At 37.2% G+C, this 72,089-nt stretch overlaps 1 protein-coding gene across 1 annotated transcript; it reads right to left on the bottom strand.

The window, feature by feature from the left end:
• Positions 1-31,301: 31,301 nt before the first annotated feature.
• On the bottom strand, positions 31,302-68,300 carry LOC131077549 (uncharacterized). The gene is made up of 4 exons (XM_058015065.2): positions 66,469-68,300; positions 63,609-63,869; positions 63,414-63,505; positions 31,302-32,952 (listed from the first exon to the last, which is right to left on the bottom strand). The coding sequence occupies exons 1-4, from the start codon at positions 67,504-67,506 to the stop codon at positions 31,860-31,862; spliced, it is 2,484 nt and encodes an 827-aa protein (XP_057871048.2). The 5' UTR covers positions 67,507-68,300; the 3' UTR covers positions 31,302-31,859.
• Positions 68,301-72,089: the final 3,789 nt, after the last annotated feature.

Here is a 72,089-nt window from a genome sequence, read left to right as displayed (position 1 = left end):
TGGCCTTCCATCAATGTATACAGCCACTCGTTTACTTTGATCATTATCTTTTTGTTGTATATAATTGGTTGACTGTGCATACCTACACGTACTTTTTTTATATCGAACAATCTGCATCCAATCATTATAATTGTAACAAGGTCCAACAAACTCCATCAATTCAGCAACTTTGTTGTAAGAGACCTTTATGTTGTCCATGGAAAATAGGCCCAAACCATGTAACGACGAAGGTGCTATGCGATATATCCTCTCATTAACACAAAAATCAGTGTTTATTGGAGGAAATTCCTTGGGTACACATTGTTTCAGTAGATGTTTGTACCTCAAGGGCACCTCAATGTCGCCTTTGGTCTCATCATCATAAGAACATGACCCCCCTTGAGCAAGAAAAAATTTCATGTGTTTATTGAATTTTCTTCTAATCTTTTGACCTCTAGTTGATCTCCCTATTTGAGATATACTATATGTCTCACTTTCCTCTTCTATTCCTGCATTTCCCTCACTCGAGGAAGACACATCTGACAAATACCTATTTGGTGATACCTGTGCACCATCAAATGAGAGAGTTAGTTGGTAATGAGAGAGATATTTTGCAAATGAGGGTAATATTGATGAAGAAGTCAGCCATAAAGTTGATGTTGAGATTAAAATTTGAGTAAGTCCAACTGAGGCCTCAAATGTTGATAACTGTATTAGATTTGCTCCTAATGTTGAGGTTTGAAAAACTGAGGAAGCTTGTTTTTCTTGTAATTTTTTAAAAATATATTATTTCTATAAGGTGTATTGACTTATACCTGTCGATCCATGAGACTGTGCAGGATCCTCGTCAAAGGGGTTCAGGTTCCTGCACCAACAATTGAGCATCATAAGCATTACATTTGTAATTTGATAAACAATAAATATTGCAGTATCATAAGCATCATAAGCATCACATATGTATCATCATATATGTAATTGAGCATCATAAGAATCACATATGTATCATCATAAACATGTAATCCATCACATACGTATCATAAATCACCATCCATCACATAGCTAATAAGTAGTCCACATTCCATAAATAAACACAAAGTTCAAAAAATGTCACATGTATCATCATAAGCATGTAATCCATCACATATGTATTTTAAATCACCATCTATCACATAGCTAGAGGTGCATCATGAACTAATTAAGTAATGGCATTAGAATTCAAAAAATATGAATTATTTATGTAACCATATAAGTCAAATCAATTTCTATCAAGATATCAATATTAAATAGATAATATAATAATCGCATCTCATACATTTCATTCATATCATTGATCTTCTTCTTCATCCAACTCATCATCATCATCATCATCATCATCATCATCATCATCATCATCATCATCATCATCATCATCATCATCATCGTCGTCGTCGTCGTCGTCGTCATTGTCGTCGTCGTCGTCGTCGTCGTGTTCGTCATCGTATCGTCATCACCATCACCATCACCATCATCATCATCAGCAACATCATCATCAACATCAGCTTCTTCTTCATGTACATTTCCGTCAGGAACATCATCAACTAATTGTCGATCGTGATCATCATCTATATCATCTTCTACTTCTTCGGTATCTTCTTCTTCCATCACATTATACATTATCGGCCTTCCTCTTGGATCATGTCTAACAACAAATGACCAACCCGGTTTATGTGGAACCTCCGAGTAAAATACCTGCTCACATTGACTTGGAAGAACATAGGGCTCATCCCCAACTCATTCAAATGACCTTGTATTAACCATTGTAAATCCATTATCATGTTCGATAACAATTCTATCAGAATCATTTTTATTCAGTCGTAGCCTATACCATTTGACGACGAACAAAACTAATTTGAAGGAATTAAAGTCACACTCAAGTATATCATCCAAAATTCCATAGTATCGATTTTGAGATTCTTGAGGATGTATGTCGTTTCTAGATGAAATATTGGTCACCTCAAAGACTGTAGTTATCCCAGAATCACAAGTTTTCTTCGTGTCATCCAACTATTTGATGTGAAATTTATGACCATTGCAGCACATAGCCTTGTGGTGTTTGACCTGCAATATGTCTAACATATTAAAATTATTGCATCATGAGTTGATAAACGTATGGGTGATTAATAAAATTATACGTACCTGTTGATCTCTTAACCATATGCTAAATCAATTTCCCTTTGTGTAACATTGGAATCTCCATTACGATGAGCTTCTTTAACCAATGAAGTGACACCATCCCATGTTAATGTGCGACCAGAATGTTGACATCGTTCAATCCACACTGTCATCCAATCAAGATTGTTTGCAATATACAAATGTAGCGCATCCCACTTCTGACCAAGTGTACAAATAATTAATAGACCACTTACAACTGATTTATTTAGAAGATGAAGAATTAATTTACTACAATAACATCTTATAATTATCTCTCACTTTCTTCAATCTACCTTTCCCCATCAAGTGCTCCCCTTTGAATTTATTAATGGGGTTGGGATCCCAAATGCAATCTACGTGGATTTTTGATGCAAACTTAGGAAGATATTCAGTAATGTACACCATAGTTTGGTATACCATATATCCCTCCACCATAGAACCCTCAAGATGTGCTCTTTGTCAAACCAAAGCCTTCAAAAATTTCAAGTGCCTCTCAACCATCCACATTGACCTAGTGTGTATAGGTCCACACAATTCGATCTCCTCAACTTGGTGTATGAGGTAGTGTTCTTGTGCATTGAAAAAAGTTGAAGGTAGACACTTTTGCATTTCACACATTAGATGAGGGATTTTTCTCTTCCAATATTTTATATCTTCCTTGTGGATTTCTTTAGATGACAACCACCTAAAAGAGATTGAAGATGCAAAAATATATAAACGAGACTTTACAAAATAATATACAATATATTGCATAACAAGTAAAACAAATGGCAAATATAATATCTATACAACAAATTGAACAAACATCACTAGTTACCTCATGTATTTTCCAAGATCATATATGACTTGCTTGATATTATTGTCAAAGTGGTCTGGGAGAGATAGAGGTAGAACATACTGCAACAATTATAAAATGATCTTTTCATTTTTTTCTAACATAATACAATGAAAAGTACATGCACAGTATACAAATATATAGTAAATACACAAGAACGTGAATTACCTTAATGAAGGTATGTCAATCATGCGTTTTCATCCCTGGCCAAAATTCACTCTTCTTTGATATGAGATTGTTCATGTTCGCAACAAATCCTGTGGGAAATTGAATTTTTCGTATGACTTCTTTTATAGAATTGCTTTGTTGCTTCGTTAATAACCAAGGAAGGGCACTTATATTAATCTAATCTCCATTGCTATTTGATTGAATGAAATTTTTCATTGCATGATTGGATTTCACAATGTCACTACAAATTTGACAATTTTTTCTTTGTCACACCTTCCATCCAATATTTTCGATAATGTCTCTGCTATATTCTTTCCAATATGCATTGTATCAAACAAATGCACAATTTGTAGCTGCTCGTAGTAAGGCAACCTACTGAATTGTCTGGGATAACTTTTTAGTCCCTTTGGAAGGTGGCCATCCATGCCTTGACGACCTTCAGTATCATCAATTACATCATCAGTAAACAAAACACGATAGAAAAATTCAAATTCCAGACATAAACCATTAGATGGAATGACATTACCTTGACGATTAGTTCTATTATATTCCAACTTCCATAAGTGAGGAGTCATTCTTCATGGCTTTGATGTAGTCTCTTCTTTCCCATTGAAAAGATGTTTTTCAGTATTCCGGTACTTATGATTTTTGTGAAGGAAGTGCCTATACTCATCAAACACCTGCTTTCCTAAACTTTTTGAATGAAGGGATTTCATCTTTGGACCACAAAATGGACATGCAAATTTTCCCTTTGTTTGAAGACCTACAAGATAATGTATAATTCTATTAAATCTGTTAATTTTTATAATTATAATTATCATGTGCAACTTGAACACTATAACGTACCACAAAAATGTGTTAGCCCTGGGGCATCATGTATTGTCCATACAAGCATTGCATGGAATTGAAAGTGTCTTTGTCCTATTGGTCTAGAGATGTCATACATGGTCACACCATTCCATAACTCCAGCAACTCGTCGATAAGAGGCTCAATATATACATTCATATCTTTAACTTGGTACTTGCCTAGTGGAATGAACAAAAACATTACATAATTATTATGACCATTTTACTGCAATATTTATAATTAAATGTAGATGACTATTAAATGATAAAATACCTGGAACAATCATTGCCAACATTATGTGCTCCCTCTTTATTGACACCCATGGAGGAATATTATTGTTGATAAAAAAAATAGGCCACACCGAATAAACAAATCTCAACTCTCCAAATGGATTGACACCGTCCGCTGCCAATGAAAGCCTGAGATTGCGAGGTTCTTCTTTAAAGTGTGGCCACTTTTCCTCTATGTCCATAAATGTTGAACCATCCACAGGCATTCAAATAATGTCATCTCGACTTCTATTGCGTGCATGATAATCCATAAATTGTGCCAAGCTAGTGCACCTGAATAATCATTGCATACATGGAATAATGGGAATATAACGAAGAACCTTGCGAGGTACCTTTTTTGTTATTTGATCTGTTTGATATCTACTGATATGACATTTAGGGCATTCTGTTCCAAATTCATGTTGTTTATGATATATAATATGATCATTGGGACAAGCATCTATTGTTTGATACTCCATTCCAATATCTTTCATAATGGCAAATAATTCTCGGTATGAGTGAGGTAAAATATTTGATGGTGGTAAGAAAAACTCACCTATCAATCTACAACAAAAAAAGAAGTTTGAGGTGTTAATATAAAGAATATTAATGGTACATGATTCACCATTTATTAACTGTAATGACATGTATGACACACCTTAGCATACGTGAGATTGTTATGTTGGATAAACCATTCATAACCTTCAAGTTCAACAACAACAATACAACAGAGAGAAGAGTTGTTTGGGAGCCTTTGTAAAGGAGCTCATATGCCTTCTCAAGAAGAGGTAAATCATGAACATCAAGGTCATCCCGATCATCATGATCAACTGTGCCAGTACTAAATGTGTCATGGATCAATGTATTTGTACCATCATCTTCAATTGTGTTTTCTGGTGCATGATCGTCATCTTCCATGGGATCATTATCTTCAGCTTCGATATTCACACCTCCATGTTCCTCCACTTCGAAAACCATATTCTTCGGGTTGTGTTGGTCCATATCATGTGCCCTGGGGTTCTCGACCTATATAAAAATGATCAACATAAATAAACCATGATCATGATCTCATTATCAAGTGATTTCTTATGTATATAAATTGTTAAAAGGATATAATGAACAACTTACCAGTGGATGATAATCATGTCCCCCTTCAATGTGACCATGCTGCCTACAATATTTATTAGTTGTTTTGATTAGAAGTCTTCTAGTCTTTAAGCCCTTACAAATTTTGCAGGGACAATAACATTTCCCATCACCTTTTCTTTTCAAGTTAGACCATAATCTAGCAATTTTCTCCTTATTTTGTTCTTCGCTGATATTATTTGACATGGTCTTTCTTCACAGGCAAAAAAATCAGGCTATGGAAACTTCAATGCAAAAGCTTCACAAAAATTGCAAAGAATTCACATATTCTAAATCATGATTTGATGATGTGAACAACTCATATGCAACTATATGGCATGCAAAGCATTTATTTTAACATACACTTATTCATCCACATTGCAGGGATAACAATACAAGGCTCATGTATTGGTCTAAGAGGATGTCATGGTCTCACAAAGTAACCAAGAACCATATGAAATAATGGTCTTGAATCCACACACAACTAGGGAGGATCCATATGATTATGTATGACTTCCCCCTTGTTTGTTTAATGGGATTAGCCTCCAAGACATAGCCGTCAATAATCACTAAGAATGTACAAGTGGATCGTAGCTACCCATACAACAAACACTTACCCCTATCCTCAAATTTTATACACACTCATCCAAGGTTATCTACGTCGATCTTGGTGAGGAATCACATCACAACAAAGAAGGCAACATTTAAAAATAGCAAGAGTTTCACTAAACTACCAAAGATCATAAATATTGAAAGAAAGAAAAAATAGTACCAATAATAAGTCAAATAAATGTGTTCAATTCCAATAGCAAATCAAACATAGCCACAATAACTACACAATAGAGAAAACTCACAATAGTGATTAAACTAATTCAAACAAGATAAAATAAAATTGTTGGCCCATGCAACAAAGATGAGAGATCATCAATAATTGAAGGAAACTTCACAATCCTTAAAAGTGCACATTACATAACTATACGACTAGAAATTGTGGCTAAATAGAGTGAAGATTCATCATGACTCCAATAATAGTCCCTCATGTGTGCATTTGTGGCATGAACACAAAAACTCCCACATGGTATGGCCATGTACCTAATGGAGAAGACATGCCTAGGCTACATGCCCAAAAAACATGACTATAATAATAGTCCCTCATGCATGCATTTGTGGCCTGCACACTACAAATCCTAACATATCATGGCAATACACCTTATAGAGAAGACACACCTAGGGCCACATTGCACATAGCAATGTGCCCCACAAAGAAGACATGCATAGGGTGCATGCCACATAGCAATGTGTCTTATGGAAAAATGTGCATGCATGTCACACACCAAAGCTATATGTATACATCATGAGGCACATTCATATGTTATCAAACACAACCTGTTGTATCTAACATGAGTTCCTCTCTACATGTGTGTAAATCTTCCAACACTAATTGCCACTAAGAAGGAATAATATAAAATGCATCTTCAAATATTTGTGTGTGTGTGTGGAATTGTGTCTTTGAACCTAAATCACTACCATCAACAACATGTAACCATCACCTACACTATATCAAAACATAAGTATGGTGTGACATCATATCTATTTGCATAATGTCAAAACACATGCAAACATGAAAATCATCATAGCATGACAAAAATCAATCTCCACATGTTGGAACAAAGATATAAATAAGATAAAAGGGTAAGAGGAAACCCATACCAAGAACCACATACCAACTATTGACAATGCCATCAAGATAAATGTAGGATAGGATACCACTATGAGCCATCCAATGGTCCATTCTATGAGGAGAACTAAGGGATACTATCCTTGAAAGGTGTGGTCAATAGAGATAATCTCTACTAATGCCACAATATGTCACCATAGCTTCTTGAGTTTTCCATTCTTCTACTTAACACCACATTTATTGAGTTCCTCAGCAACAAGGTTGGTTCTCAATAGGATGCACAAACATGTAAACACACAAGCATGGTTTTATCATACTTGTACAACAATACAAATTCATTTTTCTAGTTAATTACTTAGTGTAAAAATAACTCCATTACATAACATAGGGCAATAATCACCATAAGTTTTCAAATAAACTACCCAAACATCAATTGGAGTTACCCTTTCTAAGGTACAAACATAATTTATGTATAACTTCAAAATTAAAATAATCACAATACATCAAAATAATTTCAATAGTACATGGAAATAAACAACATGGTCCATAATTAAACCCATAAATTACCCTAATTGGATATGCTAATAAAATGGTGTCTCAAATAATAGAGATTATGTTGGACCTATAATAGAGATCTGGACTTTGTTTCATCATACACAAGCATGGTTTCATCATACTTGTATCCAAATACACCATCCATAGATAGGTACTCAGTACCACAATCTCATGGGTACCCTTTTAGCTGAATTTACCCTATATTTAGGTGAATCTACCCTTGTATCATTCCTTGATCTAGTATGTCATTCCACTAATCAATAATTTTTCCATATTCTTGGGAGAATACAATATCCCTTAGGTGAATATGCCATATCCTTAAATGAATCCTCCTTATCATCATCCTAAGTCCTCTTTTTGTTAAGTCTTATCCCTTCATCTTTAGGAAAATCCACCTATCCTTATGTGAATCTACTTTCTCTTAGGTGAATCTATTTCACATAAATCATTTATCTTATCCATCTTTCTTACGCAAATGATGAATTTTTCCTATCCTTAGATGACTACACTCCCATTTAGGTGAATCTATCTAGTTTTAGTCTCCTTCCATTAATTTGTCCAAATTTGTATCCTCTAGTTTACATGAATCTACTTGTTCTTAGGAAAATCAGCGCTATCATTCAAAGGTAAATTCACCTTGTCATCATCCTTAATCATCTACCTTTCAAGTGTATAGTCCATCCATCCTTGGGAGAATCTAACATATTATTGAGTTCAAATCCTCATGTGTTTATCTCAATGATGGCTCCAAGTGCATCTACTTATTGCTTGATCTTCATGGTGATGGGATTCACTTTCATGAATATGATGGGGTGTTCAGCAGAACAACATGTGGTGGGGGACGACAGAGGATGGGATCCTACCTCAGATTTCAAAGGATGGGCTTCCCGCAAGATCTTCCATGTTGGAGATAATCTCTGTAATATTGCCCTTCCCTTGTTATAAATTTGTTCAGAAATTTTAGTAAGCCCTTTGATTAGGGTTTATAGGTTATATATGTATGGATGCTATTGGTTCTTTCATATCTATTTAAATCCCATTTGTAGATATTAGATTGGATCTTTCACCATGCCCTACGCCATGGTGAGTGCCTACTTTTAGATCTTGTCAATCTCTTTTGAGTAGCTCTTTTAATCGACTTATGGCAGTCAAAATTGGGTTTGTGGAGAACTTAAAGAATAGATCTTTCTTCTAATGAAAATTTAAGGTTAGATAAAGTTTGGCCTTTGTGCCCAGAAAAATGATGGCAAACAACTACATTTTGACATTTGACAGGGTTTGTTTATGCTTCCTCTCAACAAAGCGTATTGGAGCTGAAGAGTAGAGAAGAGTTTGAGAATTGTGATGTGAGCAATCCAATCAAGCTATATGATGGAGGGCTTGATGCAGTCCCACTCATTGAAATGGGTGACAAATATTTTACCAGTGGAAATGCAGAAGACTATCAACGTGGAATGAAAGTGCACATTAATGTTTTATCTGATGGACTCGACAATGGCCAATCTAACAATTTCGATGTAGTTTCAAATGGGCTTGACAATGTGGCCAAAGATTTGGGTTTAGATTTATTATCAGATGGAATGGAGCATTATATTGCTGCTTCTGTTAGTGATGATTCGATGGAGGAGGGAGCAATAAAGGAGGTAATTGCTGAAGGGCCCACATCATCACGAAGGCAATTATCTGATTGCCCTCCATCAATTCTCATAAACCTCACACTCTCCATTTGTGGCACTGTTATCACCATGCTTATCTACACCATGCTTTAGCTTATCAACTCTTTGTTTGATTAAGAACATATATATCTGATTGCCCTCCATCAATTCTCATAAACCTCACACTCTCCATTTGTGGCACTGTTATCACCATGCTTATCTACACCATGCTTTAGCTTATCAACTCTTTGTTTGATTAAGAACATATATATATATATATATATATATATATATATATATATATATATATATATATATCTTGTACAATGTTTGCCAGCATCCTCCCTACGTGTGCCAAAATAGGAGCTTTGGAACAAGGTATGGACATCCATCAAAGCATAATCGAAGGTGTTTTTTTGTTAGAAATTAGTTGCAAATGCTCCAATAACAAAAATCGCAAAATGGGGTAGCATACACACGGCATGTGAACTGTATGACGGAATAGCTCAAAGAGATGTCATTTCATGGAATTTTAAGATTGCAGGATATGCACAAAATGGATTAATTCAAAAAAAAAAACAGTTGCCCTTGATTGCGAAAATAAATTAGTTGCCCTTCATTGAAAAACAAAGAGTTCCTTTGATTGCAAAAAAAACCTTACCTTGCTTGTGCAGAGATCGCTCCGACGGGGGGGGCAGGGAGGCAAGACGATCGCCGCTTGCTTTGGCCGATTTGCTTTCAAAATGAAAATGCATTGTGTTTTTTTTTTAAAATAAAATGCCCGAGGTCATCGGAATTCCAACGAACACAGGCATTTTAAAAAAAAAAAATCAAATTTTCACACAATGCTCCTTGTCCGTCGGAAACCTCCGTCGGAATTTGACCCCAAATGTATTAGTGCTCCCATCAACAACAATCAAAATGAGCAAATCAAGTGGAGAAGGGAGCCTCTACTTATGCTTAATCCATGAGATGAGAAAGTAAAAAGAAAGTTAATCTTATGTATTTCATTCTATGATCTATTTCATGTCTTTATCCTTTTCTTCCATCTTCATTGGTCTTATATTTTGTCACACTCTATAGGACCCACATCCCTAATTTCTAACATTTTTTGTGAGAAAATTTGTGTTTTAAGTAGTTTTAGGATGATTTGATGCAATAGACAAGTCCTTCAACACATCTAAGTACTCTCATAAAACATCTAGGGTCTAGGGCTTCAATCGACACATCTGTTTTTGCTAACAACATTTACATTTCTCTATTTTCAATGCTTATTATTGATTTGGTGCAACATATGTTTTAACAAGCAATGCGATTGATTAATACTGTGACACATTTGATTTGCGGTTTTTTCACTAATTACTAGGTTGCATGCAGGTTTGGATTTCTATTTTCTAACAGTGATTGACCCCTTATAGTGAATTTTTGGCTTTTGGTTGCTTCTATGTTTTACATTTAGGGTTTTTGTGTTGCAAGTTTTGTGATGCCTTTAATAGTTATTTTAACACATCTAATTATCTTAATGTCACATATGATAAGTTTAGAATGTCGCACTCCACATATTAATCACCATATCTAACCTTCAAAATGGTGTAGTTGACATATAATGAGTTTTTATCTATTTTGACACATTTGTTGAATACTTTATTGCTTTTGAAGATCAACATAATAGTAACACATTTGATTTCATTTGAAATTCATATATCGTTCTACTAATTCAAATCTATTGGGAGAAGACGTTGAACTTGAAACTATTAATGGATTTACTACAGGGATTATGTGTCTTTGTTTTCTAGATTAGTCTACACTTTGATTTATCAAGGAAAGAACCTTATTTGTCATGTCTTGTGCACACGTGCATTTATTGTCATCTGAAAAACATTGTGTACATATGCTCTCCTCTTGCATGTTCATGCAAACTTAGGTGCATAAAAATTACTAACACTTTTATTTTTATTTTTAATAGAGAGGCTTGGTTTGGGCTTTCATTACCCATTGTTGTGACTTCAAGCACATTTTATGGTGGCTATACAAAGTGGGGAGAAAAAAGTTGTACCCCAATCTAGTCATTTCATGTTTGGCACATCTTTGGGACTCCTATTTATTTAGGACACAAGGTGAAGAGACCTTCATTTACACTTAAGTCTCATGCTTGTAGAGAGGTTGTTGTTCACATAGTATCCCCTACTATGAACCTTGTATTTGAAATCGTTAAGACCTTTGACTGTTTCTATAGTGTGGTGCAAGGTACAATATCATGCCTCAAGTTACTTAACATTTATCATCTTGAGTAAGGTAGAAATTGTTGGTCTAAAAGATTCTTGAACCTCCAAAGTAAGAGGAAAGGTGAGTCCTTGTGCTACTAGACCTCTACCCACTAGCTCTTGAGTGTGGAGCATGCATGCACTGTTAGACAGTTCAAATAACTAAAAGACAACTAAGAAGGCCAACAACCTAGAGCGCACTACTCATCACAAAAGGAGTCTCATTGACTACATAGAAAGCCAAACTACAATCCAGAGAAATGAATGAACTGCAAAGATAGAATCTCCTATGCCCGAATACAGTTCCGGTTAAGCTCAATACCAAAGGACAAAATCCTCTTACATAAACCCAACTCGATCACCAATGATCAACCAAATCCTCTGCCTGAATGAATATAACATTATTTTCTCATTACATATCCATATCCCTTTCCTATAATCATGATGATCTACAATGAGATCTTACATCATATATATATACAAACCCTTGACCATAACCAATCAGGTCGGCCACCAGACAATAAACCAATTACATAATTACAAAACATGTCGGTCTTAGGCCAAACAAATAATATCCAACCCATAAGACATCCCAGAAACACATCAAGAGGTCCAACCCAAACGTTACATTAAGTCGGTCCATAACCTAGATACACCGGGACCCAATATAGGTCCATACACTCCAAAGCAATAATCCCAATCCACCAAGTCTCGAACATGAGCACCATCAACATCCTGAAACTCCACCACCAGAAGCCACACCAACACCACTTATGCATATCATCAAAGATCTTCAATAAAGCTCTATTGGTGAAACCCTCGTCGATACCACAAACCAAGCTTTCTATCAAATAGGATAGCATCCGATCACCAAATCCAAAACCAACTGACTGGACATGAACATGAGTAGCATGAATAAGCCAATTCCATAATCCAAACATACCGGAGCATATCGGATCAAATCCAACCTGAAACCAAACAACCTACCAGGACCAGAAGGGTGCCGGTAAAGCATCCAAAACAACTAGTGTTGACATCAATGACAAAACATCAATGCAACACATAATCAATTCCTCCAAATGGCCAACATGCACAATTCTATATATTTGAGCTTGGGCCTACACTATCAAAAACACACATGCTTGAATGATTAGGTTGTGATTGTATTAAGCATGTCATTCTTGTGAAATAACAGGGAAACCATTCAACCTTTTTACCTTTAAAATATCAATTAACCATTATGTCTTCATTGATTGATGAATCTCTTCTTTCCATAAAATAATCAAAATAATCAACCAAAACAAAAAAATTCAAAATTTTTCCAAATCACCACAAGTGCTAAGGCCTGTAAAGCATTTAATCCCATACAAAGCTTAAAAATATAGGATTTTGATCAAAAAATTGCACTTGAGTTTTCCTATGTTGCATCCAATATATTAAGCCACACACTTGAATTATCTTGTGGTGTATTTATTCATCAAATGTCACATTAAACCAATCTACACAAACTGACTCAATTGAAGATTCATGTGACACATTTGAATTATCATTCAAAAAAACTATGAGATCCAAATACCCAAAACCAGACTTACAAAATAGAGACTGAAACCTAAGACAAATGTGATCATACCAACTTAGAATCCACCTTGAATATCACTTTACCATTACATTCATTAAAATTAGCAATCTATTTTAGATCAAGCATCCATTGAACATCAAAACCAACAAATTAGTCCAAATTAGTCCAAATTTGCTCATTGATTATCTCGATCTTACAAATACCATATCTTTAATTTGGCATTTAACTTGAATTTTTTCCTTCTTCAAGTCAATGGTCAAGCTATCCTGTCAATGCAATAGCTTAGTTTAAGAGTTTGGCTACTTTTTGAATTAATACTATGACAACCAACCCAAACACTAACATTATGACCCACAATTATATACCTGTAAATTACCTCATACTTATGTCCCAAAACCAAAACCTTACACCCCTACTACGGCACTGAAATACACTCCCCATAGATAACACTTACAACACAAACCCAACCAATACTTTCCAAAACAACAATCCACAAAAGAAAATCTTACCAAATCAACAATTCACCTACCAAAGTATCAACTCATTTGCACATCAACAAAACCAAGGACTCAATAAATATCAAGCATACACACCACCTTAAAATCAAACATCCCAACCCATGTCATATCAAAAAAATTACTCACAATTAAAAACTTCCACCGTTAAACCAACAACACACTTATCAATGCACAAGCCCACTTTTAGATCCATCACACAAAACCTACATACCACGTACTCATAACATTAATTTCCAACCACCATCTACATATAGGGGAAGAGCACCAATAGATAACATAGTTCCAATAACTGTCACCTTATTATCATGTTGACCCCCTAATAGCCGTCATAGTGAAAACACCATTAATAAATTTGTTTTGTACCAATAGCCGATCATTTTTTTGTAATTTTTTGTTCATAATTGGCCCATTTGTGCACCACTATTGGAACATTTGTGTGCCACTATTGGGACATCTGTCAACAAGTACTAGCGATTTGAGTTGACGGTTACTGGAACATCTTTAGTTAGGTATCAGGCGACACTTTGAAATGTGTATTTTTTGACTTTTGTGCGCATAACCGATTCCACAATGTGCATTGTTACTACCCAAAAGCCAAATAAATAGCTATAATCAGTTAAGTCGAATACGAAGACAACTAAAAAAAAAATTAAAATCCGATGTACCGTTTAGGTTTTGTGGGTGTGCGAAGTTAGCTATGACGGATACCGGTGCTCTTCCCCTATCTTAGTTCAACAACAATGACACCTTCAACAACAAATAAAAAATATGAAGTTAGGAGGTACCGAGAAAACATACACATTGGAGGATATTTGTCCTTGTATGTTTGATAGAACTATGACTATGCCACTCTTTCCTCCTAATTTCAAAATGTCAAAATTTGACAAATATAAAGGAAATGGTCATCCAAGAGAACACATAAGAGAATTTCACATAGCTTTCTTAAAGATGGCTCATAACAACACATATCTCATGTGCCTCTTTTTACGTAGTCCAGATGGACAAGCCATTGAGTGGTTATCTCACTTCCCATGTGGCATTATAATGTTTTACGAGCTAGCTAGGAATTTTATTGCACACTTCTCCTATAACATAGAACACAAAAAATAAATGATTGATCTTTGCAATACCAAGCAAAAGAATGATGAATCATTCATCTCCTTTCAAATATGGAGAAATGTAGCTAGCAAATGCTTGTATCATGTGCTCGAGAAACCACTTGTGTAGATCTTCACACAAAATCTTAACCAATAAATGATGTTCCACCTACAAATTCAATGCTCAAAGACATTTGATGAGGTTACTGAAAAGGGTGTTTCCATCAAAAAAACCTTATAGCTAAAGGAATCATCAAAATTTTCAAAGAGAATATAATTCCAATACACATAATGTTAAAACGAGATGTACAAACGAATTCACAATGGGGCCCTTCAAGGACTAATACAAATATAAGACACACATACACACCCTTAGGGGAACCTGTTGCATTAGGTTTACAAAAATTGGTGCATCACGTGTTATCACTCTTATGAAAACTAGACGGTATGAATCACAAGTCAAGCCTACATGATGGATGGACATCAATTTATGTGAATACCATAGAGTGAAAGGACATAAGATCATTAGTTGTTTTAGAATGAAGAACCTTATTTAGGATCTTATAGACCAAGTGAACCCAACAATTGAAAATCTGTTAGGAACATCTAATAAGGACTATGTAATCTTTAAGGATCCCTTATGTAATCATGAAAATGAAAATTCCTCCAGTTAAGGAAACAATTCTAGTAACAATGGCAATTATACAAACATGCCTTACGAATACACAATTAACTAAATCCATCACGTTGATAACCATGTGTCAGCCATTACCATCAAGAACAAAAATCCAAAACGTGCAGTGGTTACTCATAGATCCAAAGTGACTCTTCAAGGAGTCACTTAAAAATCCCAAATTTCTAATCAATATAATCTCTTGGACCATTTGTGAAGCCCACCAATACAAATATCTATCATTGAGCTTTTACAAATATCACCCACACATAAGGTGGTCTTAGCTAAGCACTTCAAAACTTATTTGTACCTACATAAATAAACACTGACTAATTTTAGTCTACGGTTGACATCTCGCATCTACTCATCATATCACATTCACTAAAAATGATATCTCATCACATAACCCATATCATAATGATCATCTTCACTTGGAAGTATTCATGTACAAACACAAAATTATAAGAGTCTTGATAGGCGGAGGAGTAGGATTAAACATTTATACCTTAAACCTTAAAACTCATCAAAAAATTGGTGTACTTTGAGGGAGTAATTGATACTACAAAGATAATTTTCATAGAGGCATATGATAATGCAAAATGCCCTTCCAAAGGTGTGATAACACTTATAATTCGGGTTGGACATGCAGTAAAGGATATAATGTTTTATATCTTAGACCTTGATCTTTCATACAACCTTCTCCTCTACAACCCATTGGTACATGTCATCAAGTCATTCCATCCACATATCGCTAATACCTTAAGTTTCCCCACAATGGAACTGAAATTACCATATAAAGTGATCTCAATCCCTTTCAATACTATGATAATTTGAAAGGAACTCCTCAATACCAAGTTCCAATTAGTGGTGAAGCCCCATCATCATCATTTTCTTACATTGATCCAAGTTCATAATCTAAATCATCCATCCTATCCACCTTTGTCCCTAAGATCAAGGTCCAAGTCCATGACAAAAGGTGTAGTGAGTATAATATTAGAGAATCCTTTTGCATTAGTAAATAAAATCGTCACCTTTCAGTCCTATGGGAAACCACATCTGATACAACATGATCCAAAGGTTGTTACATAATGTAAACCCACTACCTTCACAAACTGGGGTGACCTACACAAGGAAAGTATAGAAGAAGATCTATCCCAATGGCTTTACAAAGACGAGGAAGCCAAAACATTGTCAAGCTAACCATTGATAAATATGATAAAGGCTTTTATATAATGGAGCAAAAGGGATATGAAGCTCACATTGGCCTTAGACTTCAGAAATAAGGTATCAAAAAACCTATTCAACCTACTAGTAATCCTAAGTATAAAGGAATTTGGTGTGGATCATTAAAACATACATCTTCTAGTACTAAATTAATCCTTGGTGAGGAATTTAATACTTCTTTTATAGTTGACACAACTAAAGAAGGTCCTTGTGAAGACTCCTATGCACACATTGATATATTTGTGTAAGGAAGTTAAGTAGCGGAACAACTTCCTACACTAACCTTGAGAGGAGGGTAATGCAAAAACTTTTATAGATCATTACAATAGTTATTGAAACTTAACAAAAATAGACACAATAGCATTCATACCACAACATAGTGATTTACGTGGGGAGAACCCTTTCGGAAGAAAAACCCCACACTCCAAAAGCCGCCCAATATATTATTCAGCAATCAACAACAAATTATAATATACTTGCAGAGAAAGCTCTTCACAGGAGTACCACTAATCAGAGATTCAAAGGTAACTCAATAGCCATAAGACTCTTACACATAACCTCTATCTCGCACACCCCATATATAAGAGATACAATACAAAAACCGTCAAACGATATTATAAAACCATGGGCTAAAACCACCCAATAAAGTTGAGCTGACCTTATCTCCTATCTAGATGCCCTATGACATGTCAAAACACACATCAACACATGTCCCTTCCTTTTGTAGCTCATTTATGTGTCCAAAGTATTTTATATTTCCTATTTCAGGATTACAAACTTCTAGAGGCCATAACTTGATAACCATGTGTCCTATTGATGAACCGTTTGAAGAGCCAAAAAGCTTGCAAAGTGCTCTATCACATTGTAAATGCTACGTCATTTACACCCACTTTTCGGGGCATTTTGGAGGGTCTAAGGTCCTCAAAATTAAATTTAAACCTTTCATTACATCCCTCCAAAATGAAAACTTTAATATCTTCAAAACTAGTTGTGATCTTGCAACATAACTTTACCGGAATGCTTATCTAGCCAACTAGAAGCTTCGGGGAGAGTTTCACACCATTTCGTGCTCAAATGAAAACTTACTATAAATAGTAACCTCATGTAAATGCAAGCTTGAGACACCATTTTTTCCAACAATTCTAAGAACTAGAAGATTCCTTTATATTCACCTTAAATTCCACATCTATTGTCTACACACAAACCAACATTGATGAAATCCTTGTATTACATACACAACTAATCAATTGGGACCAACAAGGATCCCTGAATTTAGATTTATTTGAAAATGATTAAGCAATCATTGGGTTTATGGAAACCTAAGAGGGTATATCCTTAGGGGATCATAAGACTAGAGTCTATAAATCTTGACACTACAACATACTTCAATGAGTGTGTCGAACCTTCTAGTCACAAAAAAACATAAAAATAAAAAAGAGGTTTGTAGGTGAAAATCAAAAGGCACCTCTAGATTAGGAAATAATAAAAATAAAGGATGCATCCAATGGTGAAAACCTTTCTAAGGCACTTGAGGATGGAGCATTTCACACACTCTTTGCCAATCAAGAGAGAACACCCCTCCTTGTAGAGAAATCATAAGAGATCAACATCAACATAACAAAGAATCCTAAGGTCATATATTTTGTAGCATCTTTGATCGAAAAAGGAAAATAGGACTTCATCAAGTTCTTCACAAGGAGACATATCAACTTTGCATGGTCGTAAATGCCAATATGACTAGACTCAACCTTAATCTAGTCTTATATCATCTCATGGTATCTCTGGGTGTCAAAATTATCAAACAAAAACTGATAAAAATGCATCCCCAACTTGCATTACTAGTCAAGGTAGAACTATGGAAGTTGCTAGATGTTGGATTCATTCAACCCATTGACTATGCAAAATGTATTTCAAACTTAGTTCTAGCCACCAAGACAACTGGGGGAATTCATAAATGTATATTTTGGGGATCCAAACAAGGCTTTCCCTAAGGATGATTTCCTCTACCGAATATTGACATGACAATAGACCTTACAGCTGGACCCTAGATGTTATTGTTAGTGGATGGGTTTTTAGTATATAATTAGATCAAAATTGCACCTGAGGATCAATGTAACATAGTTTTCACTTTTTCTTGGGTAACTTATTGTTGGAACATAATGTCCTTTGCTCTTAAGAATGCACTAGCAACATATCAAATAGCTATGACTACTATCTTCCACAACATGATCCATACTCATATGGAAGATTATGTTGACGATCAACTAGGAACATCACTAACATAGGAAAACCATCTTGATGTCTTAGCTAAAATATTTATAAGACTACAAAAATATAATGTCAGATGGAATCCAAAAGTTGGTCTTTGGAGTCACTTTAGGAAAAATCCTTGGCTACATTGTTTCTCGTGAAGGCATTATAGTAGACCCAACAAAAGTGATATGCCTCCTACTAATTTGACTCAACTATGTAGTCTACAAGGAATATTACAGTCTATCCACAGATTCATTGCTCAACTAGCTGATAAGTGTCATCCATTTCAACTTCTTCTTCACAAGGGTGTCCCACTCAAATGGGTTGCTAGGTGAAAAGAAGCCTTTGAACAACTTAAGGATTATTTTCTATCACCACCAATACTCACGCTTCCAATTGAAGGAAAACCTTTTCTTCTATACATATTTGCCATGACATTAGGATTAAGAGCTCTTTTAGCACTACATGACTACTAAGAAAAGGAAATATCTATCTATTATATCAGTCATACTTTGGTAGGGTTTGAACTCAATTATACACCTATTGAGTGTGTATGTTGTGATGTTATCTTTTCTTCCCAAAAGATTTGACATTATATGCTAGGCCACAAAATAAATATCATTTCTAAGATTGATCCCCTAAAGTACTTACTCAACATCTAGCAACACTTATAGGTAGACTAGCTAAATGGGTTATGATCCTCGATGATTTTGACATAGAGTATGTAAACAAAAAAACAAAAGGACAAGTCACAACTAATCAGATAGTAGTACTCACAATAGCATCTTAAAATAAATGGAAATTATGCTTTGATGGATCGTACACTCAACATGGTTCTAGAGTAGACATTCTCTTCATCACCCCATAGAGACTATATTCTTAAATACTATCATCGAGCTTTCATTTGCACCAATAACATTGTTGAGTATGAGGCTCTTATAATTGGACTTAAAACAATTGCAAAATGGAAAATCAAATATCTTAATGTTTATGGTGACTCATAGGTGCTTGTATGATATGTCAATGATGAATACCTTACTAATGATGAAAACTTATGTCGTATAATAAAACAGTTGAAAACTTCAAGAACTACTTTGCATCAATTGTATTTGAGCAGATTCCAAGAGTGAACAACAAAGCAACAAATTCCATGGCTATAATCAAATCTCTTCTTGATATGCCACATAATATACAACACCGCAAGTTATTTGTTGGAAAAACTTTTGATCCATACATTTGATATTGTATACAGTGAAAAGTGATGATTATAAACTATTGCAAAACAATAAAAATCCAACCACAACAAACCCTAGTCCTACAATAAAACATTCACCATACACCAATGAATATACCTAAGAACATGCAAATCAACAAATTGAACAATAATACCATTCACATGTCAAGTAGGGTTTCAATCTCTTTTGTCTCCTATCTCCATTGATCTTGTTTGATATACTTGCTCCCAGATTTTGTATGTGCACAAGAGCTCAACAATAAAACGGATTGTAGTTGTGAAGTCGTTTGATTGCATAAAATACTTATTAGGGTTGATAATGATGATATAATCCTCTTATATAGAAGATGCTTTAAAAAATAAAGGGATAAGATTAAGAGGTGAAAGAAATAAATGGTCGGCTAAGATTAAAGGGTAGGTAGAAGAAATAATAAAATAATGAAGAGAGTAGGTAAAGGAGAATTAAGAGATACATGACGTGTCATGAAGAGAAAAAGCTAATGAATTAATTAAATAAATAAATAATCATTTAATTAATAGAGGAAGTGGGACCAATTAAATAAATAAAAAAAGAAAAGACTTAGAAAAGGATTGGTGAATTAATTAAATAAATAAGAATTTATTTAATTAATAGAAGACATGATAAAATAATTCAATAAATAAAAATATTTATTTAATGAAGTATGACAATTTTAGGTGTCTACATTTTGCCCCTCTTTGAGACAATGTAGTCTATCGTGTTGTTTCAAAGAAGATAAGATAAACTGATACAAGTTGCCCCAAGACGGGAATGATAAGCCTCTATTGGTATAACTAATGATGTTGGCACAACCAATTCATCAGTTAGTATTGTCATTGATGACTAACACTTATCGGTGAATAAGGCCAAGCTCATAGGTAAGGAGGTGTGGTAAACCCCAATGGTTTACTCATGGCTACAAACAATATGGAGGATTCAATGCTTCCCAAATATGCATTATTGAAGCAGTATGTTGGTATAAGACTAATCGGTTGAAGGATAAACAGAGTAGCTAACAGGTCAGTCAAGCACCCGATAGGTGTTGAGATCAATTTCTTAAAATTGGTAGATGAAATGATGATGTGGTCACAAGAGGTGACTCAGATTGCAGTTTAGTAGTCTTATGCACGACCGGAACACTCTGGACAAACAGGTGATCAGTCTGATTGATGATTAGTGACCGGTGGCAAAAGATGAAGAGTTACATCAGTGAACCGGTGATATAGGTTGAAGAATGCTATCCATCGAGAATCTCAGAGCAGTGACCGATAAGTTGGATGCGATGACCAAAGGTGAGTCAGTCATGGCAAGATATCATCAGACAAACGGCTAGTGAAGTCTACAGCAGTTACAACCAGTTAAGGTGAGATTTATGTGGATTTTCCAATTCGCATTAAAGAGACAGAACACAACCCAGAGGTTGGTAAAATTATGAGTTGCAGAGGCAAATAAGGATGAGTTGCTGGCGAGATTGATGGAGAGTGTGCAAAGAGAGTGCGAGAAGATTTGAATTTCAAATCTACGGAGTGTTAGGAGTAAACTCCTTGAGGAATCAACAAGTATGTGTTGGCAAAATATGGTATAAAGGTTTTTGGCAAAAACCAAAAAGACTGATCGTGAAGATTGCAAAGTGCAATTTTGAAGAGAGGCGATCTAGCAAGGTGAGAAGAGGGCAGAACTGCTAAGTGAATTGCAGAGTGATGAAGAGAGTGTGTCGAGCTCAGATAGTGTGAAGAGCAGACAAATAATGCAGAGCAAGTGTAATGCACAACACCGATAGAGTGCAGAGCAAGTGTAATGCAAAGCACCAGTAGAGTGCAGAGCAAGTGTAACCAATGGTCAAACTGAAGAGCTTCATTTGGATCTGATTAAGCTAAGAGTTGCCATTACAGCAGATCATTCTCTATATTGTTTTCTAATAACTACAATAGTAAAATCTCTTAACCGGGTAGACTTTAACAGGTCCCTTTGTAAAATCCCTTAACTGGGTGACATCTTAAATGATGATCCTAAGTCCTTTAACAAGGCTACCTCTAACAGGGTAAAGGTTCTAACAAGCCTTAAAGAAAATCCCTTAATCGGGTGGCATCTAACAATGTCTTTGTAATCTCCTCACAGGGATGGCTCCTCACCAGGCGTACTCCAGAAGAGTGCATATTTTGTGAGTTTCTACTCACACCGTGTTTTTTTCCCATTTGGGTTTCCACGCGATAAATCTTGGTAGTCATGTGTGTTTGATTTTATATGTGCATGTTTCTTATTAATGCTTCTTATACTGATAAGTGTTAAGTTTGAATAGAAGTTTTGATTAAGGGAAATCTGGAACAAACCGGTATAGTGTCGATTCACCCCTCCCCTGGCAGCACCGGTTGGAACTAACAATTGGTATCAGAGCCCTGGTCCTTAGATTCAGAAGAGCTTAACAGCTTAAGGAAAGATCCAAGATGATACGAAAGGAAGGCCCCAAGTTCTCTAAGGAGAACTACACATTATGGTGTGGTAGAATGAAGCTCTACCTAAGAACCCTAGGAGATCAATACTTGAATCATGTAAGTATAGAGTACAATGAACCTACAGGGGTTCTCACTGCAGATCAAATCAAAGAAAAACAAGATAACATCACAACTATGGAGGCGATTGCTAGTACTCTATCTGATAACAAGTATGTTGAGATTCAAGATCTGAAAACAGCCTATGAGATGTGGAATAAGCTAAAGACTATTTATGGAGGAGATCCTCATGTACGAAAGGCTAATGTGGACAGTTGGAGAGGAAAATTTGATGAGATGAGGATGCAAGAAGGAGAGAACATAGAGAAGTACAACAAAAGAATAAAGGATGTGGTAAATTTCATCAGAAATGTTGGAGGAAAACTTGAGGAAGATGATGTGGTCAACAAAATCCTAAGAACCTTGCTACCACAATATGCCATAAGGGTTTCTGCAATTTAGGAACTCAGATCTTTGGGAATAGTTAATGTTATACTTGACTCCCTGATCGGCAAGTTGACTGCCTTTTAACTGAGCAACTATGATAACTGTATGTCCAGGATTGATGTTGCCTTCAAATCTTCCATGACACTTGCACCAACAATGAGAAGAAAAGAAACCGGAAGTAGTTCTACTACAAAAACCGGTCATTCTCTTGAACATGACAATTTGTTATCTGAAGAACAGGAACAAGATAAACTTGAAGCTCTAATAGCAAGAAGGCTACCAAGAGGAAAAGGGAAGTACAAAGGTAAACTACCCCTAAAGTGTTTTTCATGCAATAAATTAGGTCATATTGCATCTAGATGTCCTGACAATGATAGGAAGGATAACTTTAGAAGATACAAAGAGAAGAGTAAGAAGGAGAGCTATCTTGCAGAAGGAGTTACCGATGAAGAATCAGAAAGATCTAATGGAGAAGGGATTACATTTGTAGTGGTAAAGGAAGATAGCACAGAGAAAAGTGATATGGCACTAATTTCCAGTTCAAACCGGTGGACACTGGGTAATTGACAGTGGTTGCACTCACCACATGACTAGTGACAGGAACAAATTCCTTAGCATGGAGGACTGTGATGGAGGACTGGTGAGATTTGGCAATGATGCTCCTTGTGCGGTAAAAGGTAAAGGATCTATTGCCCTAAATGATAAAACCAATTGTGAAGATGTTTACTAGGTATACGAGAAAAAGTATAGTCTGTTAAGTGATGCACAACTTAACAATAAGGGTTACCGGTTGGAGTTTAATAAAGGAATATGCAAAATAAGTGATAAATCAAGAGGTCTGATTGCTACCAGTAAATAAACTAAAGGTAATATGTTATACCCAGACACCACTGTAGGAAGTTGCCTAATGGAAAAGGTAGAAGACAGTAGTTGGTTGTGGCACAAAATATTGTGTCATGTTAATTTTGATACCATAGCAAAAGTAAAATGAAGCCTGCCAGAGGTATGCTTGACATTATGAAACCCGAGAATGCTATGTGTAAAGATTGTCAGCTAGGAAAGTTGATCGGATCTAGTTTCAACAACAAATCTTATTCATCTGAGAATGTGTTGGACTTAGTGCATACAGATTTGTGTGGTCCTATGAGGACTAAGAGTTTCTATGGGGACTGGTACTTCATGTTGTTTGTAGATGATTTCTCAAGAATGATGTGGGTTGTATTCTTGAAAGAAAAATCTAAAGCCTTTCACATGTTCAAGGTATTCAAGGCTCGAGTGGAGAGAGGAACCGGTAAGAGTTTGAAATGTTTGAGATTGGATAGAGGAGGAGAGTTCACCTCTCAAGAATTCGTAAATTACTGTGAAGAACAGGGGATTATGAGGCAAATGTCTACACCTAGAACACCTCAATAGAATGGGGTTGCTGAAAGAAGAAACAAAACTCTAATTGATTGTGCGAGGACTCTAATGATTCAGAAGGATATTCCACATGTCTTCTGGAGAGAAGCAGTGAGTATTGTTGTGCATACCTTGAACCAAATACAGGTGAAGAAGGGGACAAATAAGACTCCCTATGAATTATGGTGTGGATACTCACCCAATGTGAGTTAATTCAAGGTATTTGAAAGCAGGTGCTACATCAAGAGGGATGAGTACTTTGGAAAGTTCGATCCTAAGAGTGATGAAGAAATCTTCTTAGGTTACTCCACAAAGAGTAAAGCATATTGGTGTTTGAACAAAAGGACCGGTAAGATTGTGGAAAGTGCAAATGTCAGAGTAGATGAGTTCTTTGAGAAAAATGAACAGGACAACAAGAGTGAACCAGGGGACTATCAAGGATTCGATTACACTGTATCAGTCGAACCTGTTGAAGAGAATCCTAGTGTAGCTGCAAATGAGGAAGCATGTGAATTAGAACTTGCACAGCCGATAGAAGAAGCTCCAAGAAATGAACCAACACCACCAAGGTATGTCAGAATCAATCATTCTGCTGACAATATTATTGGTGACAAAAATGCACGAGTATTGACTAGAAGAAAAGCAAGGGAGAGTACCTGTCTAATCTCTAAAATTGAGCCCAAAACAACAAAGGAGGCTCTGAAAGATGAAGACTGGATCAAGGCTATGGATGAAGAAGTAGAGCAGATTGAGAAAAATGAAACCTGGACCCTTGTGCCCAGACCAAAGAACAAAAATGTGATAGGCACCAAGTGGGTGTTCAAAAACACAATGGATGAAACCGGTCAAGTAGTAAAAAATAAAGCAAGGTTAGTCTGCAAAGGGTATGCACGGGAAGAAGGTTTGGATTACAGAGAGACCTTTGTACCGGTGGCCAGACTGGAAGGGGTCATAATCTTGCTTGCTAATGCTGCTTACAAGAAGTTTAAGGTCTACCAAATGGATGTCAAATCGACATTCTTGAATGGCGTTCTAGAGGAAGAAGTGTACATTGAGCAATCGGAAGGGTTTGCTTCAGAAGATTGAAGAGATATGGTATGTAAGCTGAAAAAGGCTCTGTATGGGCTAAAACAAGCACCAAAAGCTTGGTATGAGAGACTACACTCATACTTGATAAGTATAGGGTTCATGAGAACCAATGACAAAAGTAACTTGTATTTGAAGAATGGAAAAGAAGGAAAACATCTGATTACAAAGATTTTTGTAGATGAGATCATCTTTGGAGGAGATGATGAAATGAGCAAAGGTTTTGCAGAAGAAATGAAGAAAGAATTTGAAATGTCCATGATAGGTGAAATAAAATTCTTCATTGGTCTGCAAGTTTCTCAACTAAGGAATGGTATATTCATTAGCTAGACCAAATATATAAGGGAAATATTGAGGACCTTTGTAATGGAAGATTCCAAACTTGTTGGAACTCCGATGGTTATAGGTTGCAAGCTTTCCAAAGACGATGAGGCTAATGAAGTGAATGAGACACTATACCGATCCATGATCGGTAAGTTGCAGTATGCAGTGCACAGTAGACTGGATATAGCACAAGCAGTTGGCTTGGTTGCTAGATTTGCTACAAATCCAAAAGAGACTCATATGGTGGCGGTTAAGAGGATATTCAGATACCTTAAGGGGACTGATGAGTATGGTCTCTAGTATCCACATAAGAGAAATTTCAACTTAAGTGTATTCACCGATGCAAATTGGGCAGGGAACATTGATGACAGAAAGAGCACTAGTGGAGGTGCATTCTTTCTTGGAGATAGGATTATGTCATGGACAAGCAAGAAACAAAATTGTATCTCTCAATCCACAGCTGAGGCGGAGTATGTGGCTGCTGCAATCAATTGTACACATGTAGTATGGATTAAGCAGATCTTGAAAGGTATCCAAGAAAAGGTGACGGAACCGGTGGTGATACACTGTGAAAATACAAGTGCCATCAACATATCAAAAAACCGGGTAATGCACTATAAAACCAAGCATATTGCAATTAAATATCATTATCTTAGGGAACAGGTACATGACAAAGAAGTTAGATTGGAATATGTGCCAACCAAGGAACAGGTTGCAAACATATTCACCAAGTCGCTACCTCATGATACTTTTGAGTATCTCAGAGGTAAGCTAGGGGTAATTCCCCTACATGCTCTAAGGTGAGTGAAGATTGGAACAACATCAATCCGGTATGATTTTCTTGAAAATTTTATGTATTTGGATTGATAATTATGGACTACTCTTGTTAGGGGGAGCAGTCATTGCAATATGAGAAATAGGATGTCTAGACTATACCTTTGGCAATGCTATCAAAGGGGGAGTGGAGTCAAATGGAACATGAAGGGAGATGAAGTTAGATGTGGAAGCCAGTGAGAGGGGGAGATTCAAATAGAGCAATTGATCAGTACAACAGAAGTAGAAGTGACTGGTTGCTAAAAGAGAAGTTTGAAGTTTTGCCATCAATGCCAAAGGGGGAGATTGTTGGCATAACTAATGATGTTGGCACAACCGGTTTATCAGTTAGTATTGTCATTGATGACTAACACTTATCAGTGAATAAGGCCAAGCTCATAGGCAAGGAGGTGTGGTAAACCCCAATGGTTTACTCATGGCTGCAAATAGTATGGAGGATTCAATGCTTCCCAAATATGCATTACTGACACACTTAAGCGGTATGTTGGTAGAAGACTAATCGATTGAAGGATAAACAGAGTAGCTGACCAATTAGTCAAGCACCCGATAGGTGTTGAGATCAGTTTCTTAAAATTGGTAGATGAAATAATGATGTCGTCACAAGAGGTGACTCAGATTGTAGTTTACTAGTCTTATGCATGACCAGAACACTCTAGACAGACAGGTGATCGGTCTAATTGATGATCAGTGATCGGTGGCAAAAGATGAAGAGTTACACCGGTGAACCGGTGATATAGGTTGAAGAATGCTATCCACTGAGAATCTCGGAGCAATGACCGGTAAGCTGGATATGATGACCAAAGGTGAGTCAGTCATGGCGAGATATCATCAAACAAACGGCTAGTGAAGTCTACAACAATTAACAACCAGTTAAGGTGAGATTTGTGTGGATTTTCCGGTTCGCATTAAAGAGACAGAACACGACCTAGAGGTTGGTGAAATTATGAGTTGCGGAGGCAGATAAGGATGAGTTGCTAGCAATATTGATGGAGAGCGCGTAGAGAGAGTGAGGGAAGAATTAGGAAGATTTGAATTTCAAATCTACCAAGTGTTAGGTGTAAACTCATTGAGGAATCGACAGGTATGTGTTGGCAAAATATGGTATAAAGGTTTTTGGCAAAAACCCAAAAGGTTGATCGTAAAGATTGCAAAGTGCAATTTTGAAGAGAGGTGATCTAGCAAGGTGAGAAGAGGGCAGAATTGCTAAGTGAATAGCAGAGTGGTGAAGAGAGTGTGCAGAGCTCAGATAGTGTGAAGAGCAGAGAAAGAATGCAGAGCACCAATAGAGTGCATAGCAAGTGTAATGCAGAGAACCAGTAGAGTGCAAAGCAAGTGTAATCGATGGTCAAACCGAAGAGCTTCATTTGGATTTGATTAAGATAAGAGTAGCTATTACAACAGATCATTCTCTCTATTGTTTTCTAATAACTACAACAGTAAAATCCCTTAATCGGGTGACATCTTAAATGATGATCCTGAGTCCTTTAACAAGGCTACCTCATAACAAGGTAAAGATTCTAACAGGCCTCAAAGAAAATCCCTTAACCGGGTTGCACCTAATAGTGTCTTTGTAATCTCCTAATAGGGATGGCTCCTCACTGGGCGTACTTCAGAAGAGTGCAAATTTTGTGAGTTTCTACTCACACCATGGTTTTCTCCCACTTGAGTTTCCACATGATAAATCTTGGTAATCATGTGTGTTTGATTTTATGTGTGCATGTTTCTTATTAATGTTGCTTATATTGATAAGTGTTAAGTTTGAATAGAAGTTTTGATTAAGGTTAAATTTGGAACAAACCGGTATAGTGCTGATTCACCCCTCCCCTCTTAGCACCGGTTGGGACTAACAGCCCCATCGAGAGATTGGATGGAAAAAGTGCAGACAATCTTTCGATAAGAAAGAAAGGCTAGAAATGATTGATAAGATAGGGTGACAGGGTCATGCAAGAAAAAAGATAGACTCTAGAAGGAAGAATTGAAATGTCAGACTAGGGTTGAGAAGCCTATATATGCAGGCTCAAACGAAAAAACATCCTCATTGGTATCCATAGAACTCAGAAGATCAGAGTAGAGTAGAGCACCTAGAGAGCTATCAACAATACAAGAGAGATGGCAGAGAGACTTCACATATTCGATCGCGTTTGACGATTCCGATGACCAGATGACATGGGTGAGTCGGTATGTACCTTGACCTTACTTCATATGTTTTTGCATTTATGACACATTTAATGCATTCTAGGAGTAGTTTTACAAAAATGCAAAATCGGTATTTAGGTCAAAAACGCATCTAGGTTAGATTTAGGCACGTCTATGATGAACAGGCGTGTCTGGGTCATGTCTGCATGCATCTATGTATGTCATCGCATCCATGTCAAGTATGTGATAAACAAACACATCTACGTTGAAAAAGCACGTTTATGTAGAACAGTGTCACCTCTGTATCGTTAAAGCAGATATATTATGCAAAAACACGTATGTGTTGGGTAAAAGCGCGTCTGCGTGGCAAAAACACATCTAGGTCTAGAAAAGGCAAAAAATTGATAGTTTTGTGATGAACATATGTTGTCAATTGGATAAATTGTTGAGAGGACTCACTCAAACAAGTGCCCTAGGGAAGACAAACTAAAAACAAGGCTAGAATTGACAATTATGTGATAAACATATGTTGCCAATTGGATAAGCTGCTGAGAGGATTCACTCAATAGGTGCCCTAAAGTAGGTAGGTTTACTATGCTTAGTATAAGATAAGTCGTCGAATTGATAAAATTGAGCGAGTGCTCTAGCAAGATAGGTTGCAAAGCTGATAGTGGATAAGTCGTCGAATGGATAGAATTTGGCAAGTGCTCTAGCAAAAAAAAAAAATCAAGTGCAACGTGATAAACATATACACTAGGATGCAGAGGATAAGATCAGTTGTGCATGTATGTCAAGAATTTGTTTAAATTTGACTATTGAAGCAACTGACGTGTCTTCATATCTTGAAGCCACAATAATTGTATATCGGCACCCATGCCTCTCAACAAGTGGATTCCTCACACTCGCTACCCTTCCAATCATTATGATTACTTGTGGATGTCATTTCTGCCTATAAAGTTGGAAACCCTAGCAACAAGAAAAGCTAAAGTTTTAAAATTACAAACCCAGGCTGTGAAAGAAGAAGATGGAGAAAAAAGAAATAAGGAAAGCGTAGAAGTGCTAGAACCCAACAAAAATGTACGAAAATTTAGCAAAAAACTAAATCAAGAAACAACAAAAAAGGAGTTGCATACCTTTCAAATCTTATAAATAGATCCACCGAGTCAAAGTTCCCTCAAATCCTGATCAATCGAAAATTGATAACATAAGAGAGTCGAGGAGTCACGGTACAAGTAAGTATCTGACCAGTGAAAATGAAGAGTTTTGGGGTTATTTTTTAGCCGTGGACTATCATTCTACATGATAAGCGTAGTTGTTAAATTGGACAGTAAGTTTGCCGATAAGTACCCTCGTAGAACTCACCTGCAGGTTTATGGGTGAGGAACTGGCTATCCCTTTCTCATTACAAGTAAATCCCAGGATTTCCATCATACTTCATTTTCACTAAGGAAAGAAATTTTATCGTACAACGTATGTCCCATTTTCTCCCTTAAAAATATTAGTATTTACAGAGCCAGGTTTGAAGGGAATTTCACTCGTGTGTCTTAAATACAAATATATAGTGAGATGGAGATGGAAAGAGTTACCTTTGGCTTGAAAATTAAGGAGAAAAGTATGTCATATTATCCAAGAATACTGATTATGTCCTTTTCAGTTTCACAGCAATGATTTAGAAAATGCCATACTGTATGCATATTGTTTAATAAGTTCAACTCTTGATATTCGTTTGACTTTGATACAGTAGTATCTGTCGAATACATATTGTTGAAAAGTAAACAAAATAATGAGTTTTTAATGGTTAAAGCCAGACAAAGGTACTTCTTAAAAGCCTATTCGTATGCATTTTAGATGCGCTCTTGAGACCAAGCCCCAATGTCAAACAGTCGTTTCCAATGAGAAATTAACAGTACATAATGCATATATTACAAAAGCACGTAGTTAATATACCCAAATATGCACTTAGCAATTAACATCAAAGGTTTGTTGTAAAATTATTGAGTGTAAAAAAAATTACAATTTTTGTGGTGCTCTTCCTAAAGAAAATTATTAGAATGCTTGCTCAGATTTAATCACATTTTTCCGCCTGCTCTAAATGTCCTTCCAGAATAGACTATTAACTTTCCTCTGCTTCTACAGAGCAAAGCAGATAAACAGCTTATTTTTAGTGTCGAACATGTTATTGTGGATTTTATTTTCATATGCAATCCCTCTCTGGGAATGATAATGCTCTTTTGTGTCTAGCAAGAAAACATACCCCAGAAAAAAAACACTTCTGTACTTCGGTTTTGATAAAGGAGTGACATAACTAAGAATTTGTGAGCCCACTATCAAATGTAGTAGAATCGGATGATTAATACATTTTACATTTTGCATTTTTTGCACATAAACATCGCCTATGCAAAGCCTTGAACAGAGGAATACAATGGAAGGTGTTAACAAGTAAGTGGATTTATACAGATCTTATGTTTTATATGCTGGAGCACATACAGAATCTGACACATTAAATCCCTGTTGAGAATCATTAAAATAAAGAGCAAAAGCAATACAAATTAGCTCATTTACAGTATTAGGCACTGTTTTCTAATCATTCAAATAAATGAATGTCATCGGTAGTTATTCCTTTTTGCACCTACCATATGATGTGTGCTCACCTTACCATGAGCTTTTTTATTTGAAAAACAATGCAGCCTCAGTATCAAGGAATGCCTCGGCATTTTTACCTCTGATTTCTTAAGGCTTAAATCTCCAGACTCTATCATACAATACTCCATAACACAAATAATTTCCACAGAATACAGTCATGATGGCTTGACAATATGGTCTAACAATTTTGTTATTGGGCACAGTAAATTATGCGACTCTGGGTTAGTTCACCATGTACTATCAAATGAAAGGCAAGAACTCTAACTACATGTTTATATAATGTACACAATCACTCCGGAAGTTCTATCTCACAAAACTTTAATATTTCCCATGACGCCTACTAGTTCTTACCACTCACCTTTGATTCTGTACTTTGAACAGTGACAAACTGGTTACCAAGTGCCACTGCAGCAGATTCTACATGCTGAAGGAGGAACTCGTATATTTTCCTTCTCAGTCTGACCAATGTATCAGCCAGTTCAGTGTCTGCAAATCCTTCATCATCATCAGAATTGAGAACCTTTTGAGGATTGATTTCATCCAACCAATCATTGACTCTCTTAATCTGAGACAGCATGGCTGCAATTTGGTTATTATCTGTTTGTGCACCTATTCTTGCTCCAGCACTGTCATTTCCATTTTCAGGATATCGAGCAAATTGAGAACCATCATCTAAGTACCCTTCCATGAACCTCAAGAACCAGGTCTGCGATTCACTCTGTAGACATCTTGCTAGATCTGCAGCTTCATCTAGACCATTTCCTTTCACCCACTCAATAACAGGTGGTTCCCTTGGAGATTCTGAAACATTTTTCAACATACTTCTTCCGGAAGTACCCTGAGCAACAACTCCATTTGACATCCTCCGCGATGCAATCCCTGATGACTTTGAAGGAAGCTTAGTCTCCCCATTTTCAATGGAGCGTCTTTTTTCACTTGTATTTTGAGACACATTGCCCATTCCTTTGCTAGGAAGAGGCTGTGTAGATGGGTTTGGTAGTTTCTTAGAGGGTGGGTACTGCAATAAAAAATTCTGGCTTTTCTGTGTTGAGGGTACTGAAGAAGTTTCGAGCAGAACCAATGCTTTGTTGTTGATAGCTGTGTCTTGACTAAATTGTTTTCCTTGTGTCATTCTTGGTGTTAGGCTTGATAACTGCTTACTAAGAAGAGTAAACGATGATAAATCTGTGGCTAAAGCTGCTTGAACCCATGATGTTGCTCTCTTCTTTTTTTCTGATGAAATATTCAAAGCTTCATTCAATAAATTTCTATCGATTGCTTCATCTTCTGAACATCGTTCAAAATTCCTAGTTTTAGCCAAGGAATCTACAACAAAACAAGCTTGTCGCAACTCTACATGAAGATTTAAGAATGTCTCCACAATAGACTGAGGATTATCTGACTTTGCTGATGCACACAGCTCTGCAAATATACTGACCAAAAAAATGAGTTAGTGGAAACTATTCCGTATTAAACAAGACACACAGTCTAGGTGAAATGTTCAATTGCATGTACAATTGTGTGATTCGAATCACATCAATTTAATCTAATGTTATAGAACCATGTAAAAATAACAGACATCTTAAGATACTCTTAAATGTTTTGGGGCTTGCAAATTAAATTTTTCATCATCATTCTAACTTCAAACAGAAATCACTCCAAGTAAGATATGTTTTGGCAAATAGTTTCAACTAGTATAATTTGCATGATCAAATCTAGCATAATTAATTAATGCACTAAAATTATTTGGTGAGAAACAAGCAATGTTCCACAGAATCCCCAAATGGGAAATGCAGAAACAGGTTTTGGGTTTGTCAAATTATTCTGAAATTTTGGGGACAGCCACTAAGTAGATAGCAAAAAAATAATAACTAATAATTATTAAATAATATATTATATAAATATATATTATAATTAATGATTATCCAATTAGCACACAACAGGCAGACATTGGTAGACAGATCAAACTTGAAGTGATCGATTTTTGAATCTAAATGAAAATTCAAGATTCAAAAAAATAAAAACTGAAACATAAAACTACTGATATTAAGTTTTTTTCTTAAGACTGAATGATGAGGATAGTGTAAAACATACAGAGGACTGGGTGCATGATAGACTGCGGGGGTCTGACAGTGAGGACTGTGCTATTGAAGAAGTGGATTATCATCACTCTTTTTATTTATTATTAGATTATTTTTCTTCCCTATTTTTGTTTTGCCTGCTTAACAGGAAATAGTAAAGAGGATCTAGAAATTTGCAAACATTTATGATTATTATATAAATATAAATTATAATAAATGATTATCCAATTTGCAGACAACAGGCAGGCATTGCTAGAGAGATCAATATTGAAATTAATTCTTGTATCTAGTTCAATTTCAAGGTTCAAAGAAATAAAAAATGAAACATAAAACAACTGATATTAAGATAAATATTTTTTTATTATTTTTTGTAGTTAGGACTGAATGAAAAGGATAGTGTAAAGAATACAGAGAAGTGGGTGCATAATAGACAGCAGGGGGGCTGACAGTGGAGACTGTACAGTTGAAAAAGTGGATTATTGTCACTCTTTATTTATTAAATTGTTTTCTTCCCTGTTTTTGTTTTGCCTGCTTTCCAGGAAATAGTAAATGAGGATCTAGAAATTTGCAAACATTTATGAAAAGAAAATTTACAGAGCTTAACCCCGTTTATGGGGCCAGGCAGGTTGATCTGCCTTCTAACCCACGGAAAGATGTGAAGTGGCAACCCAAGGATGATGGGTGGCTGAAGGGGAATTTTGATGGGGCTTCCTAGGGCAAGCCTGGTCCAGCCAGCGCAGGGTGTGTGGTATGAAATAGCGAGGGTTGGATTATTCAGATTGTTGGAGCCTGACTGGGGATTGCGTCTAATAACAAAGCAGAATTTCACGCTGCCCTATTGGGGATTAGGGTGGGCAAAGCATTACAAAGTGGTCATTTCCACTTGGAAAGCAATTCCCAGATAGTGGTCAATGCGATCAGGGCAGTTCAGATGCCAAGCTGGAAGTTGGCAAAAGTGCTAGGGTAGATTTTGGAAGATCAATTTTTTAAAAGAATTCATAATATATCAGGATGGTAAAGAGACAAGAAATAAGGTTGCGAATGTGGCAGTGGGAAGTGTGCTACCATTCGACTTCATAATTTCTCGCTTGTTTCAGGCGCTCAGATGAGACAACATTTATGATTTAAGATCAGGGGTGAGTTGGTGAAGGACGGATACCATCAACAAATATATGCGAGGTGGTTTTATGAGCAGCCAGTAGATGGTAGCAGTCACAGTGTAACAAGTGATGGGCTCGGTAAGCAAGATGGACGCCTCCATTTGCTTGCTTGCCAAGAAAAGGCAGATGTTGTTCTATAGAGATGTTTCGGACTGGAGGTTGATGGAGATTTTTAAAACATGGGTGGGGGTGGTGCTACATGCCATCTGGTTGGTGTTGGAAGATGAATATTCGGGGGGCAATGGATGATATAGAGTTAATACTGATGTAAGCTCCATGTTCATTGCAATGCTCCTGGATGCTAGCAAGACAGAAGAAATGGTGGAGAGGTTGGTGACTAAATTGGTTTGGAAGAAGTGGTGTAGTGGATTGAAGGGTTACACATTCTGTGTTGTCCCCAAGCAAGGCTTAATTCCTGATGGCTGCATGCAACCAAAGCCGGGTATGGAGGATGATGATCTGATGCAAATATTTGTAGTCTGGGATGTGGGGATGGATGTCCAGGCACGACACAAACAGGCTAGGACTGGCATCAACTTCCTTAAAGTTTGTGTGGAAGGGGTGGCGGCCGAGGATCATCACTGGGCATACGCTTTGGTGGAGGATGCGGACGGGGATGACAATGCAGAGACAGGTAACGAGGTTGGATAAACATGGCCAGGTGCTGGTTTGTCTCCCAATTTTGGTTGCTAAGGTGACAGTTGTTTTTTGGCTTTCTGGTTCCGTTATATGTTGGACTTTCTGGGGCATTTTTTGTAATTTTGGCTCTGATAGATACAAATAGGGGGAGAGCCTGATAGAATTATGTGAATGTAAAAATATGTATAATGTGGTGTGTTCTTTTCAAATGACTAAGCCATTTTGTGTTGGGCTCGGCTGGGATTGGGGGTGTAAGGGTAGGAGGTAAAATTTGCCCAGACAGGGCCTACTGCAAATAAAAATTGTTTTTACATCAATATATGGATATAGCCCCAAAAGCGCCATATTAATCTATCAAAAAAAATTCAAAGAGCTTAACTGGGATTGTAAAAATGAGCTTTTTATTTGGTAATTGCATGGGGGCATCCCCTGTGCAAGCAAAAGTCCCCAGGAGCACCCCTTGCACAGGTAAAAGTCCCGAGGGACATCCCTGCATTGTACGACCATCTCAAGGATGGCCACTTGTGCAGGCAGTGCCCAAAGGACTATGGGTTTTTTTTGTTCCCATCATGCCATCCCCAGAAACTCCCCAGTCTAGGTTTGGCCCAAAACCTGAGTATTGTATAACATATAAACATTAGTACAATCAAGTTCAACCTGCCACTCTGTAAAATAAATGACATATATACAAAACCAGAACATTCAAAATATATTTCAGTCATGGATCATTATCATTGTTTCACGGCTGTTGGGGACGGGGAGATGGGGCCGCGGGGACGGGCTTCAGGGACGGGAAGACAAAGGGAAAAAGTTTCGGGAACGGGTTTCGGGGACAGGGGGGCTTGGGCCTGAGGGGGGGAAATGTGTTTCCGTGGAACACTGATCATTATTAATTCATAGAATTTACAATTTTTGCTAATCAAAATAGTCAAGCTTTAGGAAAGAAGAGCTGCAGAGCTCATCCATTCTTGGAACTATGGTTATAGACTAAGTCACAAGGTTTGCGTTTGGCAATGAAAATTTTTGGGAACAAGTTTGTCAGCTGATTAAAATTGGAAAAAAATTCATGATTAAGTTTAAAGAATATAAATATGTATTATGCATTTCTAAGTATTTTTACTATCAAAAAATAATATAAAAAATATGCCAAATGGTGACATTAAACAAGACACTTAAACCATGGAAGCATATATCTTTAATTTATTGTGATTTGTCCTGATGTCTTTAACCACTGACTCTATCAATAAATTGCCAAACGAATCACAAGAAGTTGAATTTATAATTCATCAACTCAACACATTACTACATGTTTTTTTACTGATTTTTCGCCCAATTTATTGCCAATAAAATGTGATAAATCATGATTTACAAAAACCACAACTTTTTGATGAGTAAATTGCAATTTTTTCACACTTAATTGGAATTCTTTGTCAAAACACTAATGTTAGGGTTTTTTTTCCTATTTTTGCAGTACTTTTTTATGGTTTTTCCTATCCCTAACCCTAGCCCAGTATTTTTTCCATTTCTTCTTAATATTACCCTGATAAATTGAAAATATCTTTATCTTAGCTTGTCAAGAAATTCCTGAGAAAGATATTTGCATCTATTATTTTAGTGACCAATTCATATCCCGCATGGTATAATCCCTTATCAATCATCCAAAAGTAAGTGGGTATATTTGCATGGCCAACTAAGTTTTTGGTATTTTCTATGTTTCTGTAATTCACATTTTCAAAGGCCTTCGGAGAAGAATTTGGCCTTGAGGACTTCCATCAATTTCTTGGAATGGTTGCCATAGGCTTCTTTCCAAGAAACTCAAACTAGTTCTCTTGGAGATTTTTCCAACGATTGCAAGAAGTCCAAATTTTGCCCAATGGGCTACAAGTTATTACCCCACCAAGTTGGGGCACCAAAATAAACCAAAATCAATAATTTTGTAAATCTTAATTTTGGTAGTTAATTTGTCCCCATCCAACTATCAATTTCAACTTCCAAGGATGTTGTGACCTTCATGTTTGAATTCTAAGCTAATGAAGAAAATTTTGGAGGCATACATTTCTTCAACGCGTTTGTTAGATTACTTGGTATTGTCATTGTGTGTTCTACAATATTGTTGGTTCCTCATGAGGTATTATGTCCCAAAAATTTTAACTAAATTTGGATCATGGTAGCACAAGTAGCAGGTGCTATATAATGAAAATCCTTGGTTATTTGAACAAGTTGGTGAAGTTTGTCGATTCATTAGTTTTTCAATACAACTTACAGTTTGCTAGTAGTTACAAAGTCTTTGGACATATATCTATAGGTTTGGGTAGCAACATGATTTGCATTTTGCATATCAATGGCCCTTGTATTCCTTCCATTCTTTTCAGCAATTTTATTTGGTTTCCATAGTTTCTTCCTTTTCTTACTTATGCTCGTATGCTTTGTGGATCTATTCGACGGTTGTCCATTTGACCACCAAGTTTCCACTATACCAATTTGGTATCAAGCATTGTGTTCCAAGTCCTAGGGAAACAAAAGAATGAAAAATTACATTTAGAACAAAGTAATACTTATATGAATGGATGGTTATGCTATTAGGTTGACGAACTTCCAGGAATATTCATGCAACTGATGAGTGAGGTTCTAAAATCATTTCTTTGCAGGTTTGTGGTTGTTTATCTCAACAACATCTTAGTGTTTAGTAAGACGAGGGAGGAGGATCTTGTCCACCTACAACAGGTGTTGGCATAGCTAAGACGAGACTTTCACATTAACCTATAGAAATGCAACTTCATGGAAAGGGAGATGCATAATTAGGATATGTGATATCTCACAAAAAATTGTAAATAGATCTAGAGAAGGTCCAAGTAATTGTTGAGTGGCTTGAATCAAGTGTAACAAAAGCCAAAATTTTACATGGGTTAGCAAGCTTCTATTGGAACTTCATCAAGAACTTCAATGGAATTCGTGCACCCTTGACGTGCTACATGCAAAAAGGAAGGTTGGAATGCATACTTGTTGCTACCAAGAGTTTCACTCTATTGGATAAGAAAATGGCAAAAGAGCCCGGGTTGGCATTGGGGGACTTTGTAAAGGTGTCCCTAATTGATTACAATGCTAGCAAGGTGGAAATGAGTGTCGAATTAAGTCGAGAGAGTAGACCAATTGCGTATTTCAACAACAAGTTGAACGAGTCTAGATGGTGAAAGTTTGTCTACAACCAAGAATTATATGCCATAATGCAAGCTTTTCTCAAGTTAAGGCATTATTTGTTGTCAAACAAGTTTATGTTCTACATAAACCACCAAGCATTAAAGTTCATCAACAATCAAGCAAGAATCAACCAAATGCAAATGAGTTGGGTAGAGTATCTGCAAAGTTACTCTATTGTATTAAAAGCACTATGCACACAAAACCAACAAAGTCATAGATGCTTTATGCAAAAGGCAGTCTTTATCATTAAAAATGGCAGTTCTAAAGGCCATGGAGATGATTAAGGATTTGTATGGCACAAACCTGAATTTTGCAAATGCATGGCATACCTACATAGAGACCTTGGCTAGAAAGAAAGGCTTGTATGAGTACTTCACAGAAGAGGGATACTTGTTCAAGAGGCAATAGTAGTACTTCCCATGGAGTTTAATAAGGGAGAACCTCATCAACTTGTTATACAAAGGTGGACTTAAAGGACACTTTGGCACAAACAAGACACAAAGCATGTTGGAGGAGAGATAACACTAGCCAATGCACACAAAGGTTTGTGCAAACAAAGGGAGAATCAATACAACCCTCCCCCATTCGTCTCTCCAGTACATGCACATTCCAAATTTTTGAATTGTCTATTGTGGAGTGCAGCCAAACAGCATAAGTACAGTCATTATCAGTTGGAGATAAGTAAATTAATGTCCAGAAGTGAGTAAAATTAGGTCGATGATATTCAAGATTACATCAGTGTACAATAGACAGATCTAGGAAGAAAGCATCCTAGGAAAGCAAAATAAAAGAACAAAAGCAATAAAAACAAAATCAAGAAATGCAACACCAACACATGGGTTAAGAAATCAATACAAATTGCCACATGAGGGGGAACGAAATCCACAAAGAGTGAGGGCTGAAAAAGACTAGAAGGATAGAAATTTCATCAAATATCTCTGTTAAGTCTTCGAAGGAAGAAATCATTAGTGCCATCATTGATCATTATGACTAGTATTGCTCATCGAGGAGCACCAAAGACCAAGGGCCAAGCATGGTGGTGCAAGGAGGAAGCAAAGCTCTCCCTCTAGAATCTCTCCTAACATCCAAGGCTAGTTTAACTCTTGTTGTAGTGAAGAAACTAATAATGTGTATGTCCTTGTCACTCAAGGAGCAATTAGGAAGGAGTAGATCCATGTTATTGAGGAGCAATGGCACAACATCAAGCAAGAGCAGAACCACATTGTCAAGGGAGATAATGCAAGGGCATCTAAGTAGCAGTGGTATAGTAGGAGAAATGTCATCTCACAAATCTATCCACCTCCATGTGTGGAGAAGTGGTATCCAAACTGCATTTAGTGCCACCAAACTCCTGAATAGACTACAAGAAAGAGAATCAACATGGGGATTCTAGGGCCTATAGAAAATTCCTGCAAGGATTTGTGCCAAAAGGTGACAACCTCCTGAAGATAAAGGGAGAGTAGGCATTATCAACAGGTATAAGTGCTAGAAGTAGCTTGGGTAGCAGTAGTAAGGTTCTCCTCCCATCTTATTTTCAGTTTTTCCTTGGCATTCTTGGGGGTCAAAAGAAAAAAATTCATCCTTATAGGAGCTCTGCTAGGGTTTGTGTTATGCTTCATAGCAAAGATGTCATGCCCCACCATGAAAGCATTGCTTTTACAACACAAATCATAGCCTCACTTAATAATAATGCCTAGGCAATTAAATAGAAGACATCAAAGGGCCAACTAACAGAGAAATGATTTCAGATCACCAACTTACCAAGGGAGGCCGACTAGATAAAATAAAATATATTAACATTTCATTAGAGGCCAACTAAGATCCAAGGTTATAACCTTTTAATATTTTATTAAAGGCCAACTGAGGCTAAGGGGAGTGTAATAAAGGGCCAACCTAGACAGCACTTGAATCAAGAGGGGGTGCGTCCCTTGCAAAGAAATGTTGTTTATGGAAAGAAGTGACTCTCCACCAAATGTTGTTTATGAAAAGACGTGACCCTTCACCGAAAAATAATGATATAAGAAGAAAATCCATTCATTTGGAAAAGGGTATCCATGAAGGATCAAAAAAGGGAACGGTCAATGAAAATAAGCAGAAGCAAAACTGAACTAATATTAGTAGCAGTGCAAATTAAGGGATAAAGCTGATAAATAAGTAGAAATACAGATCTATGCATATGTGTTCATGCAATAGAGATACTTGCAGAAATTATTGAGTAATCTTAATGCTCTTTCTAATAGAAACATGAAATGGAAGATTCGTATAATAGTCCCTTCCAAATTTAGAGAAATAGGTTGCAAAATGGGGAAGGCCAATCAACCTTTCGAGTTCATGAGAGGTGAAAACCCAACATACCCGCTGTCAAGTACGCCACCCATAGAGGGGCTTAAGCCTTGTGGGTCAGGAGGTGTATGTGTGCTCCCAGGCTTGGTGGAGGGAGGTAGTCTTCATACTCTTGTCAAGCATGCCACCCATCAAGGGTTAAGCCTCATGGGCTGGGAGGCTGATTAGTGCTCCTAGGTTTGATCAAAGAGGACAGCCAGCCTCCAAGGTGAACTGAGGGATGGAAGGACAGCCCACCTTCCATGCGGTTTGTAAACCTTTCAACAAATTCCTGATGAGACTATTATAGGAACCTACTTTGAAAACGCAATGACTTATTTGAATTTCACTATGAATGATGTTTATGGATACCATGGTGTTTACTAATGATTGGTATGACATATGATATTATGTCTTATGATTTAATGTCAATTTCCAGTGACTAATATTGTGTACAGGACCTAGACCAGGTTTTCTCTTATAAAGGGCATTTCAATTGGTAAATTTACATTCTTAAATGTATTAAATTTTAGTTGGAATTATTATTTTAGGGCAAAATATAGGAATATCCCCAAAGGGAACATTATAAAAGACCGAACCATGCCATTATTGCCAATCTGTTTGGGCCCCATGACAAATTATTGCATGCCACACGTTTCCTGCACATTTTGTAGATTTTTGTTTAAAATGAAAAAATTCTAGATTAAGGCAGCTGCTGAATTTTCATTTTAATATTAGAATCCTACAGTAATCCAGCTGTTGAATTTTCAATTAAATGGCAAAATTCCAATAGCGTGCTGCTCTTGGAATAGAACAACACCATCTAAAAGAGCTCACAAGAAGGAATCTACAAGGCATTCTCAGGAATAAACCAGCAAGCAAAAAGATTAAGATTTATTCAATTGATCACGAAATAATTCAGGTTGGGGAAAAAACTGATGAGGTATGCAGTTAGGTTTAGGGAAATATCAGAAAAAAACACCACAAAAAAAACCCAGGAACCCTTATTTTTAAATCAAAAAATTAAAAAATCACAATCCGATGGTGATTTCATCACAATTAACTCATAATTTATCAGGTCAAAACTTGTACGACCATTTTTTTTCAGAAAAAATCTCTTTTTCGATGAAAAACTCAGCCTGCGTGCCATTTCATGATTTATCACAATAGATTTGCAGTTTCTATTTCTATTTTAGTACTTCTTACCCTACTACAAGAAACATGCCTTAATAGAAAACATTCTTCACCAAATGCTCTTTGAGAATATGCTATGCTTAGTTCATGGTACTAGGCTGTTTGAGACCTTCATGGGTGGAAACTTGTGTTTCTGTAACAATGTCAGATCATAGTCCTAAGCTTTTTGAGACATTCATGGGTGAAAAGTCACTGAAAACACAAACTTGCGTTTCCGTAACATCACCAAAGGATTTTTTATGTTAACCTTTTAAGAGCTGGGGCATTGCAAGCTATTCATACTCAAGGTCTGTCAATTTGAGGAAACAAACTTATCATTGTTTACCACTATGGAATGGCCAATCCCTATGACAGCTGAACTTAAATTACCAGTTTGAATTGAATTCTTCATCTCCCAATATCAAGATAGATCTTGACTAACTCATTCAGCTATACAAATTTAACTCTGCAAGTAAACATAAAAGGTTTAAACTTTAGACGCAAGTGGAGTTGAGCAAACAGCTTGAAGAAACACTTGTTTCTGTCTTCTCCTCTACACCAATTCCAGCACTGGTTTTCACTTCATTGTCTCGCATATCTGCTGCATCCCATAACAAATGTGGTTTTCTCAGATTCTCAATATTTGCAGGAAAGGTTTAGCTCTCTGTGCAAAATGGATCATTGAAAATATTGAGGACTTTGAAGCATGAGAAGTTTGTCGCAAACATCATAATGATTCGATACACCCTATGACAAAAAATACTAACAAAGATTGAGACACTACTCACTTGTTTGAGCCCTTCTTTCTGTCAAAATGCAAGGCACTGATGTGGTCAAAGGAATTTGGAAAGAAAAGGAAGCAGTAGAGCCTTGGCTTTGGCAGGTTTGAGAACATTGAATTGTTATTAATATTAAACAATGATTCTCTTTAGTAGTCTCTTATAATGACCTACCATTGGCAGCAGTGTCATGGATTAACACACTGTATTTCATTCACAAAAGCAAGAAAATTTGGAGATTGTTTTCTTTACATACCAGAACAAAAAATATTATTATAAGCCCCAAGCTTATTTCCAACTCCATATGATTTAATACTCATAAAGAGATTCCGGATCTCTTGTCAGGAAAACTCTTGCACAAACTAGGAGTCCTTGATCTCAACTGTTGTTGGAGATATTAAAAATGGAATTGTGATACTCTCTTCCAACTGTTGTTATTACTGTCCTTTGCCAACTCTGCAGTTACAGATGGGCCCAGTACATGCTGGAATTTCTGTTCATGTTTGTCCAGAACACATTTCAGAAGATCCATTTGATCCCAAAATTGATTTTTTTCTCGTGCCTTATTTACCAAATATTATTTACAGATGAAGAATTTAATATTTAACACCTCCCCAAACACCCGACCCACAACAGCCCTGAACTGTTAAAGCATATCTATCGGTGTTTCCCTGTGGCAAAGTTGCCTTGCAGTGGATTTTATCTCTTTTCAAACCTTAAAACTCTTGTGCTTTATCTCTTGGAAGTTGCACTTTTTAGAGATTCAACCCACTAGCCTGCATGCCTGATTAAAGTTAGTATATGATCAGAACAATTGTTTTAGATTTGATATAAAATAAAAACGTGTTATTTAAAATAAATGTCAATATTAAAAAAATAAGATTGCCTTGGTCAATAGAGATTTTGAATTGTAATTGTATGCGGGAAAAACGGGTCGATAGAACTCAATATGTGAAAATATGTTCCAAAATACCTGTCCACACACACACACAGGACTTCTTGGTGCAAGCTATGGAGTGATGAAGTATCACTCAACTTCCCAAGGTTGGTCCCATGGTTCTCTATCTTACAATGTCCCTCAAACCAATGTTTTTGCTCTCAGATCACTGAGCAAAATAGTTTAGGGATGGCAAATGTAAAAACGAGGGATGCTTTGATAGATTTTATAATGAAATGTATCCTAAGCTATGCATGATTCTAGAAATGCAATAAACTAGATGATAAGATGACAAGGTTAGTATCAGTACTATCCTAACATGATATATTTAGTCTGTGATTGAGCTAAATGACAAAGAAAATATTCTAAACATGCATATTTAGACTAATTTCTAATTAAAAGAGGCTAAAATGATGAGCATAAAAATGATATGGAAGCTTGAATGTATTTGAGCATAAGTATGATACTACAAATTTGGAAGATGATTAAAATGGAGGAATGAGAGCTCTATTTATAGCAAAAACAGGGCAATGGATGGTCAAGATTGAAAGAGTTGATCAAGGGTTGAGTTTGAAAGTTGGGAATCCATGTTTTGCAATTTGCACCAATGAAATGGTGACAAATGTCAACATAGGGTTGGGTTGAGAGAAGGGGTAGGAGACATTAAATGCCTGAGAAGACCTTAAGGTTATCTAGAAGGTAAGGGTCAATTCTAAATTAAGATTACCCACTGGATTAAGAGTTAATCCAAGGATAAACCTTTGTGCAAATGATTAAGAGATAATCATGGTCAAAGCATTAAATGCTTGATGAGACCCTTGGGTTGGATGAAGGTTGAGTTAAAAGAAATTCTTTAACCATGTAAGAGGGTTTGAGTTAACCATTAATGGTTATGAAGACTTTGGGGAATTAAGTGGTTGAAGGCTTGAAGCCTTTAATGGTTATCAAAGACTTTGAGGAATTAAGTGGTTGAAGGCTTGAAGCCTTTAATGGTTATCAAAGACTTTGAGGAATTAAGTGGTTGAAGGCTTGAAGCCTTTAATGGTTATCAAAGACTTTAAGGTTTTGAGAAGTGACTTCCCTTTGCTTAGGGATGTGACAAAGTTTAGAAGATGGGTTAGGCTAATTAGAAGCGATTAGAAGAGTCTAGAAGGGATTAGATAGGGGTTTAGGAAGGCAAGTGGGAGATGTAGGATTTTGCAAGTGGATGAAGGGATAATAGGATTTAATTGAATTAAATGATTTATTCAATTTGGTTGTAATTTGGGGAAATTAAATAAATTAGATTTATTCAATTTTAGGATAACTATTTAATTAAATTTGAATTTAATTAAAGTGGATAGGGGGGATTTAATTGAATAAAATGATTTATTCATTAAATGGTAAAAAGAAGTCTAGTGAATTTAATTTAAATAAACTGAGTAATTTACTTAATTAAATAGAGGAACGTGGATAATTTAATTAAATTGGATTTAATTAAATAGAGACATGAACATAAAATATTCATTTAAGAATATGGTCATTTTTATACGTCTACATTTTGCCCCTCTTTGAAGTGACGTGTGTGCACATGTTATTTCAAAGAAAATGATGCGTTATCATAATTTATGATCAAATGCCATTTTGTGTCGCTCTTTTGATTTGCAAGTCGTGCCCCAGATTTGATTTGATGCGTGATGCCCCCTCGGGAGATGAATCAATATTTTTTTATTTATTTTTTTTAAATTTTGATTTGATTTGATTTGATGAGTTGCGTGTGATGTGTAGGATTTCGTCTATGTGAAAGGTGGGTAAATTGATTCATCTCTCGATAAGTTACAAGTTTTAGGGTATAAGGGAGACCGCGACCATGTTACAGGTCCGTTTGGCTAACCCTAATTTCATTTTCCTCCTATAAAAGGGGAAAATAGCTTTGATTTGATTCATTTGTGCCTTGTTGACTTTGGAGAAAGAGAATTTGGTCTGAAGAGACAATGCCTATTCTGCATTCCAGACATCGTTTTGAGCGCGTTTGGAGGTACCAGAGACCTGCAGCGTATAGACCACCAGTAAGTCAACATTTCTTACACTCTTTTGATTTTTGATTTGGTCGTTTTTAGTCATTTTTTTATTTTTAAAACTCGGTTTTAGCGCGTCAAAGTCGTAGATTAGCGCATACAAACTTTTAAGTAGCGCATCAAGTCTATTTTAGGGGTGCGTCCGAAATAAAATAGGGTAGCGCATAGGAAATATAGGTTAGCGCATGGCGATAGTCGGGTAGCGCGTTAGGTCAGCAAGTTAGCGCGTAGGGTTAACCTAGCGCATAGGGGTCACAGGGGTTCGCATGGGTAAGGGGGTTTAGCGCGTAGGGCCAACCTAGCGCATAGGGTAAAACAGGTAGCGCCCGGGAGGTATAGATTAGCGTGTGGGTAGGTGTTAGCGCATAGGGTAGATTAGGTGGCGCATGGAGGGGAAGATTTAGCGCGTAGAGTCAGTCTAGCGCATAGGGTAAATAGATTAGCGTGTAGGAAAGACAGCCTAGCGCGTGGGTAAAGTTTAGCGCAGCGGGAGTCTGTTTTAACGCATCTGGAAATTTTTTTGCAAGATGAGGTGTTTTGTAAATTTGTTGTGTCTGTTGTTATGATTTTATGGATTTGTCCAATATGAGTGCTGATATAACTTGTTTTGATTTGCGATTGTTCAAGTTATGTATAGATATCAATGTGATGTTTTGATCAAAATATGATTTATTTGCGTACCCTGTTTCAAGTTCAATGTGTGAAGCCTGATTTGTGTTACAAGCTAGTATGGGTTGGAAACTTGAGTTGTGTTACAAGCTGATATGGGTGGGAAACTTGAGTTGTTTTACAAGTTTATGTGATTGTGGAGACTTGAGTTGTGTTACACGTTTTGATATGGTTTTTGATAACTTGAGTTGTTTTACAAGTTGATATGAAATGATAGGATTTTGAACTTGATGTAGATGAGCAAATTGTTTCATGTTGTTGATGTGAGTTTGATTTTGATATCTTTGTTTTGATGTGAAAACTGATATTGGATTTGTTTTGCTTGTTGACAGGAGCGCTTGGGTGTGGTTCAGTCGCGAGAGAGATTTCCGAAACTGTGGACATTGATACCGCGGTTGATGCAGGCTGATCTGGACATCATTGAGAGATGTGGGTTGACCTCCCTTTTGGATATGCCTCAGTTCACTATGAACTGAGGGCTACTGACAGCATTGGCAAAGAGGTGGCATAGCGACACAAACACCTTCCATTTTGCGACCGGATAGATGACAGTCACCAGAGGACTGTTACAGGATCCTACGGATTCCCGTAGTAGGTGCACTACTACCGTATGAGCAGTCGGAGGAGGGTGGGACAAAGGCACTGCGCCGTATCTTCCACGACGAGACAGTCTGTGGTTATGAGATCCCGTGGCAGGAGTTCTTAGACCTAGAGTACGCCCCACCGCCATCTGTACTAACAGGGTTCATTGGTGGATTCCTTTGTCCTGATCGCAGGTCAAAGGGATTCTCTGTGGGATGGGGACTGGTATTGGAGGAGATGGTCACACAGGGGCAGAGATTTTCATGGAGATCAGCTATGCTAGCCCATCTGTACAAGGGCCTACATGAAGTGGTATACCTCGGTTACGGCAGTTTGTCAGCTGGCGTGACACTATTATAGGTATGGTGCTGGGAGCACATTCCAGCAACGAGGCCACTAGCAAATAGAGACAGGCTCGTGGGGTGCGCATATGCGTATGGATACAGAGGTCTAGTTGTCCAGCGCAAGCTGGGCAAACTAGAGCATTGGAGGAGAGTGCTTGATGATATAGATACGGTCACTTGGCGATCGTATACAGGATGCGAGGTGTGGGCAGAGGACAAGCTGGAGATGCCCTTTGTTTTTATGACCAGATACCTGATCGGGAGGACCCCGTTTGTGATAGAGAGGTTTGTGGTGACCCGAGTTTTGAGACAGTTTGGGCGCCAGCAGGGTATTCCACAGGGAGCGTGCCTATATGCACGTCGGAGACAGGATGTAGCGGATTGGGGTCCGACCATTGATAGTGCAGTGGCGGTGGAGGAGTTTGTTGGGTTGGCAGGGCAGATATGGGATTATGCCCCGGAGATTCTGGATGCGGGCATGACCGATGAGTTTGCTAGATTGTTTGCTGCGCGGGTGGTGGCCAGGATATCGGATCCGGAGGAGATGAGGCTAGCTTTTGATTCCGATGAGGAGGAGGGAGAGGGAGATGATGATGATGATGGAGAGGATGGAGGAGATGGACGAGGGAGAGGAGTCAGAGGGAGACGAGGAGACAGAGGGAGGAGAGGAGATAGGGGTGTGGAGAGAGCGGTGAGACAGGGGGAGAGGTGGATTGGCTATTGGAGCCGGTGGAGAGGGGAGAGTGGGGGAGGTGCTAGCTGCAGTGGGGGGTGTTGATGAGGCGAGGCGACCAGCACAGAGGAGGAAGACGGATGTGCTCCCACCTCCAGCACCGAGGACAGGCAGGGTTGGAGGGGTTGCCCCTGCACAAGTACCACTACAGGTTCGGGTCCCTACACATGTTGAGGATGCGCAGATCCGAACCCTACAAGTGACTATACAGCAGCTGCAGGCACAGATTTTGACATATCAGCGACAGATTTCACAGTTGACCACTGAGCGGGACACCGAGATAGAGCAGAGGGGGCGAGCGAAGGGGCTGGTATCCAGCATGCAGAGAGCAGCGGCGGGTGGTCCGATGAGAGACACCCTGAGAGAGCTAGCATTGAGAGCTCAAGAGGCAGAGTACTATCGGCGGCACTATGAAGCTGTGGTACCCAGGGACCGACGAGTACAGAGCTTTACACAGTCGAGATCCAGTCGCTCTCGAGATACTGGGTCGCGGTCTGAGAGCCGAGGTGTTACAGGGCCACCGAGACAGGACCCTCCTGGGGATCCAGGGGCAGGTGCATCTGGAGCCAGACCATCTCCGTCAGGGGATAGTCATACTTGAAAGACGTGGTCTCTTTTGTATTTTTGATCATTGTTATTCTTTGTACTGGACACAGTGTTGATACATTTTGTACCTTTTGATCATTTTTGAGATATATATATATATATATATACGGTACCATTTTCTTTGATCATGTGGTGTGTTTATATGGATGCATGTTATGTGGGTTATTTCTTCATGATGATGCAATGCTTAAATATATGATATAATGTATGATGCAGGATGTATGTTTTTATATACTGTGAGATGTATCTTGAAAATGAGATGTATGATTTGATATGCTGTGTGATGTATCTTGAAAATGAGATGTATGATTTGATAAGCAACTAAATGTAAAATGATATGCAACTATGTTAACATGATATGCAATTAATTGGAAAATGATGTGCAACTAATTGTAAGATGATATGTAACTATGTTTTTGGTAGCATCCTCATTCTGTATTTGCCATCCGATATAGCCATTTGTTTGCTTTCTGTGTAGATATCATCATTGAGCATTGATTTGTTTTAGGAAATGTTGAAAATTTATACAAGCATAATGGTATAATTGAACCATAATGACCTGAGAAAAATTTACATGATGTTTGATTTTGCAAGATAGCACAAGCGTCAAGGTATAATTGAACCAGGACGACCTGAGTGCGTATTGCGTAAACAGACAAGATTGAATCATTTGTATGCGTGAAGTGGAATCAGGCCTTCAGTGATATTCGATGTATCACGTCTCGAGGCAAGTATTCACACAATACAAGTGATCGCCTCCTAGACAGAAGACTAAGAAAATATTGGAAGTTCCTCATGATCTCTAGCTTTGAAGCATTTAGTGAGAAAAGGAAGAAAATCCAATAATTTAAAAAGTTCAAAATGCAAAACTAGTTAAGATTTTTATGCGATAATGCAACATTTAGTACTTCAGAAAATCATCCATCCTTGGTATTTCTTGTGAATTGTTTTGTTTTGTTTTGCGATGAAGCGTAGTTTTGGTTGTTGGATTTTGAGTTTTGCAAATAGCTTTGATGTCTTGAATGTTTGCACTATTTAGACGATTTGAATGCCCCTAGCTGAGTGTGCCTCTTGATGTGAATATGTACAGTGATTTCCAAGCCATGGTGGATTTGTGGTAAGAGGATATATATGGATAAACCCGGATAGTGACTACGCTAAGTATGTCCTGAATGGATATTTGCTAAGTGTCGGGCGATGGCCAATAGTGTTTGTATGGATAAAATGGTATGGAGATAGATAGAGGAGCCATTCTTTCACAAGAGCGCCTGTTTACCATGTTTTCACCATTTGTTTTTATTGTACTTTGTTTTTGCTTTTTTCTGGATTTTTTGATTTTTTTTGCTTGTTTTTGCTTTTTCCGTGCACTAGACTACTTAAGTGTAGTATTTCTTCAGATGGATGCTATTAGTTGATTCGTCGAGCACATCTCCTTCTGAATTTGTTAGCTGATAGGCACCTAATCCATAGACTGATATGATAACATAGGGACCCAACCAGTTAGGTTCAAATTTCCCTTTCTTTTCTCGATCTTACTGATTTCTTGGATTTTCTTTGAGAACTAGGTCACCAACTTTGAAGTTGCGGGGAATGACCTTGTGATTGTAGCTCCTGCACATGTGTTGCTGATATGCTTTGAGATGAGTATAAGCATGCTGATGTCTTTCATCTAATAGTTCAAGTTCTTGCAGTCGGTTAACTCGATACTCTTCATCGGGGATTAAACCTTTCAAAGAGACTCTGAGAGATGGGATTTCTACCTCCAGGGGTAAAATGGCTTCTGATCCATATACCAAGGAGTATGGTGTTGCTCCTGTAGGTGTGCAGATGCTGGTTCTGTATGCCCAAAGTGTTGGATTGAGTTGTACGTGCCAATCTTTGCCTGCATCATTCACTGTTTTCTTGAGGATTTTCAGTATTGTCTTGTTAGATGCTTCCGCTTGACCATTTCCCTGTGGGTAGTATGGTGTAGAGAACCTATGTTGGATTTTGAATTTTTCACATAGTTCTTGGACATCTTGATTTTTGAAAGGCCGTCCATTATCTGTGATGATTGAACTTGGAATACCATATCTGTAAATCAGATAATTGAGGATAAAAGAGGCAATTTGTTTCCCAGTCACTGTGGTCATGGGAACTGCTTCTATCCATTTGGTAAAGTATTTTGTTGCTGTTATAATAAACTTGTGTCCATTTGAAGATGAAGGATGAATTTTGCCAACTAAGTCTAGTCCCCACTGACAAAAGGGCCAGGATGTTGTAAATGGCTGCAGTTCCTGTGCTGGTGCATGTATCAGATTACCATGGATCTGGCATTTAGGACATTTCTTAGCGAAGTGATACGAGTCTTTCTCCATTGTAGGCCAGTAGTATCCCATCCTTAGAAGCTTTTTAGCAAGAGTAGTGCCACTTGAATGTGTGCCACAAATACCTTCGTGAAGCTCGTGTAAAGCAGAATCGGAATCATTACGATCAAGGCAACGAAGAAGAGTACCATCTAGACCTCGACGATACAAAGTATCAGCGGTAAGGGTGTAACGGGCAGCTTGTCGGATAAAGTTACGTTTTTGGTTACGTGATTGGTCAATTGGTAATATATTGTGCTGGAGGTAGTCGTATATCGGTCCATATAATGGAGAATCTGAACCAGTCAAAGCATAGATAACCTGGGATTCAAAGTGGTCATAGGCGGGGGAGAACAATTGCTCTACCAGGAACTCGTAACGACTCTGTTGCTCTGGAATTTGTAGTAATTAAGCGATAGTAGCCATTGCACCGGCTGCTTTGTTGTTCAATCTCGGTATTTGCTCGAAGGTGATGTGTACAAAATACTGTTTGAAGTCATCCACCATTCGCTTGTAGGGTAGTAGCTTGTCATCCTTTGTCTGATAGTTGTTGTTGATTTGATGGATGACCGGTTGCGAGTCCCCATAGACTTTTCACTCTGTGATTTTCCATTCTACGACCATTTTGATACCTATAACCAATGCCTCATATTCAGCCACATTATTTGTGCAGGGAAACATAAGCCTATATGATCTTGGTAAAGTGTGCCCTTCAGGAGTGATGAACAGAATGCCAGTACCTGAACCATGTTGTGTATAAGATCCGTCAAAGTATAGGGTCCATTGTTTGGTAGAAAGAGCAAGAACGTCCCTGTCTGGAAATTCAATCTCCATGGTGTGTTTGCCCGGTAGCGGTGCTTCAGCCAACTGATCTGCAATTGCTTGTCCTTTGATTGCTCGTCTTTCTGTGTATTGGATGTCAAATTCACTGAGAATCATGACCCATTTAGCCAATCGGCCTGTAAGAGCTGCCTTGCTGAGTAGATATTTGAGAGGATCAATTTTCGCGACTAGCTTAATGGTGTGTGCTAGCATATAATGTCGGAACTTTTGAGATGCGAAGACCACTGTTAGGCAAGCTTTTTCAATGAATGTATAGTTGAGTTCATAGCCATTCAATGTCCTACTGATATAATATATGGCGCGTTCCTTCCCTTGTTGATCTTCTTGTGCCAATAGTGCCCCCAGCGATATATCTGTTGTTGAGATGTATAGGATAAGTAGCTTTCCTGCGACTGGTGGTACTAGAACTGGTGGATTCATCAAGTACTGTTTGATTTGGTAAAAAGATTCTGCACACTTGGTCTCCCATTTGAATGGTACATTTTTGTGTAGTAAATGGTTAAATGGTAGACTTTTATCTGCTAGCTGAGTGATGAATCGCCTGATTGATTGAAGTCGTCCTTGTAGAGATCTGAGTTGACTGATATTCTTTGGTGGTGGCATGTCCATAATGGCTTGTACCTTTGCTGGATCTACTTCAATACCTTTAGCTGAGACAATGTAGCCTAGTAACTTGCCTGATGTAACCCCGAAGACACACTTCTTAGGGTTGAGCCTGACTTGGAATTTCTCCAATCGATCAAAGATCTTTGTTACGATGCTGAGATGTTCTGCTCTGGTGAAGGATTTAGCGAGTAAATCATCCACATAGTCTTCCATAAATGTATGCATCATGTCATGGAATATTGTTGTCATTGCTCTTTGATAGGTGGCCCCTGCATTCTTTAAGCCAAAAGGCATAACATTCCAATAGTACGTTCCCCAAGGACAGGTGAACGCGGTTTTATCTTGATCTTCTGGGGCTATTTTGATTTGATTATAGCCTGAGAAACCGTCCATTAGTGAGAGCATTGCATGGCCTGCTGTGAAATCTACAATTATGTCAATACTGGGCAGAGGAAAGTCGTCCTTTGGACAAGCTTTGTTGACGTCTCTGAAGTCAGTGCATATTCTGATACTACCATTTGGTTTGGATACTGGAACGATGTTGGAAATCCATTCTGCATAGTCAATGGGTCGGATGAATCCGACGTCTAATAATTTCTTTAGTTCAGTTTTGACAATGAGTGCCACCTGTGGATTCATTTTTCGTAGCTTTTGCTTGACTGGTTTAACTCCTGAAGAGATGGACAAGTGATGCATGATTAAGTGTGGATCCACTCCAAGCATATCAGCATATGACCAAGCAAAGTTAATTTGTTGTTTTTTAAAGAAAATGATGAATGTTGATCTTTCTTACTCTGTCAAAGATTCTGCAAGGTGTAGGTTTCTGACTGCTTCCGTGGTACCAATGTTGATTGATTGAGTGGGCTCAATCAATATGCGTGATCGCTCATGAAAGTGCTCAGGAAGAGTGTCAAGTCTCCCATCGTTAGGTGCCTTGAAAAGGTTTTCACCCTCAGATGCGTCCTTTATTTTTACTTTTTTGTGATCTAGAGCTGCCATTGACTGGTTTTCAACATCAGATCCTTTATTTGGTTCATTTTTGCGACTGAGAGACTTGGCACTCCCTGGTTTGCAGATCGTTACTTTGTTCACTGGTAGAGCCTGTTTCTGGATTTACGGTACGTAGGTAATGGATAATAGACTCATCATCTGGGAAAATTGGTAGATCATGGATTTCAGGTTCATCCCAGTCGATGAGGACAAGAAAGACAAGCGGTAAGGAATCATTAGGTGGATCAAGTTCGGCTGCTGTGAGTGTTAGGACAGAGTTTTCATCGTGATTGTTCTTGGTTTTAAAAAAGTCCGAGATTTCGTCGAGGTCTTAGATGGTATTATCTTCTACAGACTTGTTCATAATGTTTCTGTTCGCTTTCCTTGGCGTCATAGATATTCTGCGGTCCAAATTCAAGAGGTCTATCTCTTGCGTTATGTTCTTCTTGAGAAACAGATATAGAATCAGTATCATTAGGGATATCTGTAGTAGCATTGGAGCAGGTACCCCATTCATATTCATTGGAATCAGTCTCCAAGGCATCATCCCAGATTCTATCAATACTGTAAACTAGTATGTTGTATGGTGAAAACAAATTTTTGATGATAGATACCATTTTGATAGTTTTTGTTGATTCTATGTCAGATCCGTCTTCTATTTTCTGTATTTGTTCATAGACTATGCTTCCTCGGGGAGAAACAAAGGTATCCGGAGATGATTTTATTTGTTCTTGAGATATTGGTGTTTGAATATGAGCTACCGCTGCAAATATGGCCCTTTTGTGTTTTAGAAGCTTTTCCTGATGTAACTTTTGATCCTGATGTTCCCGTGCCTTGCGGATTGTCTCTGCTGATTTAAAGAGTGCTTCCTGCTAGGACTCTTCTTTGTACTTCGTCTTTACTTTCCATTGAGGTTTTGTAGTTAGGTGGGGTGGCCTTTTTAATAGGAAGGTGAGCTCACAACCCAAGCCTACTTTGTTTCTATTGGGTTGTGAAGGAAGATTTATAGGTTCAATGACTCCTTCCTTGCTTTTCCCAATAGGTCCTTTACCGTCATATCCCATTTGCTGCATGATTAAGTATCCTTTTCCATATAGGTGTGTAGGTAGAACAATATCCAGAGCAGCTGCTCTATTATCTTCTTTCTCATCTTTGTATAACCAGCTAAGAATATCCTTGTCTTTTGATTCATGTGCCAGAGTGCCCAATTGGATGAAGGTACCATCAAATTTGGTGATGGGCTGACTGACCAGATGTGTTGATGTAGTAGGCAATCCATGAGATCTAGGTGATGTTGGCAATTTGGCCAAACATAAAGGCTCCAAAGAGTATTCTCCTATACCTTGGTCTTTGATTTGCATTTTCTGTTTGAAGTCTCCCCATAAGGAGTTGGATTTTGCTGTTTGTTGCTCTGATGTTGAAGATCGCTGCTTTTCTCTATTATGAGGAACCAAACTGTCTTGGGCTGCCCCCATTGCGTTGCAATGTTGAAATGGATTGTGATCAGCAGATATGGAGACCTCTTGTCCGTCATAAGGAAATTTGACACACTGGTGATATGTGGAAGGTACTGCTTGCATTTCATGTATCCAGGGTCGCCCTAATAAAATATTGTAGGTAAGGTCTATGTCCAAGACCTGACATATAGTATCCTTTTGTATTGGTCCCACTTGAATAGGTAATATCACAGTTCCTTTAGAGGATCTTTCCTCATCATCATATGCCTTTATGGTAATCTTTTTACAGGGATCAATAGATTCTTCTGAGAAGCCTAATGCACAGATAAGCTTTAAAGTACATATATTAAGTCCGGCTCCTCCATCTATTAAAACTCTTTTTACTCGGTGTTTGCAAACAATGACTTCGATATGGAGAGGAGTATTATGCGGATGGCTTAAGGAAGCATCGTCATGTTCTGAGAAGGTGAGGTTATGAGGTCCAGTCATATGGGCGACCATGGCTTGAAATCTGTCTGTATCCAAATTTTGAGGTACATTGGTTTCCAATAGCACTTGTTCTAATATGTCTTTGTGCTTTGGTGATAGTTTCAACAATTCTAGTATAGATATCTGTGCTGGAGTTTTACGGAGTTGGCTAACCAAGTCATATTGGATTTTTGGTGTGGTAGTCGTAGGTGCAGTATGTCCTTTCAAGACATATTTCTGAGTTCGGGTTGTTACATTGACAGATTCATGATCACGCTTATCTCGAATGGTGATGACATTTACTTGATCTTCAGATGATATGTGATTTATGGTGTTGTTGTAGATATGGTTGACACGAGCTCCGCATGTATTATCCGAGGTTGAAGCTCCATCTTTGTAATTTGGAAGAGGTTTTTTAAAGGCTCCATGATCACCATTTGTTTTGAGACCATCTATTGTTAAGTCACCTCGATCAATCATATCTTGCACCACGTGTTTTAACCTCATGCAATCGTTCATCTGATGACCCTTGTTACGATGGTAATCACAATAGTGTGAATCATTCCACCAAGGTGGTTTGATTTGAGGTTCATAGTTGCTGATTGGAGGCAAAGAAAGAATCTTGTGTGCCAAAAGTTCTCTGAATGCTGATTCTAGTGATTGCCCCAGTGGTGTGAAGATACGTTTTTGGAAATTGTTCGTGTTGTTGCGTGAATTGTTGCTAGGTCCTGGATTCATGTTTTTGCTTTGAGTATCATTGGTGTTGTTTGTGTTGAGTTGTCCTTGATCGGTGTTTGGTGCATATGTGTGAGCATTTGGATTAGCAGTTTTAGGATTTTTCGTGTTTTGAAGATTTCCGGATAATGCGAGCGCTGGTTGCTTCGATTTGGGATCATATGATTCATTGTTGCCTTCGTTTTTGTTTTGAGTCCAAAATCGAGATTTGTCAAGGTTGGTATTGTTCTGGTTATTGTAGTTTGATGAGTTTGTTCCTTCCTTGTAGAATTTGAGTGTTCCCTTTTTGACACATGCTTCCTCTACTTGAATGTCATTCTCAATTAATTTAGCGAAAGATGGTATGCATTGAAGTTTTAGTCTATAACTCATTTCACTATTCAAGTTATCGATGAAGATTTCCATTTTCTCCTTCTCAGGAATATCTCGAGGATATCTGGATACCATACGTCGCCAGTGTTGAAGGAATATCACGAATGTTTCATTGTTTTTTTGTTTGGTGTTGCAAACATCTAGCATGGTTATGGCATGTTGGATGTTATAGGAATATTGGGTTATGAATTTGTTAACCAATTCATCAAATGATTTGACAGGTGGTGTAATTTTGGATAACCATTCCATGGTTTGCCCTCCCAAGCTTCTGGGGAATAACCTCATCAAATAGGTGTCATCATGAGCAAATTCAAGGCTCATTGTGCAAAATTCTTGAACATGATCTCGGGGATCACTTTTCCCATCATATTTATCAAATTTGGGAACGTCTGAGTTTGGAGGAAAAGGCACCATGTTCAATCTTCTGTCAAATGGATAAGGACAGATTTCGTTTAAAGAGTACCGCATTGTCGTCCCTTGTTGCATATCCTGTATTTGCCTTTGCAACGTTTGCATTTGTTGAGTAAGGGCAACCAAAGGCATATTGTCTTGTCGAGGGAAAAGTTCTTCCCTTGTATTTGTTCTCAGCTGAAAAGGTGTGGTAAATGGTATATTTTGCTCTGGTGTTTCTAGTTCGGGTATACGCATTTCTGGTATGCGTTGTTCTGGAATGTGTTGCTCAGGTATGTGTTGTTCAAAGTTACGAGTTTCTTTTTCTCTTTGTTGTTCTTGATATGCATATTGTCGAGATCCAGTTTTAAAGATGTTTGAGTCTAAATCTTCGGGAAGTTTAACACCTTTACTTGTAAGCATGAGCAGATATTTTTCCTTGTCATTTTCCATGAGTCTTTCTACAAGCTTTTGGAATGAAGGGTTTTCCTGACATTCCTGAAGAAGTGCTTCAGAAATCTCAGGATCTTCTAAGTGTGGAACTTCAAAAGGATTTGACAATCTTCGATTCATACTAGACTCGGCGTGTGTCTTGCTTTGTTGGTTTCTTTGAAAGCGAGTAATAGACATTTTAGTAGAAACTTTCAGTGGTGAAAGGGACAAAAGCCTCGTTGATATGTTGCTCAGGAGTGGGTGGTTCTGGTCGAGATGTGTTATAAGTGATACACTCGTCGGGCAAGAATGCTGGATTGATTTTTCCTCCGCGGTTTATGATTTGATTAAAAGCGGACTTTTGACAGTAGGCTCTTGTCTTCAAGGGTTTTTTGTCAAATTCGTTGGATTTGTTTTGGATATAACGTTTGACGTGATGAAGGAATACCCGATGAGATTTGAAGAGTTGACGATTGATGTATAAGAACTTGTTTCTCTTGATGAATTTGAAAAAACTAGGTGGTTGTTTCTTCAACGTGATGTTACGATAAAAGTTCTTTCTTCTCAGAATATGAGGATTAATCATGCATGAGTGATCAATGGTTTCTTTTGATTGATTTGGATTCAGTTGATCTTGTTTGAAAGATTTCAAATCTTACTTTATCAAAGTGAAGGTTTAGATGCCCCTTCACGACAAAGTGTGTCAAATGATATGGATAAAAGCTTCCCGATATGGAAACTTGATTTGACAACTTGAAAATTTTAAACAAGTGTTTCTGTGAGATAAAACCCGTAAGATGGTAAAAGATTCTGTTGATACTAATGATGAGGTTTCCAGATTATGATAAGATAGACATGTTTTATCGTGCGATTCATTTAGGATTTTACAACGTTTGTTTTGACACAAATTTAGCTCAAGAAATAGTCTTAACGATTTGTTTTTGCTATTCTTGTTTGATGAAAAATGATGTTTGATGAAGAAAGCTTCGGAAAATGTTTTCGAAAATTTTAAAATTCCTCACTATCTTGCCCTCTGTTTTTGTGTTTTGGATCACGCACTAAAACAGAGATTATATGCGCTACAAAATTTACCCCACGCGCTAAAACAATGACCACACGCACTAGGCTGCCCCCAGACACGCGCTAAAGTTTTGAATGTTCAAAAATGTTTTCTATTTGTTTTGAAAAATCTATGCGCTACCCTGAGCCTGCAACGCGCTAACCTGTGAACCCGATGCACTAATGTTTAGCCTCCATGTGCTAAACTGATGTTTCCACGCGCTAGACTGTTTCTTTGATGCGCTAAATGGTTTCACACTTTTTTGTCTTGAGATGAAACGCTACTGTTTGGAACCGACGCGCTAATTTGATGTTTTGATGCGCTAATAAAAAGTCTGCACGCGCTAAGAAGTTGCTCTTATGCGCTAAACTGCCATGATTTTTCTTTTGGTTGATTTTTTGCAAATTTTGAATTTTTGCTGTAAAATTTTTAAGTTTGATGGATGATTTTCTTAAGTAGTAAATGCAAGCACGGCACAAAAAGTACAACTATTTTGCCTAATCTAACAAAAAAATGTATATTCTGCGAAGATGTGTTCAAATCTCCAATGTTTTAACAGGTTTTGATACGAATAATACACTTCATAAAGACTCTTTAGTCAAGGGTCATAAATAACATCATAGCCCACTAGTCTCGATACTCCGTCAGCTCAAACAGCCGTGTCACCCCCTAGAGGGCGCCCGTTTTTTTGCCTTTTGCCAGAAATTAACCCAAAGTGAATCGCTTCACAGTTGAGTAGTTATCTTAGGAGATATATGGTGAGTAATCTTGGGGACGGATTCTTCCCCACCCTTGCACTATAATGTTATAAATGTCTGGTTACTGACTCGGTTCAAAGCTTCTATTTCTATGGTTCGTAATCAGGCTTCCCGTTCAGCCTTCAGTGATAAACTCTCTCAAGAGGCTTCCCAACCTTTAGAACAAAGGCTTTACGTATCTCAAGGATATTGGGGGAAGGCTAATCGCTACACGCAACCGTTGAAAAGGACTTTCGTCACTTTCCACGTTTGATTATAGTGGGTTGGAATTCTTGGCATCAAAGCCGTTCCCCACTTAGGTCGTTCCCTTCACACCGGTCATAAACGGCTTTAAGAGTTGATTTCAACTCCTCGGGAAGGCAAGCCTGCTAAAGGATTTAAATGCAGTATGACTGAAAGCGTAAGAGTAGGCTGACTTTTTGATCACCCAGTTAAGGGGAGAGCATATACCTTCTACTTTCGAGACAAGGCAAACAAGGTTCTTTTTATCTTTCAAGTCAATGATTTTCTAAGATCTATATGGAGATTGTTGCTCCATGAAAACATGGTGTTCTTTTTATTTCCTTCAAAGCGATGATTTTCTAATCTAGGAAAATAATTTGGTCAACAAAACAAAATTTCAATCTTGGTGGTCAACAAAAGAAATCGATAAAAGGGGAAGGACTTCCCTCCTTGATTTTAAACAAAAAAATTAAAGTGAGGTTCATTTTTCTTGCAAAATGTAAAATTGATCCTTTTAAGCACCAAAGGATGGTGATATTCTTTTTACCCCTTTCTTGCAAAAATAAAGATTGTTTTGTTCCTTTTAGAACCCAAATTGAGAAAGTTTTTCCTAGAAAAAGTAAGAAAAGATTGTTGTTGTGGTTCGTTTTACAGCCCAAAGTAAGGTGAGTTCAATTTTATCCAACAAGAATTAAAATGACTCTAAATTTTAACTAACTTAACTAAGTTAGCAAAAATCTAAAACTATTTGTAATTCTACAAATAAAATCTAGCTCTACCTGCAAGAAATTGTCAGAGTCTTGCAAAAATTCCAATCAATAGTTAGAAAAATCTAAATTTTGGTCGACTTCTACAAGTCTAAATTTAATTTCGGTTACAATTTTAATTTTTGCCTTCTGTCTGTGATGCGCTACAGAAAGGACTGTACGCGCTACAATATAACCTAGATGCGCTAAAATAATGTCCCAATGCGCTACACTGTTTACTGGATGCGCTACTCTGTGCGTCGAAAGCGCTGCTCTATTTTTCTCCTGCGCTGAGACCTACAGGAAAATTAGTGATTTGATGCACTAAAAGATGGGACTTCACGCGCTGGATGATAAACTCCACGCGCTAAACAGTGAACTGGATGCGCTAGGCTGTTAACCGGATGCGCTAAACAGTGATCTTAACGCGCTAATTCATTTTTCCCGCGTGCCTGCAAAAGTGGTTAAATTCAAAAACTGATTTGATATATGGGGTCTAGCCCCACGGTGGGCGCCAGAAATGTATGCGGGAAAAGCAGGTCGATAGAACTCAATATGTGAAAATATGTTCCAAAATACCTGTCCACACACACATAGGACTTCTTGGTCCAAGCTATGGAGTGATGAAGTATCACTCAACTTCCCAAGGTTAGTCCCATGGTTCTCTATCTTACAATGTCCCTCAAACCAATGTTTTTGCTCTCAGATCACTGAGCAAAATAGTTTAGGGATGGCAAATGTAAAAACGAGGGATGCTTTGATAGATTTTATAATGAAATGTATCCTAAGCTATGCATGATTCTAGAAATGCAATAAACTAGATGATAAGATGACAAGGTTAGTATGAGTACTATCCTAACATGATATATTTAGTCTATAATTGAGCTAAATGATAAAGAAAATATTCTAAACATGCATATTTAGACTAATTTCTAATTAAAAGAGGCTAAAATGATGAGCATAAAAATGATATGGAAGTTTGAATGTATTTGAGCATAAGTATGATACTACAAATTTGGAGGATGATTAAAATGGAGGAATGAGAGCTCTATTTATAGCAAAAACAGGGCAATGGATGGTCAGGATTGAAAGAGTTGATCAAGGGTTGAGTTTGAAAGTTGGGGATCCATGTTTGCAATTTGCACCAATGAAATGGTGACAAATGCCAACATAGGGTTGGGTTGAGAGAAGGGGTAGGAGACATTAAATGCCTGAGAAGACCTTAGGGTTATCTAGAAGGTAAGAGTCAATTCTAAATTAAGATTACCCACTGGATTAAGAGTTAATCCAAGGATAAACCTTTGTGCAAATGATTAAGAGATAATCATGGTCAAAGCATTAAATGTTTGATGAGACCCTTGGGTTGGATGAAGGTTGAGTTAAAAGAAATTCTTTAACCATGTAAGAGGGTTTGAGTTAACCATTAATGGTTATGAAGACTTTGGGGAATTAAGTGGTTGAAGGCTTGAAGCCTTTAATGGTTATCAAAGACTTTAAGGTTTTGAGAAGTGACTTCCCTTTGCTTAGGGATGTGACAAAGTTTAGAAGATGGGTTAGGCTAATTAGAAGCAATTAGAAGAGTCTAGAAGGGATTAGATAGGGGTTTAGGAAGGCAAGTGGGAGATGTAGGATTTTGCAAGTGGATGGAGGGATAATAGGATTTAATTGAATTAAATGATTTATTCAATTTGGTTGTAATTTGGGGAAATTAAAAAAATTAGATTTATTCAATTTTAGGATAACTATTTAATTAAATTTGAATTTAATTAAAGTGGATAGGGGGGATTTAATTGAATAAAATGATTTATTCATTAAATGGTAAAAAGAAGTCTAGTGAATTTAATTTAAATAAATTGAGTAATTTATTTAATTAAATAGAGGAATGTGGATAATTTAATTAAATTGGATTTAATTAAATAGAGACATGAACATAAAATATTCATTTAGGAATATGGTCATTTTTATGCGTCTACAGTAATCTGTTCATGTGAGTTTACAACCAGGAAGACAAAGCAGCCATTGAGGTCAACCACCTCTACAAGCTCGATGCTCAATTGGTGTTACTAGAGTCCCTCCACAGGCTTCTTGGAGGCACTGGGGTAGATCCCAGTACAATAAGCTGACCTCGATCTCCCAGATCCATGTATTGCTGTAGTCATTTGAGGAGTTGACTTTGACCTTCTAAAAGGTTTTCATCTCATCCAATCTCCTTCAGACCATTGCACTTCATAGCAGTTTGGGCTCCACCTCCTCATAATGATACCACTTCAAGACCGTATCTTTATATTTCTTCAGCAAAGTTTACATTAATATTAATAGAAAATCTGGATTTAATTCCGTTATCATAGCAATGGAGTCACAACTCAGCCACCTTAGTGGCAGTCACAATCTCTGTTCAACACAGCAAATAACTAGAAAAGGAACTACTATTTCAAATAAATCAAGCACACAGACAGCTGTATGGATGGAAAACAAAATTTTCAAAGATTCAAAGGTACATGTACATCTATGAAAATATAAGATAACAATGCCATATGGAAAAATGAGTAAAAATATTTACTGTTCACTGTTCTGATGTTTAAGCTATACTTATGGATGTATTTAATATTATAACTAGAGAATCGTGCAAGTATATGTAATCCTTGTAAGAAACCAAAGCTATTATTCATAGGATGCTTTACCAGTATAAAGTCTAGTATTAGTTGATCTCAAACACCTTTGAATTTGGCAAATGAAACTTTTGATAAGAAACTTTGTTACCCATGATACATAGAAAGTATCGAATGTACATTAATGATTTCTTCTCGGCAATAGTAGTTTTCCTTACTTGTCTTACTCATAAAACAATTAACAGTTAATAGTAATACAGTAAAACTAAATGCTGGAATGGAAGCACTGATTTTAAGTTAAAAATATAAACTGGGTCATGTTATTTTCTCTTTAAGTGATTTACACCGGACAATTCAAAACGACCAATCAAGATGCATTCCATTTATTCAGGTAGAGAAGCTATATCGTAGGAGTTTCCAGTAAGCAAACAATGCAGGCATGGTGATTGGGAGATAAAAAAATTTGTCAGCTGAGAGGGCAGAATAGATAATTGAATTGAGCAATAAAACAATGCACAGCTACTGCAGTAGGAAAACCAGAAAATCATATTGCATCACTTCTATTCTACAAAAGTAAATACCTCAAACATCGGATCACACTTTCTGTTGCTGAGGATTCTTGTAGAGCCTCCACTGCAACCACAAGAGCTCCATCTCGGAGTCCAAGAGAATTCTGAAATTAATTATTATCATTTAATCACTGCATCAAGGCACTTTTTGAAACTGAAACAAAGCCACAATGCATTAGCTTCACAAGGATGAAAGAAAACACCTACCTTTCCAAGTTTTACAAGAGTTGGGTCGAGTGTAGCCCATGGAATGCTGCCATCGGTCCATCTTTTATTATTAATAACTGCCTTGACTAAATTGCAAGGGATATTGGCATCAGAGGATGCTTTAGTAGATTTTTTGGATAATGAACTTTTTATTGACTTTGTTGGCTCATCCACAATTGCTGTTTTGGAAGGCAAAACACTGGAACTGCTCTCTTTTGGCAAGGATTTGATGCTCACAGGGGACTTCTTGTTAGCAGTAATCTATCATGCAAGAAATCACTGAGAGACTGAGAAAACAGATATTCATCATAAGTGTAAAAAATCACAAACCTACTTTCAAGTGTATAAGTGAAATTTATGAACAAATATCAATTGTCTAATATCAATTGTCTGAGGATAAAATTCAATGAAAGAGGGATGCTTAAGGTTATCAAAAATTCAATATGAAAGGAGAAAATGCACACACACCATTCTGATTCAAACTCCACACAAGATTGTACTAGACCTTCACAAGTAAGAGTTATCCATCATAATAAAAGCTATAAAGTTTCTAATTTAATATCACCCCTTTAGAAGGGTCATTATGACCTATGCTATTTCAAAGTTCATACTTTAAGTCCAGAATTGAGATGAAATGGTCCAGAAAAAATAAATGTTTATGTTTACTTGCAATGAGGACCTTGTGTCAGGGGTCATGTGACTTGTAGTAGTTGGCAATCACTCAGTGAAACCAAAGACTAGTATGATTTATTCTTGGCAAGAACTCATAAATTTTGACAAGGGAAACCATGGAAAATATTTTCATTTTCAACAAAAGAACTTCATTCTGTGACAAATCCTCATATTATATACCAAAATTAACATCAGTAAACATATTCTAAATAGGAAAACACCATTGTGATAAAAATGAATATTATAAATAGAAAAGTATTTAATATATTTATTGTGCTCATTTTGATGCCTGCAAACCAAAGTCTGAAACTTGGACTCAAGAGGAACTGAATAAGCAAATTAGTAGGCTTGGCACTAGCATAAAGTTGGACAATAAGGATTGGGTCTTCTCATTTTTTACGAAGAATATAGTCAAATTCAAAAGTATCCAGCAAATTTGAGAGAGTACTGTGACTAAAATAGAATTCTAATAGCTTGAATTTGAAAGGAATAACAGTATGTAAAGAAGGATAGGTATTGAGTGTGTGAAGGCTTTACATCAATGAGCACTTGCCCACTTTGGAAGAATGTTTGCCTATATTTAGATTATAATAAAATTGTAACAAAAAAGAAACTCTGGCACATAATTACTCATCAGCTTAAATAAATCCTGTACAAGAATGCTGTCTGCAAGAAAAATAGAGAAAAGAAAAGATGGGATTTGGATATAGAGGTATCAAATAGAGTCTAAAACCTTTGCAAATTAGCAGAGAATATTCTATCCTCCACCAAATAAGATTTATTGAGCACTTATCATATCTAGCACATAGCACTACAAGACTAAATCCTAGAACTAGGTAAAAAGGATCAGCTAATATAAATAAGGCCATTCGTCAGAATATATGAGTTGTTGAGATGCGATTTTCTTTTTAACTTGGATAGTATAGGAGAATCTCATCTATTTTGGCAGGTTTTTGGTCACTCAAACACCCTGATTCAAGATTACTATGACAGACTGGCATCCCAGCTAGATGCATATGCAACAGCATGAAACTCTTTCACACCTTGAAAGTAATCATCAATTTTACAAGATTTGGACTCATCTCAGACTGATTCAGATGGATTCAACAAGCTGGCTCAAGCTACCTTAAGATTCAGTTACTCCGAATGAATTCTTTACTGACAATTCAGGGCTGTCTCTTATTGTTTCTTAGGTGGCTGGACGTAATGCTCAGACTTGGCATTCTCACTGTCAATCCTTTTCAATTTATCGTGGTTCATTTGTCACATGGAAATGAAGTTTCATCACCAACGTTCCTCACAATTATGCCTGGCACAGATTTTGCATGAAGAAGTGAGAATAGAAAAGACAGGATCTGGAGATAAAGCTACAAACAGGGTATCTGCAATAGGTGATTCTCTTATTCACTCATGAAATATATTAATATTTCAGAATAAATTGTGTTACTTTCTTTCAGAAAACAATTACAAGGGAAGGCCAATATGCTAAAGGAACTTGGATTCTTTGAAAGAAAGCCAAAAAACACCTATCCCAAAAGAGATCTTTGACCAAAAAATTAGGGCTTTTATTCTGTTTCAAGGCAAACCTACTCTCATGCTTGGGCTCAGAGTAATCAGAACTCAGTTGAATGAATGAATAAATGATTTTACTGATGTACACGAGACTGATCAGTCTATGGGACCAAGAAATCACAGCCCTAAACTATCTTCATATTCCTTTTAATGTCAGATCTCTTTCTATGTATCTTGACTAGAAAGCTAACAGTCTGGTTGATCTTATCCTCGCAAATAAACGATTTCAGCAGTTTGACTTGGAGAGCTGAACCATTTCAGTTCAGGAGTTGTATGACTGGGTCAAAGAATCGTGGACCTATGTTTTAGACATTTCCCTAATAACGGGTCAAAGAAATTTATTTCAAACAGCAAGAAATTGAGTTTGGAAATTGCTACTGTAGGAATTTAAATACCATAGCAAGGCAATGAATCCAGAATTATTGCATTCAGGAAATTTATTTCCACAGCAAGGCCTTGACATAAGAAATTACTCTATTCAGGAAACTTATTTCCCCAGCAGTGCCTTGAAATCTCATTGGTAATTAAAAACATCAACCCAAAATTTATGTGCTGCAGAATCTGGATTTTTTTATTATCCAGACAATATAAAGGATAGGAAGCGAAATATACTTACAGGAGAAGGGCTGACATTACGCTTTGGTTGTTCCATCTCTTTAAGCGTTTTCTTTGAACCTGTCCTTCGGCTTGGGCTTTTATTCTTGATATCCATCGTGCCTTCCCAGCTTTTCCTCAGGGTCTTCGGCCCGAAATCTGCCATCTTCACTCTATTTGCTTCGGCATAACCCACAGAGCTCCGCCTGGGCGGCTCCACTGAAAATCTTTTTATTGACGAAGACTGATTACCACTATCTTGTGATGGAGTTTTCTTCGTAGACGACGACCTCTCCAGGCGGACCAATTCGCGAGGAACGCCGCCCCGAATTCTGCTTTGGCTTCTGGTTGCGCAGGGTGCTGAGGCACAGCTGGTTGGAGAAGAAGGCAGGGAGCGGCCATTTCCTGAAGATTTCTTAATAATCACCTTGGGGTTCTCGTTAGAGCTGTTTTTTGAATGGGCCCGCTCTAGCGTGCTCTGTTTCTGCTTCAGCCGCTCCGTAAGCTTGGCTGCAAATGACGATGATTCGGAGGGGCTCGAACCAGGAACGCTTCCGGTAGTAGCAGCGTTATTATTATTGCTACAATTATTATGATTTTGATTCTGAATGTGATTTTCGTCTTTAGTTTTAGGCTTAGAGGTCGGGGGTTCGGTTCCCCCAGACTCCGAATTGCGGTTCAAGAACCCTGGCGACTGCGTGGCGACCAGATCTTCCGGGTTCCCTACACAAATATGGCGCCCTGGCACGGGCCTGACGCCTCTCAGCACAGGAACGGGGGATCCGGCCTCTAGCTTATCGACATGAATGAACTGTCCCAGCTGCAACTTGTCGCTGAGAATAAGATCATCGTGTTCTTCGGCCAGAGAAACGTAAGTTGCGTGGGAGGAGTCGGAGACCTTCAAGTAGAAACCCTGATTAGGAAATAGCTCGCCCGCTGCAAGCGCGGGAACAATATTTATGACCTGTAGCAACACCGACCTGTATTCCCCACCCACTCTCACGTCTGTGTTCATGTGCTGCAGCAGCTTGAGCAGAACCCCGGGCGTCAGGCTTGCCATTTCAAACACAATCAGTCGGCGACGTGTTTTAACTTAAATGAAACATAATTACAGCAAAAGCCACACCCTGCAGGCTCAGATCACCTCAATTGCCAGGTTCGAATTCCGTATTCTCAGTTTCTGCAAAGAAGAATCACACACAGCTAGAAAAATGATGGGGAGTGTTGAAAACTTGACGGTATTACAGAACGCTGTTAACCGACATTCCACTTCGCTGAGATTCACTTCTGCAGTTACACAGAAACAGGACAATCTACCCTCTTTACTAGTCAATAGCGGACTCGCCTCGTCCCTCCAAAATGGAAAAACCGCTGTGTGGGCTAAATTCAGACGAAGTTACGAGATCAAGATGAATACTATCATCATTTTCCCACTGTATTTCCGGCTCAGTTTGTGACGAATGCTGCAGCTTCTGCCATTGTTCCTTATTTTGTATAGTACTTTATCCTGTTCTGTGTTTCTGTGCCAGATTTGCAATTAAAGCCTTTCCACAGTTTCCCCTCCTTTTTCTATTCTCGTTGGTTCCTCCACCGCTGTCCGCACTGTCGCTGTTGCGGCACTCCTTTGCCCGGGTTCAAACCTGCGGGCAGTCCCACTCATGCCACGTGTCCGGAATGTGACCCCGTAAAACTCGCTGGAATAATAGAAGAAGTCTGACGTGGCAGTCGGTGTCAGTATGACATGTGCAGCACATGGCCAACGCCAAAGCCCTAAGTAAGGTTGACTGAGGGCTACTGCCCTATTCCCATGCCAGCTGGCAGTCGCTTTAAGGGAATCTGAGCAACATCGTATTCATACGCAAGCTCATAACTTTCATTCAAGCTCTGTGCCATTTGTATTACTGCACGATTTTCAGGGCTTTTCAATAACTCCATGCATTTCACGCTTTCTTGCAAGCAGGCAGGCAAGCCGCAAGAATGGAATGTGCCCTAGATGCCATGCCCGTCTCTGTAATGAAAAACAGATCGCCAGTTTTTTATGGCGATTGGCCACCGCGGGAAAGTAAATTCTGTTTCAATCAGATTTTGGAGTGTGTAATGAAAAACAAGCCGCCATTTTTCTATGCCGATTGTTCACCGCGGGAAAGTAAATTCTGTTTCAATCAGATTTTGGATTCGGTAATGAAAAACAAGCCGCCATTTTTCTATGCCGATTGTTCACCGCGGGAAAGTAAATTCTGTTTCAATCAGATTTTGGATTCGGTAATGAAAAACAAGCCGCCATTTTTCTATGCCGATTGTTCACCGCGGGAAAGTAAATTCTGTTTCAATCAGATTTTGGATTCTGTAATGAAAAACCAGCTGCCAGTTTTCTACGCCGATAGTCCAACGCGAGAAAGTAAATTCTGTTTCAATCAAATTTTGGATGAAACAGAAAAAACTAGAATATCCCAACGGGAAAAATATTTCCGTGCACCAATTGTAGCTTTGGTAAAAAACAATTCCCAAGGTGTCTCTTGGGAAAAATCCCCGCCAAAATAATCCACGGCTTGTCGAAAAACAAATAATAATAATAGTAATCCATAGCCGTAACAGTGGAAAAGCCAAATGCCCCTCAATCAATCCAAATGGTATTTGTCAATCGAATCTCTTTCTAATCATATCCATCTTCTTTTCTTCTATGTTTTGAATTTATGACCACCACATGTTTTATAAATTTTTTAAAAAATTAAAAAAATATTGAGAAGCCAAATGTCCCTCAAATGGTATTCGCCAATCCAATCTCTTTTTAATTATATCTATCTTCTTTTTTTCTATGTTTTGAATGAATGAATGAGTTTTAATGACATTCACGAAACCTAATGGTCTAAGGGATCGAGAAGTTTCAAATTATCCCAGTTTCAAGTTCTTTTTTATGTTTTGAATGAATTTATGAGGATCATTTGTTTTTTTATGTTTTTTTTAATTATTAAGAGATATCGAGTTTGGTTCAACATCAGTTCTTTACAAAACGAGCTCTTTATAATTTCGCAAGAACATTAACCACATTCTATGGACAAATCGAAGTCAGACTCACTCTCAAGATCTTTAACCACACTCTATGGACAAATTGAAGTCAAACTCACTATCTAGATCGCCTAAAACAACAATTGAAATCAAGTGAACTGACGAGGAGTTTATGTTGACATTTGTTTACTTTCTATAGAAGTTCCTAAATGATGTCATTTATTCTTAAATTTTATTGTGATATTATTTATTTATTTTTTTAAATATTATTTTGGTTAAGAAATAGTTTAAGATTAATTTAGATAAATTCTATGCTATAAATTTTAATTATAAAATTTTTAATTAAATTTTATAAAATTAAAATTTTGTCTCAAGTAGAAGTTTAACTCTGATTTAAAATGAAAGTTCTAGGAGATGTAACATAATTAGGAACACATTTATGAATTGAATTACAAATAGACAAAAATAACTTTATTATTGCATTGTCATAAGAAGATCTTGCATCCTTGTCTTTGTTTCTCAACCTTAATTTACCATCATTGAATCAATCTATCTAAAGGTTTGAATGAGGAAACGTGACCCTTACAATTTAACATATTCTTCAAAAGTACTTGTAAACACTATTCGTCCTTGCAAACATTTAGAGCATCTCCAAGGAAGTGAACAAATTGTAAACATTAGAAAATTTGTCAAATCAATTTTATGAGTTTTAGATCCACATTCATGCATCAAGTTCAATTTTGTGGCCATAGGGGTCATTTCCATGCTTTGTGGAAGTGAACCTAAATAATGTAGAATCAAATTCATAAGTTAAGTCTGATTGTAAAATTTGAATACCTCGGTAAATAATTTTTTATATCTAAACAAAAAAATCTACATCAAAATCAAAACTAAATACCTATACATTAACTTGTTTAATTTTCATATTTATGTAAAACATAATTACAACGTTTATTTTGATTATCAACCTCAACATATATATCTAAATTAAATATGGGTATTTAATTAACCAAGATAATAACATATATCTTACATCTAAAGACAAAATAAATTTATATCAACTAGAAATAATTAACAAAAGCAATACTACTCAAAAGTAAAATTATATTATTAAATAACAATAAATTAAAGTAATTACTCAAAGAGGAATAACCCATAATGGGAAGAAGGATTGGACTAATGCTATTGTGTTGTTAATGTGTTGTTAATGCGTTATTAATAGCCTACTAAAGTTGCCTACAAGTTGTTTTGTCTAAAGGGTCAGCATCCTAGTTTTGCTACTTTTTAATATCAAAAACATGGGAAGAAGGAGATTCCAATTTATATGAATATTATTGTTCACTTTAAATACATGAGAAAAAAATTGATAAATTGTTCAAATGATGTAAAATTTAAATGGTTGTAATTGGCTTGCATTTAAAATAGTTACAACTCTCATTTTAGATAACTTAATGTAATGTACTTGCAATCTCGTCTAATGACTCCCATTCCACACCATCTAAATCTTATTCATAGAAATTCACAATCTCATTATCTAATGATGATGTCCATGAAGGAAAAGGCCCACAAAAATCCAAGACCTAAATGTGCCTCCTTGGATCCTCCTCATTCTTTGCACCCTACTAGGCCTTAGGAATATTCTAGCCCTTTTGATGCCATTCACATATTTGCACCTTGCAACATGTTTATGATAGAAACAATACCCCAAGAACACCATGACATATGGTGTTTAAACCAACACATAGTGAATCACAATTTTAGAATGTGGAAGCTCTTGTTAACTCAAATTCATAAGTACCTAACCATTTTCTCGCATTGTCATGCCCAGCTTCACCAAACCCTAACTCCCCCAAGACTCTTATTTTATTTTTCTTACCTCTACATCTAGACCCTTTATCAACCCATCTATGGAGAAAATTATGGAGAGTTGTTGTTCTTAATGCTCTTACCAAGATGCTTCTCACCAAGCAACGTAGAATAGATACTCTATGGTATTTTTGTCACTAATGGCTCCACCTTTGATCTCAATTCCCATTTTATAAATGATAGCAATGTCTTCGTTCAAAAATTAAATGATAAATTCATAAATATCGTTGATGTCATTAACTTGTACATTGTATATCATTAAACTCTCAACTTTCAATGCACAAGATTGAGTCCATATTGACTTCCTATACTCCTTCTCTCTCATGCATTCCACATGAGTGAAAACATGTTAATCAAGGAGAAATTGTTAGATGATTCAGGTATCCCTCTTGGGATATGCATGTCCCTCTTTGAAACATAGTGATGGTACATTCAAAATATAAAATCCAAATTGTTAAACATATTTATATGGTTGGGTGAAGTTGTTATTGAGATTATTATTTCCAAATAGATTTGCATCTCATGATGCTAGATCCCCTCTAAGACTTTTTATAATCAACTCACCCAATTATTCAAGGATTTATTTGGGGAAAATGTAATAAAAAGAGGAATGCTTGTTTCACCATGGTTATACTACATCTAGCCTAAGGAAGGGGGTGCTAAGAAAAAAAACACGTACATAAGGCATGTGCATGATAGCCAAGTGGATTATGAGATCTATCAAAGCCTCAATTGAATGGATCTCTCTCATTAGTTGTGGAATACACATTA

This window comes from Cryptomeria japonica, chromosome 6 (genome assembly GCF_030272615.1).
Source record: "Cryptomeria japonica chromosome 6, Sugi_1.0, whole genome shotgun sequence".
Classification (NCBI taxonomy): domain Eukaryota; kingdom Viridiplantae; phylum Streptophyta; class Pinopsida; order Cupressales; family Cupressaceae; genus Cryptomeria; species Cryptomeria japonica.
Note: the sequence above shows the minus strand (reverse complement) of the source record. Positions and strands in the feature narration are given on the sequence as shown.

Coding starts and splice junctions, on each gene's coding strand:
- LOC131077549 (XM_058015065.2), bottom strand. CDS start 67,506: ATGGCAAGCCTGACGCCCGGGGTTCTGCTCAAGCTGCTGCAGCACATG. Junction 63,870..66,468: donor GTAATGTCAGCCCTTCTCCT/GTAAGTATATTT, acceptor CTTGCATGATAG/ATTACTGCTAACAAGAAGTC. Junction 63,506..63,608: donor CTCTTGTAAAACTTGGAAAG/GTAGGTGTTTTC, acceptor AATTAATTTCAG/AATTCTCTTGGACTCCGAGA.